This window comes from Plutella xylostella, chromosome 17 (assembly GCF_932276165.1).
Source record: "Plutella xylostella chromosome 17, ilPluXylo3.1, whole genome shotgun sequence".
Taxonomy (NCBI): domain Eukaryota; kingdom Metazoa; phylum Arthropoda; class Insecta; order Lepidoptera; family Plutellidae; genus Plutella; species Plutella xylostella.
Genome location: NC_063997.1, coordinates 11,293,631 through 11,354,578, shown reverse-complemented (window position 1 = coordinate 11,354,578; position 60,948 = coordinate 11,293,631). Strand labels below are relative to the sequence as shown.

The 60,948-nt window shown below is 41.2% G+C and overlaps 3 protein-coding genes across 4 annotated transcripts; 1 reads left to right on the top strand and 2 right to left on the bottom strand.

The window, feature by feature from the left end:
- Positions 1-7,037: 7,037 nt before the first annotated feature.
- Positions 7,038-15,201, bottom strand: LOC105383224 (odorant receptor 30a). The gene is made up of 9 exons (XM_038109062.2): positions 15,087-15,201; positions 14,614-14,750; positions 14,153-14,251; positions 13,759-13,898; positions 13,124-13,402; positions 8,732-8,837; positions 8,556-8,651; positions 8,099-8,257; positions 7,038-7,663 (listed from the first exon to the last, which is right to left on the bottom strand). Exons 1-9 carry the CDS (start codon positions 15,145-15,147, stop codon positions 7,619-7,621), a joined length of 1,122 nt encoding a protein of 373 aa, XP_037964990.2. The 5' UTR covers positions 15,148-15,201; the 3' UTR covers positions 7,038-7,618.
- Positions 15,202-18,651: 3,450 nt separating this feature from the next.
- LOC125489819 lies at positions 18,652-20,146 on the bottom strand. The gene has a single exon (XM_048627041.1). The coding sequence runs from the start codon at positions 20,077-20,079 to the stop codon at positions 18,745-18,747; it is 1,335 nt and encodes a 444-aa protein (XP_048482998.1). The 5' UTR covers positions 20,080-20,146; the 3' UTR covers positions 18,652-18,744.
- Positions 20,147-35,738: 15,592 nt separating this feature from the next.
- Positions 35,739-37,945, top strand: LOC125489781. 2 transcript variants are annotated; one of them, XM_048626820.1, is made up of 2 exons: positions 35,739-35,957; positions 36,124-37,945. In XM_048626820.1, exon 2 carries the CDS (start codon positions 36,156-36,158, stop codon positions 37,467-37,469), a length of 1,314 nt encoding a protein of 437 aa, XP_048482777.1. In that variant the 5' UTR covers positions 35,739-35,957; positions 36,124-36,155; the 3' UTR covers positions 37,470-37,945. The 2 variants fall into 2 exon arrangements, with proteins under 2 accessions (XP_048482777.1, XP_048482778.1); XM_048626821.1 differs by having other exon boundaries at positions 36,103-37,945.
- The last annotated feature ends 23,003 nt before the right edge of the window (positions 37,946-60,948 follow it).

Sequence of the window (60,948 nt, the reverse complement as noted above, 5' to 3'; positions counted from 1 at the left end):
CGTCATGTGCGTTTTTAGTCATTGCAACTTTGTATTTTATTTTTATCCTATAATAGGTACACAAACATTTTTAAGAATTCAAAATTCCAAGCAAATACAAATTTTAGTTGGATTTTCTTCTAATAACCGACTAGAGTGCACACATCGGTTTAAGAATTAATTAATAAAGAGCCAGTTCGACCAGTTATCACTTCGTGCCCCCATCATACTTAGAGGTACTTATACAATATACATAAATAATTTATATTCCATTACAGTACCATATATGATATTTGCTCTCGGAAGTATGAACTTACAGCGAACCTTAGCAAATCATCTTTTCGTCAAGTCAAGTAATTCGTTTCTATCTGGTGAAAGTCAAAGGACTCCCGTAATACGGTTTCCTCATTACTGTAATGGCATCTAAAGGTAGACATATTTTCCCTCGGCGATGTTTAATATTTTGAGCAATGAGCCAAGTGGTTTCTGAGACACGTGCTATTCAGAGATACTTACCTAAGTAATGAGAACCTGCATGAAATGGTAGGTACATTCAAAACCGGCGGGTTTCGAGTCAAAAGGGCTCTTTCCGTCCCATTGCAATTTATTACGTTACTTAGAAAAGACTTCCTTAATGAATAATATGAATTTTATATTGCTTATCTGTGGTTCCTGTATTTTTTAGATATTTATTATGTCCCCAGGATATAAGTCATTAAAGTAAACTCTTTTATACATTCAGTCAAAGCAATTGGCTGATTTAGGTTACTTTCATCATCATCATCATCATCAGCCTATAGCAGTCCACTGCTGGACGTAGGCCTCTCCCAAGGTTACTTTCATGTACTTAGGTAATTCCATGAAGTAAGTAGGTAGATTTTTATACAGGCATTCAGACCAAAATATGTCGAATAATCTGAAAGTAACGTATTCGGGAGCGCGGCCAATTTAAAATTTAGTGTTTTCAGTGTCATTTTCACACGTGGGGGAATTTCCTGCGTAGGGAAGTGTTAAGTGCTATTAGAGAGTTTACAGGCTGTTGTGAGCAAAAACCTGCTCATGAATTACTGAAATGTTTCCCGAAAACTTTTTGCTAAAACACTGTCGTCCATTATATTCAAGCTTCGTTAACTTCTTAGCTAAAAAGCTCCATAATATTATTTCAGGAGGTAATTAATCATTTTCGTAGACTAATCGCTAGTGAGCGAGGAGTAAATGGGGAAATTCAAAACTTTTTATCCCGTGTTGATTTTATTAACTTACCTAATTAAGGTGTAATTATTGAAAGGTGCCTACTTGTAACTTTCAATGTTGCGAATTCTATAGCCTCATAGCTTTAATTACACTCAAGTCAGCGTTGTTCTATGGCTTTAATATGTAGATAAAATGGATGAAGTAAGTATTTTTAAATCCGAAAATAGTGTAGGTACCTAACCTAATTAAACTATACGTGTGTATTTCAAGTGTCTATTTCTCTGTCTGTTCATACAATACATATTATAATCCCTGGTAAAGTGGATCTCTTTTGAACGATTCAACTGTTCTTGACGATGTGGCTTTAAAATGCTCGCGGGAACAGCTAGTAATATATAATAATAATAATTTATTTATTTAAATAGACAACTTAGGCCCAATGTGTTAGTAACAATGTTCTTATTCTATGTGAGTATCCTAATTCTACAGTAATATTATTATTTCGCTAAGCAGCCTATGGTGTTCAATCAGTGATGACATTCCGCCATGTCTCTCTATGGGACTAGTTCACCGTAGACACTGCATACCTCGAGGGCGCGTGCTTCATAAATCATGTAGACAGCCCCATTATACGAGTCTTTCACTGGCGTCCACAAAACACTGTCTATTCACTACTCGACCACGTGTCCCCTAGACTTTACTTGTTCTGCTTTCACTAGTCGCTATAGCGTTGAGATAAAGACTCCTTTCGGTTGGCACAGTGTGATGGTGAAGGACTAAGTAGGGGGATAGAGAGAGGGAATCAAAGTGACAAGTCGGGTAGGTTTACATAATAATGATGTGAGTGTTATTGCAGCCGGCTCTATTCTAATGTCTCTGAAATCGGTTCGAATTGAGTGTATTTAGCGAGTAAATGTTTATTTAGATCTTATATCATCTAGATTTGCAAAATCAATTTTAAACGGCTTTAGCATGTATCACAGTATACTAGTTTTGGGCTCACTACGCGCCCTGCTAAGTACCTAACGGGCGGTTTTTTTGAAAGAAAGAAAGAAAATACATTTATATATTAAAATACAATTACACAAAAAAACAAAAGCCTTTTGTCTACTAAGAATCAGCTTAAGTTCTTGTATGAAGTATCTGGAAACCTGTCAAAATAATTATGTCTATCAGAAAGCAACTCTAGATAATTATTAGGGGCTTCAAACCTGCCATGAACAGTTAACTTAATGGAATCTTCTAGAGCCTAACTATGCATATATTCCGTTTGGGCGTGTGTGGAGCCAGAAGGTCGTGAGTAACGGCCCGCCCGCCCACGCCGTGTCCCGCCCTAGTGAGCCATCGTAATATGCAGATGCCATTGTTCTTCGGCATTCGGCTGTACGATTTATATTTATAGGTAGTTTACAACTACCTACTTGCGATCAATTTGTGTTTTTAAAACTTATAATAATTTTCAGTTTTTATTTACTTACTTGCTTTGCATGGGGTGCGAGGCATCCTGTATTATAATCAGTCAGACTAACATCAGTCAGTGACTGCTCATTGTAGTGGTACTGGACGTTTTGGTATACATAATAAGGCACATCTGACTTGGGAAGGCTACCTTCGAATAAATTGATATACTTTGCTGAGTTATTATCGTTAGCTTATCGTCTTTGTATTTATTACAAAACGTCCAGTACAGGCAGACGCTATTTTAGAATAATAATCATTTATTTTAAAAGCAAGGAGGGCCACTCTTGCTTACGAAAAACGAAGTTTTGGAGCGTTGCTACACTAACCACGTCTCAATCTCGTTGCATTAAGTGCCAATTTCTTCATAGTCGGTTAGAGCATAACCAGGTATTAGTGGTTGACTTTTGACACATCTGTCAATAATTTTATATGGAGATGACGTATAATTAATAACCAATCCCTGGTCGGTTAGATAACCGACTATGGAAAATTGGCACTAAACGTACCGATAGCATGATAGCTCTCGATCGTTTGTTTACAAAGGTAGAGTAACCCCGCTGTTCGATCTCGTCTAGACGGAAACTCATTAACGAAGACATAAAGCTAGCTCTAAACGCGGCGAAGTAATAGCTTAGAGCTTTCAAAGACATCGCCACTTCGCCTTTTATAGCTTAAAGTATTCTTGAGGTGGCGCAGTCGTTGCTAGCGGTCTCTGCAGTGGCCGACTCGTCTGGGTGTGCCGAGCAAAGCAAACATTTGTGTATACTTTATTGCAGTCCATAAAAAAATACTCTTGATCTAGACACATTTCAAACGGAATCAAAACGAACTCTTTTTCGAAAATCATAAAGCCTACAATGGCTTATGTATTCCAACATGTTTATTTCTATTTTAGAACCTCTGTAGTAGTTTGTAGTGCTATAAAACCAAGCTAGTTTAACAAAATGAAACTGCGTCTGAAAATTTTAAAACATGTTGTCACGCCCAGAAATTGTGTTTAAGTGCGGAAACGAGGCTGCATAAATATGGCGAAGCTTAACCGGGAGCTGTTACACTCAACGCCATGTTATAGCTAGAATAAAAAATAGCCAGTTACCTACACACAGGTATTCAAAATGATTTCAGATCCAGCTAATTACGAGTATTATTATAGCTTATCGTATTATGGCTTATCGCATTTTTTTAAGCAGCAACATAGATCTAAAATCAACAATTTGTTAAAAAAATATCCATTCGGCCTGTGATTGCTCCGCTGGTTTTTCTTATCGTGTCGGTGCCATATGAAAAAATATACGTTAAATGAAAAAATATATTTTATTTAATCAATGGTTTCATTTAAATTGTCTAACGAAAACCGTGCCCCATAATCCTTTGCTAACTAAAGTAGCTTTAATCATGATTAAATATTCAGACGGCGTTTAAAGTTAGCGGGATGTTAACTGCTGAACAACTTTTGACTTGGCAATTACATTATTACATTACACTTGAAAAAGTGTATATTTTATCCACAGAGAGGAATTTCGTCTGTAAAGAAGCCTTACACGAGAATTCAGTGTAAAAACTGAAAAAATGTTTAGACCTAAATGTAAACCTAAAGTTTCATGAATGTTTATAATAAATTGCACCAGAAACCTGCCTTCAAACTAATTAGCACCCACTTAGCTACGAGCTGCTACGAGTGCTACGGGAACGCTTTGTCTGCAGTGGGGTATGCTACGCCGTGCTACGAAGCTACGGAATTGAATATCTTACAGTAAGTTTGCCACGTTTTCAAGGTATGTAACCTTGAAAACGTCCAGCATTCATGTATAGCATACCTTAAGGCCCTGTTTCACAAAGTCTGGATAGTGGCTACCTGTACGATTAAATACTTGCTGTCAAAAAAATAATATCAGAGAGTGACAGCATATACAGGGTGTTGCAAAAAGGGTATACGAAGCCGAAACCTACATGTGCATCATGGTATATCGAAACTGAAATCAGAATTTGAAAATTCGCGAAAAAAAAATATTATTTTCCATAGAAATTTTGTTGGTCACATGACTTTTTACTATGGTTTTTTTTTTCGCGAATTTCCAAATTCTGATTTCAGTTTCGGGCTTAGATATACCATGTTGCACATGTGGGTTTCAGCTTAGTATACCAATTTTGCAACACCCTGTACTTTATCTGACAAGTAGTTAACCAGACATTGTGAAACAGGGCCTTAGTATTTCTTTTAATGCATTAATATTTTATCTTATTTCATCTTAACTTTTATAACTTACCACGACTACGAAGAAAGATCGTCTTTCAAAGACATTCTGTGTACCTAAGGGAAAGTAATTAATTACTTAGATGAAAATACATTAGGAAAAACTTTGGAATAAACTTTTTGTAATGATAACGAAGCTCGCCAAAGAATACAGGTGAAAAATACAGTTAGTCGATGACAAGCTCCAAGGACACAGTGGGCTTTTACACTCGTCTGTGCATGGCTATAGGTACTGATTATGAAACCAAACTTTATAACACTGTCAACATAAACAAACTAACCGACGTTAAAAACCCCCGACTTTCAACACTAAAAGTCGCATAACTTTTGAACAAACGAACCGATTTTCAATTCAAACTTGACTAAGACCACTCGGGGTAACATCACCTACGACCCTGAAAACAAAACGAAAATCTGTTCAGCCGTTTGTGAACTACACTACACACATACAGATATTTAAAATGTATCTATCTATGTATTTGTGTAGATATATCAGCTATCCGATACCCATAATACAGGCTCTGCTTAGCTTGGGGTTGGATGGCCGTGTCTGATATGTCCCTACATATTATTATTATACACACACACAGATACACAGTCAAGTTAAACTTATAACACCTCTCTTTTCCGTTCATAGGTGAAAATCAGCAAAATGTTTTCAACATTGTTTTTCACAACACTTTTCGTGAGTGCCCTGTATAATTTCATCTAGATAGCCCTCGCGTGTCGCGCAGGCTGCCATGAAGGCTGCCTTTCCAGCTTTTAATTACCGTCAAAGGGGCATTTGAATATGTAATCGTGTAATTGGCACCATTTTGAACGATTTGTAAAGGTAAATACATAGTCGGTTCAAGCCAGGGATAGAGTGACGATTGAATTTAGGTATACGAGTACATTTATTTATTCCGCAATCTATATTTCGTCAAATCGTCCAGCTAAAAGTTCTAAGGCTAAATTCAAGGAAAAGGCAAATTGCCTGATATTTTTTGTGATGTTACAGTAAAGCTAAAAACTATTTTTAATAAACTATAAAAAATCAATGGATGCAGAATGTGCCCATTATTCAGTGAGCATGAGTGAGCAGGTAACAAAATCGCCATTCGATAAAAAAAAATCAGACTTCCGATATACTCTACATATTTTTTGAACCCACGAGTAATTATTATGTTGTTTTTACAACAATGTATTTTTTATACTTACAGTTAGGTACTGATTCAAAGTAAAAGTTCAAGGCTGCTTCGTCATACAGAAGGCTGGTTGCGTTGAAACATACATAGTTAGCCTCAACCACTGTAGGTACCTACGAGTGGTTATTCACAAGGATTCTGCGCAATTCAACACATTCTTTACATAATTTTCTGAATAGTGAAGAGATTAGTACAAAGTCCAATCAACCAAGAGCTAAGCTACGTATGTAGGTGCTATTTAGTCTTTTGAAAGTTATCCAAAAACAATGCACAGCTGTTTCTCAATTCACGTTCCAAAATGTTATTACAAATTATTTTTTCTATTCTTTCGGCTCACTTAGCATTCATTTAACTCATATATACATAAATATTTATTAACTTTAAAACGTGTCGAGTAGGCCGCACACTCGTCCTCCATATGATCCACCGCTATGCATGAACCACCCACTTGCAATAAAACTTTATTACTCAAAACTTAGCTTTTGAATCTTCTCCCGCATAAGTTAGGGCTCAATATCGTATGCAGATTAAATTAGTCAAAGGAACAACTGTGTCGACAGTTGCTTTGCATCTCTTTTGCATATTGTAAGAAAGTTCTGGACTCATATTTGGTGTGAGTTAAAATTGAAATTCCTGGTTTTAATAACTATATGTGGACTACATCTCGCCTTGATTACTGTACAATGTACATACATATTTTTTGGAAAAATGATGTGGTAATGACTTTTAGCAATATATCCCCTTGCTTATTTGCCGGGAAATCAGACAAAGATGCGCGCTGAGACCAACAGATTGAAGGTGTTTCGCAGATTATTTTACGTCACGTGGTTTTCGTCAACAATCATTAATATTTTTATCTACAGATATATCTACCCAGTTACGTAAAAAGTGGATCCTCTTATAGCCAAATAAAGGGTTTCAACTCTCTATGTGATTTCGAAAGACCACAAATAAAAGTATTATTCTTAAGTAAATAACGGTAGTTTATTGCAAAAGATATGACAAAGTTACAATAAGTAGGTACTTACCACAGTTACAGAAGCGATCATTGGCCAGAAGTGGATACTTCTGGAAGTTCTCACGACATGTGCCGATAGTAAAGTTAAGTTCGTGCTTGACACGAGCGTGCGACCTAGACATAGACAAGGCAAACGTGACGGAAGTGGGACACATAATAACCATAGACTCAATACACGGTAGAGTTTTGTCGATGATCTGGTCTAATCCAAAATCAATGACGAAGGAATAAAGAAATAAAGTTTTGTCATTGATCGGGTCTAATCCATACAGCTAATAAACTAAAGTAATGATCTAATCAATGTACTCGAGATGCTGCCCCGTAAATTGCCACTGCGCAGAAACCATATCGAACTAATGTTGACGTGACGTAATAATTACGCTACCTGTATTTTACGAGAGAATTTTTACTAAACGTGATTTTTTGTATTCTAGTGGACATTGTTACGTAGTTTTTATACATTGGATGTATCACTGAAAAAACACCTCCCTGTACACTATCTATTGAGGTCTCATAACGCGTGGTTTACGATCGTAGCAACGTGAACACCGAGTACGAAGTCTGCATCACCTGAAATAAAATACACTTATTATGATAGCTGTAGTGGTTGAACGGGGAAGCTCCTTGACCTTGACTCCTAGATTAACAATGTTCGTATATTGTTAATCTAAGACATGAGTCTTTGGAGCTCTGAAGTCCATAGCCGGAAAAGTAACGTTAGTAAGTTACGTAAGTTAAGAAAAAAGTAGCAGTAGAAATTTCCATTCACATATTCATTTACTGTCCAGATCTAGGTTAAAATATAAATTACTCCCATTAAAATGAATTACTTGATGACTTATGAATAGATGCCTACCAACAGTACCAACACAAATAAAATATTGTTATTATAAGTAGGTCTGAGGGCAATGGATCTGTACCCTTTTTAAACGATTTCGGAAAAAGGAGGTTCTCAATTCGTCTGTACGTTTTTTTCAACGCTGCACGCTCAACACTGTTACTTACGGACACAAACAGCTCCATATTAAACGTGACCATGTTGAGCGCCTGCACCTGCACCGGGATCTGCGCGCGCGCAATCATGATGGCGATGCTGCGCCGCACGCCGCTGTCCGCCAGCTGCTCCCAGCCCGCGCAGTACGCGCTGTTGGACACTTCCGCCGCCTGGGGGGTACCACCACCGAGCATTAGCAATAGACAGGGTTGCTCGCTTGTCTTGTATGGACCTGACAGATGTTGACAAGCGGGCGACACTGCTTATCATAGCACAACGCGCACTCGGGTGTTACGCATGGTATAATAATATGGATTGTTAATTGCTAATGTGTCGATGGTACGATAGTAGCTGGTGTTTGAATTTACAGCCTAGGTATTGCAAATTGTTAGCGGTATTTTATAGTGAAAATGGTTTGATTCTCAGAGTTACATAACAGCCTTTTTAAATACAGATGAGGTGACTTACTGTTGCAGATAATTTAGATACCAGGAAACAGGGAACGTAGATGTGTAGAATAGCTGCCACAAAGAAAATTATGTATCTTGGATCTATGTCGGAGCCCTGAAAACACAATATAATTTATTTTGAAGTAGGTATTAAACTACTGTTGTTGAAACTTGAACTGAAAATGTTGAACTTACATCTGAAGTGATGATCTGGTACATATTCATACATATCTGGATCCCGGTCAGGCCAAATACCTGGACTAACCAAAATTCATACTCTTCCCTTATTCGGTCCACAAATCTGAAAGCAATGATTATTATCATTGTATTTATTGTGCAAGTTTCGTTTTTTTAGAGGTAAGTGAATACCTTTCGGCATCGTTCGCAACGGACGCATCGCATTCAGTACGGCTGTCCCATTTCAAAACACAGTAACCGCCAACTTTGAAAAAAAACGGGTTTTTGATTTATATATTATTTTAGGCGATTCCGCACAAAACTGCATTGTCAGAATATCAAAAAACCGCTTAGAAACGAAAATAAAATTTCTAAAAACCTAGTAACTCCACCCTGCGAAATCAAAAATGCCACGAAAACCATTTCAAAACATAGTAAGAGCCACCAACCATTTTAAAACACAGTAAGTGAAAATGACTTACTAGGTTTTAAAATGGTCAATGGCGCTTACTAGGTTTTGAAATGGTCAGCAAAGGACAATTTTCGTCCGTTAATTTTAGTAAGTCACAAATGGCATACATTATTACTAACACTTTTTTCGAACAAAATATCAGACATTTCAGAACCTGTATCTTTGCACCAATGAGACCTAGAGAGTTGAATTAAAAGTAGAACATAAGTAAATTTTGTCTTCTTTATAAAAGCCATAGAGACCTTTCTCGTCAGAACCTTTCTACTAGCCCTATTTTGCCTATAAACCAAAAAAAAAACAAGTTATAAATAAGAGAAAACTGATTTTTAGATAGAAATTTAGGAAATATTGTCTAATTGAAGGCAGCCATAAATAATTTTCATGTTAGAGCCTTCTTAATATGGCTATTTAATTCATTTACATAAAACAAAAAAAAAAACATAAAAATATGCCCGTATTTCAGCTATTACTTATAGTGCCGTCGTGTAAAAGTGCTGCAAAATTGGATTTATAATATGTGAAGGATCCCAAACATATAAAAAATGAAATTATTACGCAATTATTGCAATTTCAATATACTTAACTTGTATTAAATTACACAATAATGGCTCTTACTAGGTTTTGAAATGGTCAGTGAGGGCGGTTTTAGGGTGAGAAAACCATATAAAACCTAGTAAGTGTTTTCTTTTGTGCATTACAGCAACAATTTTAGTTATATTTAAATGAAATAGTATTGTATGTAAAGCCTAGGTTCTGCCGCTTCTTTTAAGCTTACATTTGTTCAGATATCTGTCATAGTTTTACCAGGGCATTGAAATGAAGGGACAAAAATGTTTTTTGGCTCTCCTGAACATTTTGTCTCATGGCTGTTACTGTGTTTTAAAATGGGACAGCCGAGTATTCTTTGTATAGAAATTTACACAAGCGCGTCCACTTCATCGGCATGGCATCTTTCTCCCTACATATTACACATACGCCAACGAATTATCTTTCTTTCGCCATTTCTTTCCTCCTTAATGACGAGGCCTTTGTGAAATGGTGGTAGATTATGACTTTTGACAGTATAGCTTAATGATTATCTGTTTTATGATTATTTTTGTTATCCCGAGAGGAGAGACGGGGTCTCTGTAATACAGTTCTCGACTTAGCACTGGACCCCGGCGCTAAATATACTTTGTACAATGTTTTAATGAATAATGATTTTAATTAATTTTAATTTAATTCATGACAATCCGTTTGATTTTTGATCCGACGTACAATACCGATAGGCGCTTACCTTTTTATTTAATTATTTATTAACCGACTTCAAAAAAAGGAGGAGGTTCTCAATTCGTCGGGATCTTTTTTTTTTTTTTTATATTTTTTTTTATGTATGTTCACCGATTACTCCGCCGTTTATGAACCGATTTTGAAAATTCTTTTTTTGTTGTATTGGGTTGAGCTCCCAGGTGGTCCCATTTTTTTTTCAGAATTTTATTTCACCCCCAAGGGTGGGTAAAGGGGTAAAAACAGGGTATGAATTTCCATTTCGGGCACATATTAACCGATTCTCATGAAATTAAGAACGTAAATATAGTTCTTATAACAAAAAAATATGATGGTGACTTTGAGCTGATCTGATGATGGAAACGGAAGGCAGTCAGGGGAACTCCTCAACGGTATATAGCAACTACTTCGTCTTTAGGCTTAAATGATTCGTATTGATTAGTAGGACTTTTTGATATCATTTGCACCTTTCTTTTGATTGAAAATTATTGCAAATAAACTAAAAACCATAAAATAAAATAAAAATTAAAAAAATTAAAAAACCGACTTCAAAAAACCACTAAAATGTAATAAATAATTTAAGGTTTACACAAATTCTACTCGTATGTGACAGTACAAATATACCTAAGCAGGAACTGTTCTTTTTTGAAGTTGGTGCCATATTTCTTCAGATTACTTTGTCACCGCACCAACATCAAAAAAGAACAGTTCCTGCTTAGGTATATTTGTACTGTCACATACGAGTAGAATTTGTGTAAACCTTAAATTATTTATTACATTTTAGTGGTTTTTTGAAGTCGGTTTTTTAATTTTTTTAATTTTTATTTTTTTATTAAAGATACACCAACAGCATACATATTATTACAGTTTTAAGAAGGAAGGAAAAGAAGGTCTTACAATCTATCATTGGCCACAGCATCTATATAGATGATTGTTGCAGCGCTCGTGGGTTATGGGTTACGACGGCCGCACCGTCGTTGATCTCTGTATAGTCCAATAGCAGCACGACATTTTTAGCCACAATGGTTGCAGACGTAACGCGATTCCAACGGAGGAGACATAGCACGGCGAATTCTTTTCTGCTTTAGATTTTCAAGCCAGTCTTCATCATGCTTCGCCATGCCTGCTTGAATATCGCGGCGCCATTCAGGTCTCATTTCGGCGCGTGTTTCCCAGCTGTTTGTCTGTAATCCGAAACTATGCATGTCACGCTTGCAGCAGTCTTTAAAGCGTAGAGCTGGTCTTCCCACTGGTCGTTTGGTATCAGCGATCTGTCCCAGCATTACTTGGCGTGGCAACCTCCCAGAATCCATTCGGTGGACATGACCGAGCCAGCGGAGACGACGTTGCTTTAGGATGGCTGTTATACTGCAACAACGCGTCTTCTCCAGGACATTCCGATTTGTCACTTTGTCCTCCCACGTTACTCCAAGGATAGATCTTAGGCAACGCATATGGAAAGCATTAAGTTTGCGTTCTTGTTTAGCATAGGTAGTCCATGTTTCCGAAGCGTACAATAGTATACTTAGGACGCAAGTCTGGTATACAAGGACTTTGGTGTGAGTGGTGAGCTTTGAGTTTCTCCATACGCGAGAATAAAGCTTTCCAAATGAGGTCGATGCTTTGCCAATCCGAGAGTCTATTTCCTTGTCAGTTGTCAGAGCTGATGTGGTTATTGAACCGAGGTAGCAGAAGTAATCCACGACATCAAGGACAGCGCCGTCGAGTGTGATCTTAGGCGGCCGGTCCACACTTTGCACCATGACCACAGTCTTCTTGGGATTGATACTCATTGAAAATAAGTGACATGCCTTGCTAAACCTCGTCAACAGCTCCTGAAGCTCATTTTCTGAGTTTGCGACAAGTGCAGCATCATCAGCATATAACAGTTCTCTAGCAATTAAGTCTAGGCGTAGTCTTTTTGACTTTAGGAGACCGATGTTAAATAATCTCCCGTCTGTTCTGGTATGCAGATGCACCCCGACATCACAATTCTCAAAGGCAGTCAGAAGTATTGCCGATAGGAAGATCCCGAATAGGGTAGGAGCAAGCACGCAACCCTGTCTAACCCCACGGTTGACACAAAACGCTGTGGACCTCTCACCGTCGAACATTACAGAGCCGTTCATATTGTCATGAAATGAACGAACAAGCTTAAGAAGCTTTGGAGGACATCCAACTCTGCACAGCACTTCATAAAGTCCCTTTCTACTCACGGTGTCGAACGCCTTGTTTAGGTCGACGAATGCCATGTATAGTGGAGTGCGATGTTCACGGCACTTTTCTTGTAACTGACGAAGGGTGAAAATCATGTCGGTTGTAGAACGACCAGCTCTAAATCCACATTGCGATTCAGGGTATATTCTGGCGGCTAAAGTTTCCAGTCTATTGAGTACAACCTTTGCAAATGCCTTGCCCGCTATACTTAGCAATGAGATGCCCCTGTAACTATTGCAGTCTCCTCTGTCACCTTTGCCTTTATATAGGGTGATTATTTCAGCGTCTCTCATGTCTTGAGGTATAATACCGTGACGTACAATACCGATAGGCGCTTACCTTTTTATTTATTTATTTATTTATTAAAGATACACCAACAGCATACATATTATTACAGTTTTAAGAAGGAAGGAAAAGAAGGTCTTACAATCTAATCTTACCTTAACACAACTTACCTAAAAGTCTCGCACTGATCTTCAACCACCACCGCAATGTTCCTCTTCATCTGCTCCACATCGTCATGGTCCCTCAGCGCGCCCATCAGCTGGTGGCTGATGATCTTCATCTTCAGGCACGCGTGGAAGATGCACAGGAAGAACATCCCGTCGTAAGCCGTGTAGCAGAGGACCAACACCAGCGCTATGTAGACCATGTACACGAACAGGATCTCGAAGTAGGGGCTCTCGAAGCGCTGCTCCTTCAGCCAGGGCACGTCCACGTCATGTACCATGAACCTGCGGATCATTGAGGTCACTATTTAGTGTCATTAGATTTAGGATTAAATTTGAAGATGGTATGGCTTTGTTCTTCTGTATGAAGGCATAATGTAAGTATAATCTGGGTGAGTTACTTGCCGCCCGGCCAACTAAATGCCTCGAGGTTATCAGGCTTGACCCCTGATCCTGCACCCGGGCAGTATAGCTTTATTTCGACAAGAAGCATATTATCGTGATGATTCTGTACTTAACAGATACAGAAATTTAAAAACTGCCGCTGCAATGCAAAAGCAATTAAAAAGTTAACCGACACCGACATCTGGAACGTCAAAGGCAGATGGAACTTTTCGATTGCACTTAGTGTATAATCAAACCTCTGTCCCTCCTTGAAGAGGTGGTGTTCCGTGGTCTGGTAGAGCGCCATCAGCGGGAAGGCGGCCACGGTGGCCAGCACCATGTAGGTCCACACCTTCTCCAGCTTCAGCAGCGACTTCTGGTTCTCCATTACTATGGCCTGGAAGATTTTAAGTGTAATAATATATATTGACGTGTCATGTCTCTTTTGTGTGATCTTTTCGTTATGTGTGTGTCTGCGTAGCATGCTCGTTTTCTTAATTTAGCAACGTGTTCTAACAATTATTCCAGATTTTATTCTTTATAATTTAGTGAAAGATAATCTGGCTGCCAAAAGCACACTTAAGAGAAGATGATGAAAATAATATGGATTATGTGGATGATAATGATAGAAAGGATGATGATGAGCAGTACCTGGTAGCCGGCGTCCATGCAGTTGTAGCGCTCGTAGTCTGCGTTGATCTCCTCGATCAGGTTCTGCATCTTCTTGCGCAGGATCGTCACCAGGAACATCTGAAATACTTACACTATTTACTAAAATATTTATATCGTGGCTTGAATGTAAATGATAATCAGCCCGCAGTTACCCACTGCTGGATAAAAGTGATTCTAAAGAACCACCACAACACTTAGTCAGGCTTTCCTCTTCCAGACAACTCTAGCTAGATGCCATACTTTGCCTGTTCGTGGTCTCGTGGTCTTATGCCAAAGGGCTTCACTAGCAATAAACCAGCTCAATATCACTCAGCAACAAATACGAAAAGGTGATAAGTACCTGAAAAGTTGTAGACAAAAATATTTCCAGAGTACTTAGTAGTATTTTCCGACTTAGTGACGGAGTGACCTGTATAACCTGACCGTCTTTGCCTCCTGACCTTGAACTGGCAGAACATGATGGGCACGCCGAGGCTGAGCTGGCGCGTGAGGTTGTCCACGTCGAGCCGCTGCAGGCAGTGGAACACGTCGTAGAACCACATCACGTACACCGGCCAGAACGATATGCTGATTATCACTGCGGTAGCGAAGAAAAGAAATATTCAAAGAAAGAAAATATCTTAATTGTTTTAATACTTCACAAAAACCAACAATTTATACTTAAAGAGGGCTGTAAAAATGTACGCTTGTTCAACAAGATGAATTTAAAATGTTAAGGCAGGCATGACTGGATGTGGAAAGCTATAGATCACATCCAGTGGCGTGCATTGAGAGAGACCTACGTCCAACAGGACGTACATAGTAGGATAAACAAGTTACAATGAAGAAAAAAGCTACAGCTGCCTGCACATTTGGGTTCCTGGATGATTGCCAAACTACGTCACTAGATGGAGCTAAAAGACGTATATCTTACGTAGGTAGATGAGCCGGCGCCGCTCGGTGCGCGGGTTGGGGTACATCATGCCCATCACCATGGCTAGCGTAAACTTGCGGTAGGTTTCCGCTATCGGCTTGAACTTCTTCTGTGATTCCCCTTAGGTAAAAGAAATGTAAGTATAGATATAAAATTAGACATGTGTCGAAAAATCGATAACCGATGGCTTAAACGTTTTTTGGAGTGGACACCATGATTAGGCAAACGTAGTGTACGACGCCCTCCGGCTAGATGGAGTGATGACTTGCGAAAGGTGGCTGGTGATGATTGGATGCGGAAAGTTATAGATCGCATCCAGTGGCGTGTTTTCGGTTAGGCCTATGTCCAGCAGTGGACTACTACAGACTGATGATGATAACAGTCATTAAGATGGTGGTTTTACAACTGAGGAAGTATAGAAGTTGATCCCACGAAAACATTTCATTTTAACTGTTGCCAAGACGAGACCATAATATAGCTCGAATCGCACTGCCAGAAAGTAATCAGATCTCCTGTACAGTCAAGTTTCTAACCCTACATGCCAGCTCGAGAACCGCGGACGCAACTGGCGACCCAACTCTAAGTTATATCCAATAAAAGTTTATCCCACAACATAATCAGTTAGAAGAAGCGCTCAACTATCAGGGGTGTCATAATCATAAATGGACAAAGAAAAGCAATCACGATAGTCCACGGGGACGCCGCCAGTTGCTAACTAGAGCAAACAACACTTCATAATTAAATTTGTACTCGCCAGCCCTATCAGAGAGCCTCCCACGCCTCGCTATTTATAAAACTCTAATACATTTGCGATAATAGGGGTGGCTCTTTGTTAAAATAAGTAGATAGGTAAGTACTTAAGTGTTTTGGTTATGGTATGAAAGGTAAGTTGTTTACAGTCTACCGGAATAGAAAAGCGCCTATTCCTTTATAACAATAGGTACGCAATTAGAATACATATTATTTACGGGTTACATTATATTCCGTGAGCCTTGGTTGTTGCTGGGCCCCAACTAGATAATTATGACAATGCCGAATCTTTTACATGACAGTATTTTATAAACCTATTAATAGCCAAGTTTGCACGATCATTAAATTATATTAATTATTATTTCGTTTTAAATTACAACACAAATTACAATTAAACCACGTACTATTACGATAAAGGAAAACATTGTGAATCCCGCGCATCTAGATTCTAGATTTTTACAGTAGTGGATTCTACTCATTGAAATCCGGTAACACGGCTCGTAACCTTGATGTGAGTACAATAATATACAACGAAAAGCGGGTAACTCGCTTGTGAGTCACCCATTCAAGGAATTACAGTCGAAAACATAAAAAATATAAATAAAGTCTGGCTAATCCTTGCCCCACGGTCATAAAGACTATCTACCTTAATTTTTTTAACTTCTACTAAGTATTTCATTGACTGTAAGCTGAATTGTACAGTTCTGTGGTAATGGTACACTAGTTGTCTCACCTGTATCCCCACTGGTGGTGATCTCGTTCAATCCGTGTCTCCCCATGATGTGTACACTGTTTCAAGTGAACATAATTAGCAAACCTCACATCAATATTATAACTATGTTGAATATACGAGTATACTACTCAAAATATTAGATAATGTAGATACCTATTTACTTACCAACTTTATAGTTAAAGTGGCACTAAAAATCTTTTATTTCCGCTGTCCGATTTGAAATACACGCCCTTCCGAAATCTAAAGGTACCTACTGTAGTGTTAAATAACAAAGTTAGGACTTTGAACTAACAGACAGCGGGCGAAGTTTCAAATATGACTAGTAATTAAATTATGCAGGCTCACACCAGTATTCATTATTCATACTTCCCAAATTAGCGAGCTCAGGAAAAGGTAGAATATGTTAGCCGACGTATGGCTATTCCGTTACAGACTACGTTTGTTCCCAATTTTATGTAGTAAGTTCATAATTTTACTGCTAGCTTCATAGTTAATATGATGTGCATTATAACTGTTTTAATGTTTTGGTAGTGTAAGTAGTTGCTTTATGAATTAAGTTAAAATGCTGTTAGTTAGCCCAAATATTATAGATAGTGGCGCTAGCCATATTTATAGAGCCATTTTAGTTTGGTTGCTCACTGACTGTAACATCATCTCTATTTAAATTAATGATTGTTAACAAACTCAATAATAGCAAACGTCCCAATAACTTGGTATTATGTAAGACCTTTCTTTGACTGCACATGAATAAAGGAGTACGTTACCTTTGAAACTCGGCTAGTATCTACACAATGCCTCGATCTGAACTGTATATCACAATCAGTAGCTCCATCTTGAGTGTAGGGTGACCTTACTGTTGTACGAGTATTCATAAAGATCCATTGAATAGGCAAAACTTCTAAAGTTATGAAAAGAGATAGAGGGCCGTCAAGTCGTATTATGAATCGGTGCCTAAAGTGAGGTCATTATAATAAGGTTCAGGATAATAAAAGCGAAGAGGGTGATGCGATGAGTCGAGAATGTTTCAAGTGTTTTATGAATAGAAGGGTATATTATACTACATAATTATATTTAGACACAATTAGTGCTTGCTCCAAGACTATTTTCTATTCTATTCTATATCATCTGTGGGGGAGTAAGCAACTGCATCAGCGTCTCCCGAATAGAACTATGTGCACCTATAACCCTTTGATCTGATTTAGCTTTCATTTCCATTGAGACACTGTAGGGATCACGTAGGGATTCTATATCCCGCCGACATGCCATGACTCGCTGGCCACCCTACTCGATCGTGACATATCCGTCCAATTAGTGAAGTTCCAGTCAGTTTGTAATTGTGAGCCGCCGCCTCTAATCTTCGTATCAGCTCTAAGTATCGGCCATCAGCGTCGACATTGACGTCGCGTCGACAGATACAAGTTTGTGTAGATATAATGAACTTTAAGTTTTAGAATTGGCATACATTATGTGCCCTTGAAAATTTGTTTTTGCTTAGAGGCTTGACGCAACAACGTTATAATAATATAAAATGTTATAGAAAGCTAAATGTTGATTTTTTCTTAATTGCATGACAATCAAATAAGAGAGGTGGTTTTAAATGTGGCTAAACATTGGCTAAACGTAAAACAATATAGTCCATCGGTTTCAGAGGTACCGACACACATTACCATAAACCACCCCTCTTTATCGGTTGGGGGTTGGGGATAATAATGGTCAGAGTTCCTCCCCGAGGTATTCCACTGGACTGGATCATAAAAGCGATGGTTGATAATAATGTAGGTATATTTTCAAGAGTACTTACTACATAAAGGCTCATGATTTTCCTATCTTATTATTTTTTAAGCATTAATGTCAATGTATGTTCATATCTACCCCAGCCTAAATAAATCTATTCTAATAAACAATGTAATGTGCCTATCAGTTTCTAGATCGACATTACCCGCTCACATAGCAGAGTTCAAAGAGTCGCGAGTAACGGCTAAATTATACGAAAGGAAATTATGGGCGTGTGCAGCCTTATCATTATAAATGACACTCACGAGAAAACCAATTTCCCTGCGGTAACCAAAACAAAAAACAACCTTTTATGGAAAAACGAGTCCTATTTATTAAACAGTTTGCCTCAAACGAAAAGTGATCATTACAATATTATAATACGAACCCTACGTTTACATACTATTTCATGAGGTGCCTGCGTTCGTCGTCGTCAAGCGAGGTGGTGGAGCTGGTGTCCAGATGCCCCGGGTGTAGGTCCTCGAGGCTGGAGTCCGAGAGGCCGCCGCCCCCGCCCCCGCCCGGGCGCCGCGCCGCCTCGCACGCCGCCAGCAGGCTGGACCGCACCTCGGGCAGCTGCCGCCGCATGACGTCCCGCACCAGCCCCCCGCGCCCCCCGCGCCCCCCCACCAGCCGGTCCGTCTCCCGCGAGCACGCTACCACCAGCTCGTCGCGCGAGCACGGCGCCGTGCAGCGCACGTCCGACGTCATCGCGCGCACCACCTTGCGGTACTTGCCCACCTTCTGCTCGCTCATGCGCAGCTCGCGCCGCACGCCGATCAGCGTGTGCACCACGCACAGGCAGCACACCATGCCGATGCACACCGCCGCCGCCGCGCTCACCGCCGACAGCAGGTACATGCCGCAGCACGCGCCCTTGTCCTTGCACTTGATGCGGCCCAGCAGGAAGTCCGCCAGCCACTGCAGCTTGCGCAGGAACTCGTTCACGTCGTCCGACAGCACGCGCACGCGCGCGTTCTTGCAGATGCACTGCGGCTGGTGGCAGCACTCGCAGTAGCGCGCCGCGGGCCGGCTCATAGCGTACACGTCGTCGAACGACAGCGGGCGCTCGGCGCGGCGGCACGCGTTGCTGCGCGGCACGTACACGGCCCCGGGTAGGTCCCCCGCGCCCTCCCCTACGCACTCCGGCGCGCGGCGGCAGCGTCTGCTCTCCTCGTCGTAGAAGGGCTTCAGTCCGTTGTACTTGAGGTCGCAGTCGGCGGGCGCGCACTCGCGCAGCGCGTCCTGGTCGGCGGACTCGCACGCGGCGACGCTCAGCTCCGGGTGCTCGGCGCGCGTCAGCTTCGTGTCGAAGGGCACTTTGAGGGCGAAGCGCTTCCGGCTCCTCTTGTACCTGTCGCAGGTGAAGTCGACCATGAAGTCACAGAAGCCGCGCTGGTCGTAGGGCTGCGCCGTGGGGTAGGCGAAGGCGAGGCTGCGGCGCGCGCGCGGCGCGATCACGTCGTAGCTGGTGGCGGTGGCGTCCACCGCGTCGCACGCCTCGCCCTCCGCCTCGCCCGCCTCGCCCCCTGCCTCGCCCGGCGCCGCGAGGCAGCATCGCTTGCACCACGAGGACACGTCACACTCGTGAGTTCTGTTCTCGTTCTCCAGGTCCACATAGAACTGAAGGGCGACAGCGTCCTTGTCGAAATTGAAAACACCACTATCTAAAACTCTTATATTCGTATCTACTTCGTAAATTAGTAATAGTAAAAGGTTAATTAACAAAACAAACATCTCTTGTAAAACATTTTACATTTTTGGCATCAGTTTGACGTCGGTGACACATGAAAGCAGAATGAAGTGTGAAAGGAGATTATAAAAAATGGCCAGTACCTGTTAAAAACTCGATGGAAGCAAAAATAGCTCATTGAAAAACACGGACGGGCCCGGGCTGCTTGCTGCTCCTACATTATTGATGAGATGAGTTTACTTCATCCAAGTTATTTCTAGTCGCCATCGCTACTGGGAAATATTATAAAATACTATTATTTAGCTGCAAACCTTAAGGTTTCTTGGGTAGAGGTAGTACCAGTTACGGTTGCATACAGGTCACATTCCGATGTGTGTAGTGTAGAGATTGTAGGTAGGTCAGCGCTACGTTTTTGAAACGTATTTGAATGAAGAAAATGGCCGCCCCAACCAGCGGTTGTCATCTCGGAAGAAGGCTCGCACGCGCCCATGGAAGTAATAAGTACTTACATTAAGTACTTATTATTTCCATGCACGCGCCACACCGGCAAGTTTATCAGTGACATTCTCGTTGCCCGGTCAGTATTCCCAACATACTGGCCAACTCTCATTATCGCACTAGCTCTGAAAATAATAAGCTGCAGCAAAAAATATACTTATAAATACGTTACGTACATTATCCTATAGAAGTCCTATAGCAACAAATTCCTATGAACATCCTCTTTCAAATACTCTATCGAAATATGTCGAAATGGTAATGATACAGAGAAAATCTACGTCCAATAAATAACATAAACATTCTTTTCCTTTCTGAAGGCACAATAGTTATAGTTCGAGGCTCCTTCAAACATTAATTTTTATTCTGATGTTGTGAATTTTAGTCAGAGTTTAAACCCACACGCTATAGGTAACCATAGCTGTGGTTATTTAATGAAGAGCAGCTGAAGCCTCGCTCGCGCACTACATATTGCATCGAATGGCATCGTCTGAGAAGTGACATAATGCTAGAGAGTATAAAGAGTGCTGGAAAAAGAATAGTGCCGAAATATACATAACTTTCAAATTTTAATTCAGCTCTAATCCGGTAGTGGTAGGCCAGGGTAGGCGTATAAAACCAATCCCTCCAATTCAAAACTTTCATTAATTGATTTTGTGGTCGTAAACCGCGTATGTTATCCAATTAATCTGGTCTTACGGTGCAACGAACATCACTGCGCGATCCACACAACCAAAATCAGCCGCAATTGAAATCTGATTGCATTACCGCATTTCCGCTCGTAGAAAACCTAACAACACTATTATTCCAGCTCTCAAATTGCTCTCAAAGCATTCAAATACAAAGCTTTTAATGACTGCTAGTAACTGGTTGAATGTAAAGCGCAGCAATAACGAACATTGCCAGCACTGAATGCATTTCGGTTCGGTTCGGAAGTCAGAGCGTTCATTCTGCTATCACAAGTAGATAAGTACCTACAAATTGTTGACCTATAAAAAGTTTAACTCATTTTCTTGTTGATACCAAAACTTTGATTGGTTGACACAAACTATAGGCCGACCTCCCCCTTACTAGCTCCGGCAGCTGAAACACAAAGAAAGATACATATTAAAGACAAATAACAACTATACACAATTACGCGGAGCAAACACGAGTGATTATCAGCTCATCAGGATCTCATCACGACGCATCTTGTGAAGTGGAAGCAGTTATGACCGGCTGCATGGTCGCTTACTCCGTGTGTGATGAATTGATGATGTATGTGTCTTGCCGCCACGTCGTCGTTGCGGCGTAGCGGCTACATTAAATCACAGACTTGTCACCGAGAAGCCACTCCGATGTGTAGAGTGGATATGTCGAATTCGTCAAAGGAGGTCGAAATCCGGCGCTGGCTCTGTCGTATATTGAAATAGTTCGGCGGTCGTGGAACAGAGACCTCGGCTCCACATGTAAATGTATGCGGGTCTCTTTGAGCTAAGCTGTGGTTGAGTAAGCTTGGATAGGGGGCTAACTGAAATAATATGACGGAAATAAAGTATTGTTGCTGATGAAAAGGGAAATATTCTTCCGTTTTTCTTTTAACGAATGAATGTTATGTGATTTACCATAGCATAGACATACAGAGTGTCCCAGGTTAAAGTTCACACCTGAAAGATAGTGACACAACTTTTGTACTTTTATCACTTCTATGACTATACTGTATTATAATACCACCATTTTGGTGTGTGCTACATACAACGATTTTCTGAAACAGAAGCTTACAATAGTTACAATGCTATGTGCATCTTGTGAAAATCTTCAAACATTAAATTTTTCAAGAAATCATTAGACATAAGTATAACTTATTCTGTGGTTAAGTTTTTCCTAAATATGTTTATGTGTAAGAGTCCTAAGATACCTAAGGTTGGCAATCTAGCTCAATGTTTAGCTGCCTGGCAACATGAGCCTGGGCTAGAGCTAAGCTAGATCTGCCCGGGAGGACATGAGAATGGTGGACCCAGTCCATTTGTTTCCGTCACAGATAAAGCTAAGTCCGGATACGGAAACTATCTTGAGTTATCTCCTCATGTACTAAGTACTTACAATTAATTGCTATCTCTGAGATAGCCCTTGATATTGGTGATATTAATTGTGTGTGTTTCAGTAGGTACAACCGACATTTAGCACAGTTGAGCGATTTATAAACTTGTGGTTCTCATATATCATAAATCATAAACTATATTATACAGGGTGGCCCAAAGAGTGACGTCCAAAGGGAAATGTTTGATTCCTTAGGTCAAGGGGTAGCCAAATCACCCCCATGTATGTTCAACAATTTTTAGTAGTTTAGCAGTTATGATTTTTTTAACAAATTTTCTACGAAAATCGACCTCAGTGGATCAATTATGTTTTATTATTTTTTTGGATAACTTTTTTAAATTATTTTTTATTTTTGTGACATCCTCTTAAGTTGTTCTTTTAACCATAAAAGTTTCAGCTTCCTAGCTGTAATGTAAGTTAGTTATTTTTATGTCGAAAGTTCAAATTATATCATCGAGCTAGACTGCTCTGAATATTCAACTTGAAATTAAAAATTGAACTAGATATTCTCATGGTCCCTTATTAATTTTAAAAACTCCGCAAGGTTCCAAAATAACATTAAAATAAAAATAAACTATTGCTTAATGGGGTATTATTTGCAGAAAACAGCGTTCAAAGGTACTTGGGTGGAAATTACCTCATTAGTCAATTGTTTCAGAAAGTTTGAAGATTCCTGTTATGTCATTACTAAGGACTAATTCAGTTAGAAAAAGTATCAAATCAAAGGGAAAATAAAATTATTTACTATTATTTTTTATTTAAGTTACATTTTTGAATGTAAATTCTTAGTAAAATGTTTATGTCTGAGTTGTTAGACTTATGAGATAATTGTATTATTAATAATAAATAAATAAACTCAAATAATTCTTTTACAAATTTACTCACAATAAATTTTCAAAATGGCGACCTCCCACAGCAATACACTACCTACATCTACGCAAGAAATTTTCTTTAAGTCAAAAAAGTGACAAATGTAAAAAATATGACATCTGTCAAAAAGTTAAACATGTCAAAAAAGTAACTTTTCTCTAAAATGTGACATCTGTCAAAAAGTGACATCTGGATGAAACAGAGAAGCGTATAGGCGACTTAAAGAAAATTTCTTGCGTAGATGTAAGTTGTTTATTGCTGTGGAAGGTCGCCATTTTGAAAATTTATTGTGAGTAAATGTGTAAAATAATTATTTGAGTTTATTTACTTAGTATTAATTATACAATTATCTCATAAATCTTACAACTCAGACTTAAACATTTTACTAAGAATTTACATTCAAAAATGTAACTTAAATAAAAAATAATAGTAAATAATTTTATTTTCCCTTTAATTTGATACTTTTTCTAACTGAATTAGTCCTTAGTTATGACATAACAGGAATCTTTCCACTTTCTGAAACAATTGACTAATTAGGTAATTTCCACCCAAGTACCTTTGAAGGCTGTTTTCTGCAAATAATACCCCATTAAGCAATAGTTTATTTTTATTTTAATGTTATTTTGGAACCTTGCGGAGTTTTTAAAATTAATAAGGGACCATGAGAATATCTTTTTCAATTTTTAATTTCAAGTAGAAAATTGAGAGCAGTCTAGCTCGATGATATAATTCGAACTTTCGATAAAAAAATAACTAACTTACATTACAGCTAGGAAGCTGAAACTTTTATGGTTAAAAGAACAACTTAAGAGGATGACACAAAAATAAAAAATGCTTTAAAAAAGTTATCCAAAAAATAATAAAACATAATTAATCCACTGAGGTCGATTTTCGTAGAAAATTTGGAAAAAAAATCATAACTCCTAAACTACTAAAAATTGCTGAACATACATGGGGGTGATTTGGCTACCCCTTGACCTAAGGAATCAAACATTTTCCTTTGGACGTCACTCTTTGGGCCACCCTGTATATGCGGTATAGATATCCTTTAAACAATATACTGTCATTCATTCATGATTTGTTGCAGTTCATATTTAATCAATATAGACCTCGACTTTCAAAAACTATACATACACACTAAATTACGTACGTACATTTTCACAAAATATTGAAGTTCTTTTGTGTACTTACCCATTATACACAGCCGTAGAGGGATTCCGCCCCGATAGCCGGGACGAATGGGATTACGGGAGGGTCACTCGAAGCCGCTCACAATCAGACGCTCATTTGTCTGACAAATAGAGAGATCATTTGACTATGCTTTGGTAAGATTAGTCTATACCATAGAGGTATTATAGAGGGACGAACTCCCTATTTGCGGAGAGCTTTGCGTAGCGACCTTGTCATAATTATTCCGTATGCAATTTGCCTACATAGGTAAACACAACGATTCCGTGGTACGATATCAATTTATGCATAAATATGTTGAATTTCTAGAAACTATATGTATATTGCAGCATGAATTTACGTAAGAACCAAATCACATCGGTTCGACTGATATGAACATAAGTACATATGTAGAATGTTTGTATATCTAGCACAGATATTTTATTTGCATTTAATGACTCGTATCCCGTTATCCCCAAAGGGATTTTTTTAATGAGAAACAGGAACCTATAACTTATTGATGACTTATAAAATTTTCTCTAAAACGTATGGGTAAATACAAAAAATCAAAGCTCAAGCCACTCCAATATAAAAACTCAAATATAATGGCTTGTTTAAGTGCCACTTATTTTTGTTTATGTCCTCAACATTTTCCTTTTAGTAGCCCCTTTAAAATCACACGGAGATTTTATTTTGTGATATAAATAGGTATAATGTTTCAGGCCCACCCGATACCCAATAATAGGTGGCCACTGAATGTTTATAGATTAAATCACATCGTAATATTTTTTTTACTTATATATTAAAAAAACTTATGTAAGTAAGAGCTCAATAGGTGCGGGAGCGGTGGTAGCTCAGTCGGGTAAGCGCCCGCTTCTCACGCAAGAGATGCGGGTTCGAATCCCGGCGCTGACATGTACCAATGAGTTATTTTAACTTAAGTACAATGTATACCATCGCTCTTACGGTGAAGGAAAACATCGTGAGGAAACCTGCATATCTAGATCTAGCACATCTAGATATGTGAATCCACCAACCCGTAGTGGACCAGCGTGGTGGGAAATGGTCCAAGCTTAGGAAGGCAGTTTAGACCTTGTGGATATGCACAAAGGTTCCACTCGAGAGAGCCAGGTGCAGGTACTTGCACCCCCACAGAGAATAGAATAGAAAGAGCTCAATACTTATTTTATGTATTAAATTGTAACAAAAAGCAAAAAAAAAACCGTTTCATCGAAAAGGACGTCCGCGCGTCCCCCAAGTCGGTTCGTAATGACTTTAATCTCAGGTTAACGAGAAGGGAAAAGGGTAAACGCTTGAAATCACTCGACATTAGCAACACGATCTTCTGAATAATATGGAAGCAAAACCAGGGCACAGAGACACGCAGTGGAGACTGATCGACGGAATTCCAGCAAACCTATACTGTATTCATTCTTATTTGGCGAAAAAGGTAAACAATCTTTGTGTGTCTTTTTAATTAAAATACTTTTAAACAAATAAACTACGGCCAAAATAAATGGTTTCATTACGAAATCAATCAAACATGATTGTAAGTATTTCATTTGTCATTATGTTTTATTATATAACTTAGTTTTTAAATTAGGAACTTAATTAAAGTAAGAAAAAATACATTATAGCACGGGGCGCAAGACAAGACAAGACGTGACAAAAGTCACGCAATCGGCGCGCTTAGTGCAACGAGATAGAGCCGTGGTTAGCGTGGTTAACCATGACTATCTCGCTGTATTAAGCGTACCGATTCCGTGACGATTCTTGTTCGTCCGTTCATCGATTTAAGCTGCGTACAGACCGGCCCAACGAACGCTGAATGATGAACGATGGATATTTATCATACATAATACAAGGTAGATTGCAGCAACGAAGGTCAACGAAACCCGTTCGTTGGCGTTCGTTTGGCCGGTCTGTACGCAGCTTTAGAGAAGGACCCCCAGAGGTTGTGCGATGCGGGTGAGAGACGCAAAACTTTTGTCTCTTCTTGCCGTGGAGTAGGAAGTTCCTTGTTCAACAAGTTAAATTAAATATCTTCCCAGCGAGGAGGTAATAGAATTTCCGCAACACCACTGGAACGATGCCACTAAATAAAACACTCGTTTGAAATTCTAAATATACACTTAATTATACCTACTTCTAGTACTTACCCCTAAGCACTTCCTAGTATGTACACTCGCGAGGAAAAAGTTCCACTTACAAAGTACCGACACCGAATAATCAAATTTTTAAAACATTTAATTCAATATTTACGTTTATAAGTAGTAAGTAATATTCAGATTTCAATATTACAGATGGCGTCATTAGGCTAGCTTTTTCTGTTTAGGAGCAATTTGGTGCTTTTCTCTGGAACTTTTTAATTGCTCGTGAGTGTAAGTAATAAGAGATGAGATGATGTTTAAAATTGCTGGTAAAACACGGTCTGCTTCCATCTTTTACCTACTACCAATCCTAATCCTAATCCTAACTAATATTATAAATGCGAAAGTAACTGTGTCTGTCTGTCTGTCTCTTTCACGCCAAAACTACTGAACGTATTTGAATGAAATTTAATATAACATAACATAGGAAAGAACATAGGCAACTTTTTATCGCGGAATTCCCACGGTAAAACTTTTTAAAGCGAAGCGAAGCTCGCGGGAACAGCTAGTATTATAATTTATATATTCCTCAGATTCAAATACAAATTTTGGAAAGTCATCAGCAAATTGTGTTCATGACGAGGCAACTTTCTACCAATAAGTAGGTATTTTGTTGAACTTTATTTTGTGGAAGTATTTTGTTGGAAAATGTAACAAGTGGTTTCCGAGTAATAGTGGTGATTTGTGCGACGGAGAGACGGATAGACGACGGGTGACGTATTGGCGAGGAACTCTATTGAGATAAGGGTTCAACATTCGGTAAAATCATTATTTTATTATTCCTCTAGAATTCTTTAGTACACTTGACCCCTTTTCGATCAAAATATCCTTCCACCCTAAGGTTGTCTTGAAAAATCGCTTTAAGCGATAAGACCGCCATTTTTGTACATATGTGTTAGTATTTAAGTTATGTAAGTTTAGTTTATGTGTGTGTATAAATAAAATCTATATAAAGTAGTTTAGTGTGCGTTATAAAAATTACAGAGCCATATTTATGGCGAGAAGCGTCCGTAGTCGAGCGGGCTTCAGTGATCGTAACTGATCACTGAGGTTAAGCAACAACTGACACGGTCAGCCATTGGATGGGTGACCGATTTCAAGTGGTTCTTTTCTGGACGCTTCCGTGCTTCGGACGGCACGTTAAGCCGTGGGTCCCGGTTGCTGCTTCGGCAGCAGTCGTTAAGCCTAGTTAGAGGCCTTCGGGCGGCTTGAAAACATCTGACAGTCGGGTTGCCCACTTACCCGACAACTTGCATTGTACTCATTCAAAAACGGCGATACGGCTCGCGACCTATCACGTGAGTACAATGCACAGCGAAAAGCGGGTGACTCGCTTACGAGTCACCTCTGACTACCCCTTCGGGGATTACAGTCGTGAGCATATGTATGTATGTATGTATGTATTTATGGCGATTCGTGATAAAGTGACGTTTGTCTACATTGATAATGAACCCGTGTAGCGGCAGTTGATACTTATTTTTAAAGGCGGATGTTTATTTCTTTCTGGGTTTATATAATAATTAATATAATAAAATATGTTAAAAAAATGTTTCGTATCTCCAAGCGCATTCTAAGCGTGGAAATTATGTCAGTAACCTTCCAGTCTTTGTTAAGGCGGTTCACACACTTCACCGCCTCACCGCGCGGATTGCAGATTTTCCATAGGAAATTTCCGCGCGGTGAGGCGTAGGCACTGTGTAAGCGGGTTTTCTATATTTCAGTCATTTTTGCATACAATCCACCAACCGCAGCGGTGTGCGGACAAGTGTGTGATCCGCCTAAAGCCCAGTCAAGTCCAGTCCATGTTTTTTGTAAATATTTGCAACACTCTGTATACCATCATCACTGTGTCAGCGCTGCTCTGTGCCGCCGCCAGCTTGCGGTTTCCGCTCACAGACAACGTTCCTATTACAAAACGGATAAAATATCAAAAGATTCCCCGGCAAATAGGAAATTTATGCCCGGGAAATTCACTACCCGACGTACTGTGCGTGAATATATTGTGTTAAACTGGTACCTAGAAACTCATCCGTGGCCAAATATGAGTTTTTGGATTTGTTACTAGTAAGATGATTATTTTAAGATACACTGTTCTAGGTATTGGTAAGACTGTTTTTACAATTTATTTTTGATAGAAGATCGGACATGTAGGTTCGCAACATTAAAATTATACCGCGTAAAAATAAACAAATGAATTCGTACATAAACATCACAGCACTCAACTGACCAAAATTTTGTAGATAATGGGACCACCTTGCTTTGACTACACCCGTTGTTCTATGGACACCGCTAACTTATTTTGACAACGATTTTGAATTTCTCACGAATTACTTCATAAATGTTACTTATTTCGTTTTGGCTTCACAACAGAGTGATGGTCTTTAGGTAAACCTCTGAAACTCTTCAGAAAAAAAGTGCATATCACATACGAACGAGACGGCCGACTGGTGTAGTGGTTAGTGGCCCTGACTGCTGAGCCGAAGGTCCCGAGTTCGATTCACGGCTGGGGCAGATATTTGTTTAAAGACAAATATTTGTACTAGGGTCTTGGGTGTTGATATTTATATTTAATATGTCCGATACCCATAACACATGCAGGCTCTGCCTAGCTTGGGGTCGGATGGCCGTGTGTGAGATGTTCCCACATATTTATATATTTATTTATTATACCAATAGGCCTCGACCTCGTAGACCCCACAATACACGAGGTAGCAACCGTCACGGTTTTCCATATTCTGTGATTTATACACGCCGCCTCTGTATGATTGATCGCGCCACAGCGTGATAAATTGAACTTTTGCCGACATGGTGGCTCGTAAGTCTAGTACAGGTTGGATAGTTTGTCGAAAACTGTAAAAGATTACGTTTTCTCGCAAACAAGTTGCATCTCTAACGGAAACTAGATAGCCTTTAGCAGCTGACAGAAGAAAACCTATACTTTATTCGTATTCGTTAATTGCAAAATCGGCACTAGAGGCTTGTCTGTTTCAACTATGGAAGGATGCACGCATGAAAGTGGATATGTCGCAGGCAACTGGTTTAATCCCCTGTTTGATTGAACCACTAGCCCGTTCATTGGATGGCGCTGTTCAGTTGTATGGATAGGCCGAACGTTGATTGTACAAGCGTCACAAAACGTCCAACTAGTTAGCTGACTTAAAATCAGTCAGGTGGTGAATAAAACAAATATGGCGTCTAACCGCTAACAGCTGACACAAAAAGCACCTATATTGTTAGTTTTTTGCAAATAAATTAGCTTTAAAGTGCGTTATTTGTGTTAAAATAGTGTGACAACATGGATTTACCTATTATTACGCCGCGGGCGGATAGTTTCAAAGAAAAAAAGTGGCGAAACTGGATAATTATGAACAGCAATATGAAGGTACGTTTATTGTTATTGTTATTGTTTAGTTATTTCGTGAGATAAGAGCTTTGTAACATAGTCTTTTGGTTGACTCTTGTCTGGTGATGTTCACCCTAACCAGACATTACAAAGTTGCTATACTACATCCCATTCAACGACTTCGATGAATGACGTTCAGTCAAGACGTCGAACGTTACAATCAACGACTTGACGAGTTGTCCTTTAGTCATACAACTGAATACCGCAATCCAATGAACGGGCTAGTGGTTCAATCAAACAGGAGATTAAACCAGTTGCCTGCGACAGATAGACTACAACCCATGAATGGATTGGCTAAGAGATAGAGATGTACGCATATGGCTTTCCAGCAGAAAACAAGTGTAGAGCTTGTCCCCTTTTTTTGTAATATGAATATAGTTCAGGTTTAAACCCAGGTTTTAACTACTCATTTGTATGAGAGCTCTGTACTATAACTGGTTGGAATTTTACAAAATTGAATAAGCTTTCCGTAGGCCATAACAACAGTGCTATGTAAACAACTTTAATTTAATTGTCCTCACCTTATACAAAACAGTCCAAATATTTCATCATAAATAAAAAAATGCAATAAAACTCATCGTGCAAAGACTTTTATAAATGTATAAAATTATTTTATAGCTGTATTCAAATGAATGTGTGGTTAAAATTGGCATTTAAAGCCATATCATAAGGCATATAAGAGAATCGCGAAAAGCACTTTTATTGTCAAACCCACTTTATTTAAATGCCATCTCTCACATATAAAACAAAAATAATGCATACATGTGGGGCGTTCTCGTAAAATACTCTTTTTATGAAATTTTAATAAAAGTATTTTAATAAAGACCCCTTTTCCCTTTAAATTTCCCTTTTCTCTTTTCACCTCGAAAGAGGAGCGGGCCTGCGTGCCATAAACACAGGTTTATTTTGGGCCTAGCTATGGTAGCAGACACCTCCCATATGCTTTGTTTATATGTAGTTTAATTATAAACTATTTTTATAATTAAACTGCCTAGTGCAGGTTGGTGGACCCCAACACAAGCAAGCTTGCGCCGAGAGTTGTCGGATAAGCGGGCAACCAGACTGTCAGATGTTTACATGCCGCCCGAAGGCCTCTAGACTAGGCTTAAGGCCGGGGTCTCCTATTTCTCGTCGTAGGTTGCGTCCAGCGTCACGCCGTAGGCCGCGTCACGATGCTCACTACGTCTACGCGCCAACGTCGGCGTGTGAGGGAGATCGTAGCAGTACATTTCTATAGTGAGCATCGTGACGCGGCCTACGGCGTGACGCTGGACGAGACCTACGGCGTAAATAGGAGACCCGGGCCTAACGACTGCTGCCGAAACAGGAACCGGCACTCACGGCTTAACGTGCCCAATGGGTGACCGTGGCATGAATTGTTTAACGTCAATGATCAGTAACGACCACTGAAGCTAGCTCGACTACAGACGCTTTCAATGCGAGATTTTCTACCATGGCCAAAAACCGATTATAGATGGCGGTAGTAAAACTTCATACTCAACAGCACTGCATTTTTTTTTGCCGGTATGTATTCCAGTCTTTTCAGCCAATACAAAAACTCAATGGATGTGAATTCTACCATATGCGATAACTAGGTGTTATATTATTATTAAGTGTTAACTAGTTTAAGACAGCATTGTACCATTTATGACATCTTCCGTTCCCTCAAAAGAATGCTGCTTATAAAACAACGATAGGCTGGATGCCATCTATTGTAAGATTTCGGAACTTTTAAGCTGTCAACGCAGTTATGCAGGTTTAAAATGCAAACAGTATTGGATAAGAGCGGCCCGTTGCGTGGATGCTCTGCATTACTTTCGACAAGTCGCGATAGTCATTTACATTTTTATCGTGCCCCTACTTCTGAACCAGCGCCACAATGTGCAATAAATAAACGAGAGAATTGCATACAACTGCATCCGACGTGCAGGAGTGTACGGATACACTCGCGTCCGCGCGATAAACTAGGACTTGTGACCGAGTCCAGCCAATCACAACACTGCGACATGACATGGACATGTCAACGTGACAGTTAGGTTTGGTTGTACGAGTTTATCGCACTTTGAAATAAGTTGGTGTCAGCATTTTATAGGTGGAACTTTTTTATTGTTCGCGAGTGATTTTAATTGACTTGGAGTATAGATTTGCCACTGTTCCATCTGGATAATGTTTTTTTAATCCTTTCTAAATAATTACGGTCACGTTACGTTTTACGATATAGGTTCGCTTTTTGGTTTTTAAATGTCACTTGTTATACCTACGCTATTTATTCCAGGATAGCTATTTATAATTTCCAGTTCGTTGATTTTAAGTGTCCCAAACATTTATCTGACTCGTTGTAGATAACGGAATATGGGATAGCATTAATTACTTCAGTGAAGGTAAAATACACAGTAAATTCGTAATGAATTATTTATATTAGCGTTCGCGATTTCATTTTGAACAACTAGACACACATATAAAATAATTATAATTATAGTTAATTAAAATTGAATTAAACCTGCTTACAATTGTTTTTGTCAAAGCTACCTTTGAAATAAAATATAAATATAAATATGACCGTGTTTTATGTGTACAAATAAAGAATATCTTATCTTACACGTGGCGCATGAACCCGCCTCTTTTATTGGTCGGTTGTGGAACACCCTGTACCTAACTCTAAAGAAACATTTCGTGTCTTCAAAAAGTATTATTTCATCACGTATTTCACCTACAAAGTTGGAAATAAAGAGATAAAAAGGTAGTTCGGAACTTTTCATACCTCATTTCGTGATATAACTGGGAAGAATAATAATGTTAACGAAGCGTCTGGAGATTTTAGTACCCGACAACCTGGAGAAAACACGAACTTTACAGAAGTTAAATTTACTAATGAGCTTTTAGAAAAAGTTCTAGACACTTACAAAGAAAAACTCATTTGAACGTAATAACGATTACGAAATTTCTGTAATTTGGAAATTGAGAATTTATAACACACAAAGATTATGACGTTTCCCGCAATAACACGCCTTTGACAGCAGATTTATAGTTAATCGACGAATCGATCGAATTTATTTCTTACATAATACACTCACGAGCAAGGAAAAAGTTTCAGTAACATAGGAACGTCAGTGGCAGGTGGATTATTTTATTGCTTGAAAGAACTCTTGCTGGTCATCCTTGGTCATTGTGTGCATCTTACCCTTAAGGAACTCAAAAATTACCAGCTTCCATTCTGTATCGAAGTACCTAAAAAAACACATCTGATAAAAACTTTTAAAGTCTTCCCCGGATCGTGAAACACCTATGTTACGGCGCTTGAGCTACGTAAACTTTGAAAAAGGTTGCCGCTGAAACACGAACATTTTTATTTTTTATTCATGGAAAATAAACAGGTCTGCGTGTTAAAAAAAAAAGTGGACCAGAATAGCTAATTACAGTGCCACAAACTTATCTGTTCCGGTGACAGCTCACGTAAATGTGTAATATTTCTTCATTCTATAAGATTTCAAGTTTGCCAGTTGTGGTAATTCGCTCTTGTAGTTTCAATAAACCCATCTAATCAATATCAATATATAATTCATTAGTAAATAATGAGATATGGATCAATTAAGTTCGCTCTAACCGGAACAGAAACGTTTGTCGCACTGTAAATGTCACTTAATAATTATGATTATATTACTTTTTATTATAAATCTAAGTTAGTATATCCCGACAGATGTAATTTTTTACATGTAAACTAATCATGTTTCCCATGATGTGAGCTTCATCAGGCGGACCTCAGTTGTCTCCGAAGAATTTGGTTTGATTGGTTAGAGACTCATTTAATGTGACATTTTACCAATAATATTCTTCTTTTCTGATTTCTGATAGATACAGCGATAGTACATCGCAGAATCGAGTTTATTACAGTTGAAATAATTATTATTATGTAGGTTTCATAAATTTATCGTGACCGCGAGACGGGGCCTTTCGCGAAGTACATTTACGTAGTTTACGTTATTAGTTTCTAATTCAATATAATTACCTACAATTTGAATCCGAAAATCGTTGAAATCCTGCAGACAGAAACGTAAACTCTATGCATGCATTATTTTTTTTTTTTTTAGTCATGTTTCAGACAAATTATTGTGTGCAATGCCTGTCTCTTTTATTAATAGCTTTATCTACCGTTAAACAAACTTATGAAATACCTCAAGAATACCCCCACCATTGCTGAGGAGGTAACCAGGTTTAAACTCTCGATTTGTCTCACCGCGGGGGAAGTTGCTTCACTGAACAACACTGTTGTTACTTACTAAATCCAGTTAGATCCGGGGTATAGTCTACTAAATAATAACACACTGTTTAATTATTTGCATTTTTTTATCGTACTATTCTTTTTAGCGTTTCGGTGACAAAATCTAGAGCTGGAGCAAGTGTCACTGTGATGAAAATATTAGCCAGTCAGGGCACCTAGTACGGATTTTGTTATTTATGAAAACGAAAAAAGTTTACGTTTTCTCCTGTCATCTGCATACATTATTTGTCAAAAGTTTCATGATAGTTTCCATTAGAGGCGCCACTTAGTATGCGAGAATGCGTAAACTTTTATAGTTTTCGACAAACTATCAAACCAGAGCCGCGAGCACAGGATTCGAAACCTCCGTTTACGTTGCGTATCGTCAAATGTCACTGTCAAAATGTACGACAAATTTGTTAGTTCCAAAAGTGGCATTTGTTTTTTTCATATGTTTGTGTAGATTCGAAAATAGTATCGAATCCTGTGCTCGCGGCTCTGTACTAGAGTATCAGATTAGGTTGGTTGCACTAACTGCCAGTAAATGTATTACGTAGAGTTGATGCGACACTTCGGGGGTGACACCTTCCGCGCACATAGCCCTTGAACATCGTTCAGATCAAGCATAAAATAGTGGCTCGTGGTATACTAAGCCGAAAGGCAGAAAAGAATCATATTTTTTTCGAGAAGATTCACGTCAAAGTCATAATACAAAATTTGTTTAAGGTCATACCCCTGACTAAAGTCACCCTCCCTGGTTTAGTATGCCACTTTTGCAACAATCTGTATATTCGCGTTAATTTCTCTAGTTTTTTGTTTTCTTTATGAACAAAAGTAGCAGAATGGCGTCGAGTCCCGCAGATCCGGTAATCCGGTCGGTTCCCGCTCGTCTGTGTCAGCGCTGATGAATGACGACAAATACCGCTCTTATGCCGACGGCCATAATGACGAGGCTTAGCGGGCTGTCATCATTTTTGGCAGACTTTTTTTGGCTTAGATTAACAATATATGATAAAGATGGTGTGTCACATTTCACGTACAAAAGGCTACAGACAAGGCAAAAAACTGACCGCATTTGATTTAGGGCTGATTTTTCAATAGTCAGATAAGTATCAGCATAATTTTGCAGTTATGTAGTTAAGAGAATCAAATTTATTCATATACGAATAGATATTAACAATCTTCGTCATTCTGTCTAGAACATCGTCATCGTCAGCGTAACATGCTTCGTCAAAGTAAAAAGTAAAATTAAATTAATCTATTAAACCCTGTAGCTGATTCGAAGCCTAAACATAATGAGAGAGTAACATCCGTTTTTCCCCTTTTATTTCTTGCTTTGTGGCGGATTTCCGCTGTCTCTGACGTCAAGTCCGCTAGGCAGTTTAGTCAAGTTTGAGTTTTGACGTTTGGTAACTTGATGAATCTTGCTCATTGACGTCCATTCCCCTGGACCGCACGGTTGTCTGCGGAGCGCTCTGCCAATCAACCGTGCCAGCAACAGTAAGAATTTAAAAATTTATTTTTAAATTATCTTGTTTATCCCTAACGGTTTTACCGTTCGTAAAAAATATTTGCTTTTATGTGGTAATAGGATTTTATGTGTTCCAGTATAGCAATTGTGGATTTTATACAATATTTTTTCCAGAAATCTAACGATTGTTTTCAGAGAATTTGTAAAGTGGAAGTGAATCTTTAGAAATGAGTGAATCCAACTTAAATACAGTGCAAGGTGAAGTGGAGGCGACCGAAGTAGAACCAGCCCCAGGGCCAAGCAAGGGTCGCCCTGACTCCTCGGATTCTTCTACGGAAAGTTCATCAACAACTTCATCCGATTCCTCCGGCTCGGATCGAAAGAAAAGGAGGAAGAAAAAGTCGAGGCGTACAAAGCGCCGCCGCCACGACCTGTTGGAGAAACTGGCTAAAGAGGTTAGTGAATTGCGTAATCAAGTGCAGTACCGTAGCGATCAGTGCAATTATGAACAGTCTTGCCCGGAAGTTGATTTAAATATTAGTGGGGACTTATATAACGACTCGAACGCCCAGTGCAATGACGAAAACTCCCAGGCAGATTTTAATCTGAATCTAGGCACTTCCCTCAAACAGCCAGCAATACCTAAAACGTCCGATGAGTATTTAACGTTGTTACTCCAAGTGCAAAGATTTAATAACAGTGAATGGTCGGAGATTAGATACGCTGAAGCACAAAAAAGCTACAGTACTGCACCGGGTTACACAGAGCTCGATACAAACGAGGAAGTGCGTGCTTATGATACTGCCCGTAACTTGGCTTTTGCCGAAAAAAGTTATGCTGCTCTGACAATGGCCTTGCTAAAGCAACAAACTGCCCTGCAAGAAGGTATACGCAGTTTCCTATCCTGGGTGCGCAACCCAGAGAATTTATCGTACGATAAAATCAACGAAAAAATCGTTGAAACTTTTACTGGTGGTGACTACTCAAAAATATCAAATGATCTTCTTCAAATGGTGTGCGGCCACAGAGCGGACATGGTGGAGCAAAGAAGGGAGCTCATTCTGTCCTCCGTGAAAGACCCGCTCATTAAAAGTAACCTGCGCAAGGTTCCTCCTTCTTGTAAATACCTGTTCGATTCTGAACAATTTACACTAGCCCTGGAAAAGGCCGGAGGAGTAAGGAAATCCTTTTGGCCTAAGCAAACAAACAAACCGGCTGCGCAAGCTGGTAATTATGAATATTCTAGAAACCCCGCGCAGGGGATTAATTGCAACAAGCCTAACGGTGCTAAAAACAAAGCTCCCGCGCAGGGATGCTCTCACTGGCCAAATAACAACAGGTCCCAAAGCCACTTTTACACAAACAGCTCTGCGCAAGGGCCTAGCAACTCTAATGCTAATCACAGACCCTCCACGTCAAACATAAAACCAAACAACTATCGCGAAGGGAGGGGGGGGCACTATAACAACAAGCAGCAGCGACCCCGTAAACGACAGGCATCGCCTTCGTTTCGATCAAAAAATAAACGTTACAAATACTGACTCGAGGCCCTTTCGGGCGGGCCAACTGAAACATTTTGTACATACATGGGCCAAGCTGGGCGCACCAGCACGACTTCTGAAAATGATACAAGGGTATCGCATTCCATTCTCTCGCAAACCGCCATTGATACATCCGCATCACACAAATCACATTCATACACCTCCTTCAGAAGAAATGTCCCAGCTAATATCACAAATGAAAAAAGAAAATGTACTACAGCCGGTACCAAGCTCACCCAGCTTTCTTTCAACAATGTTTCTAAGACCCAAGCCCGACGGATCACTACGACCGATTTTCAACCTGAAGAATCTGAACAAATTCGTGTGTACGCCACAGTTTCGACTGGTGAATATGCACAAAGTTCCAGAATTCCTACAAAAACAGGACTGGATGGGAAAAATCGATATTTCCCAGGCCTATTTCCACGTGGCAATAGCTCAAAGCCACAGATGCTTTTTAAGGCTCATATATCGCTGTACGGGCTACGGCTACCGTACAATAGGTACTTACTTAGATGTTATATGTATTATGTATATTGCTATAAGGTTGAAATCAGATTGATACTTACACACACATACATTACTTGTTTACTATGCAGTAATATTTTATAATGGAAATAAATTAGTGTTAAAACAGCGCTCATTGGGTTTGGTACTATCAGCCTTAACATAACCCCAAATCTTATCATCTATCATTATCATAGAACTGTAAACACACTACAGTTTTTGGTCCTTCGAAAATAAAGACCAGCGGTCCGTGTGGTGATAAACAATCAATAGTGTGAAGTTTCTGGTGATTTCTTGGTGCAGCTGCGATTCGGTTTGACTGGCCTGCCACCAGCGGCCCTCCCCAGTCAGATTGAGAAGGCGCACAAGGCTGTATCTGGGAGTCCCGGGTTCAGAACACGCAGTTCATCTGCTATCATCGAGGACCAGCTCTCGCTTCGACATTAGTGAGGAAGTATATCAAGTGACATACAGTCATATCAAGACAGCGACAAACAGTCTCAACTTATCAACATGGAAAGCCTAATTCAACGGCAATCTGATATCATCGAGCTGATCAAACAGATCGAGCGCAACTTCAGCAAGGATTCTGCGAGACGGAAGACACGCACGTATCTGGACGAACGTCTGGATACATTGGACAAGCTGTGGGCGGAGTTCCAGTCAAACAATGACAAGCTGGCCCATTATGAAAACGACATCGAGCCCTACTTTAAAGAAGATCAGTACTCACAATCAAGGATCTACTTCGACTCTGTGCGCAGCAAGATCCATTCGTTTCCCGCTGCATCAGGTGAGGAAATGCAACCGAAATCACCGTTAGTGAATCCAAGACAGGTGAAACTTACGATACCGTCAGTGCCCATCCCGTCAGCGTCTACTGCTCTGACCCCGTCCGTCTACGGCCCGCCGGCCGCGGCCGCCCCTGCGGTCCCCCCGGCGGCGCGCGCGCCCCCGGCGCCCTCCGCGTCCACGTCCACGGAGGCCCTCCCGAGCAAGGTGGCTGACCTCCTCTCGCAACAGCGAACCAACTTCAGAGCATTCAACAGAATGGTGAAGAATATCAAAGTGGACGAGATACGCGACAAGTGGGAACTGGAAGACGAGCTGAAGAATGTTCAATCAAGATGGAGTACGATCGACACCTTACACTTACAGATCGATAACTATCTCCAGGGATCGGATTCAATTTACGACGAAGAATTTGGAATCTACGAGAATACCTACAGATCAATTAAGAGGGACTTGAATCTTAAACTAGCGTCGACAGCGCATCTTCAACAATCAACCCCTCGCATCGACATCCCAGTGTTCTCCGGAAGCTACACACAGTGGCCCACCTTCTTCGACCTCTACGTGGAAAGCATCCATAACAACAATCTCCTTTCTAAATGCCAAAAAATGCAGCACCTGAAAGGGAAACTACGCGGAGATGCGGAGCGACTCATCCAGCATCTTCATATATCATCCGAAAACTACGACGCTGCATGGGATCTGTTGACCCATAGATACAATAATCAACAATTGTTATTTACAAAGCATATTGAAGCATTCCTAAATCAGCCGATTGTGCAGAAACAGACATCATTTGAGATCCGACGTCTCTATGATACTACGATGGAGTGTCTACATGCCATACAGAACCTGGGTATCGACACAAGTACTTGGGACCCTCTGTTGGTGCACCTCATATCTAAAAAATTAGACATCGAGACCTATGGTGATTACAAAGAAGCACGGAAATCGCCACGTGACCTGCCATCGCTTTCTGAGCTTATGGAGTTCCTAGAAGGCAAATTCACAGCGTTGGAGCCCATACATAAGAAAGAAAGAGAAACAACATCAGCTACATCAAACAGGCCATATCAACAGAACAAGCCGTATTATCAATATCAAGGCGGGAATCGCAGTGGAAAATTTCCAAAAAGGGAACTGCAAGCTATTGCAACATGCACGTGGAATTGCCCGCTATGCAACAACAGTCACGCGTTGTACAAATGCAACAAATTCGTCAGAATGACCCCCGAGGAAAAGCTGATTACAGTGATAAAACTACACGTTTGCCAGAATTGCCTCTACAAACACTACGACAATCCGTGTGTTTCAACAAAAAGGTGCAAACAGTGCCAGAACACACATAACACCATTCTACATGATGCCTACACCAATGTCAGCAAAATGCCGCCGCGCGCACATATGCCGCGCATGAATGAAGCCGCCGCCGTTTCCGTGTCGAATTCGACACCCGTACATACAGTACCTACGATGCCTTCACCTTCAACTTCGCGCCAAGATAACAAGCAGCACAGCGTAAATCACGTTGCCACAGATGACGAAGAGATCTTACTGACGACCCTCTCACTAAAAATCAAGTCCATTGATGGTCGTTATATCACCCTGCGGGCCCTACTCGACCAAGGCTCCCAGATATCCCTAATATCTGAAAATGCTGCTCAGCTGTTAGGCTTACCAAGGCAACGCTATCATGCTTCAGTATCAGGCATCGGAAATGGCTCGAAACAAGGCAAAGGAATGATTACACTCGATTGTCGATCAATTCATGACGACTATGGTTTCACCACTCAAGCATTAGTCATAAAGCACGTCATTAATAATCTTCCCAACATGACATTCAATCAAAAACCATGGGACCACCTGCAACATATCCAGCTGGCCGACCCCCAGTACAACGTATCAAGACCTATAGACCTACTACTGGACGCCAGCATCTACTCTAACATAATTATGAGTGGTCTTATCAAGGGTCCTAACATGGCACCCATCGCCCAGCAGACGAGAATGGGCTGGATATTATCAGGAAGCGTGAAAACCTTCAATTGTCACGTGGTAGTCAACAATTTATCAGACATCTCTCAATACTGGGAGCTTGAAGAGATTACCAATCAACCAGATGATCTCACACAGGACGAGCAGTACTGTGAGGAGTTCTACCAATCCACTACCAGACGTCTGGAGGACGGAAGATATGAAGTGGCTATACCTATGAAGCCCAACTTCGAAGAAAAACTAGGACAATCAAAATCAAAGGCCATAGCACAGTTCCATAATTTAGAAAACAAAATGAAGAAAAATCAGAACTTTTCAGAAAGTTACATAAAATTCATGAGAGATTTTGAAGAACGCAACCACATGCGCTTAGTCAGTGAACAAGTACAAACTTCGAACTATCTCCCACATCACGGTGTGTTGAAATTAGAATCAACCACTACTGCATTGAGAACAGTATTCAATGCGTCAAGCAAGACTTCGTCTGGATATAGCCTGAACGACCTGATGGAACGTGGTCCCAACCTTCAGAAAGACTTACAAAGCTTGATACTGGGGTGGCGTCAGCACAAATACGTCATCACGGCAGATATAGAGAAAATGTTCAGACAGATCAACGTCAGAGAGTCAGATCAGCATCTACAACGCATAGTCTGGAGGGAGTCACCACAAGAAGCCCTGAAAGAGTATCAACTTTCGACCATCGTCTTTGGGCTGAAGGCCGCACCATATATGGCAATGAGAACACTGAAACAGTTGGCGATCGACGAAGCAGACAAGTACCCATTAGCATCAAGGGCATTAATGACGTCATTCTACATGGACGACCTTCTAGAAGGAGCGAGCACGATCGAAGAAGCAAAACAGCTACAAAAAGAACTTATTGACATCTTGGGAGGGGCTGGCATGAATATCCGGAAGTGGTCCAGCAATACAGCGAAGCTAACTGAAGGTTTATCAGCCGAGCAACTTGACACCCCCCTCGACTTCAAGTGCTCAGAATCCAGGAAGACGTTGGGCATCCGCTGGAACCCTACAAGTGACACGTTCACATTCCAGAACAAATATCAATCAGAAAACAATGAAAAACGACTCACAAAACGAGACTTACTATCAAAGATATCAGTGATATTTGATCCGCTAGGATGGCTATCGCCGCTTACTATCCGAGCGAAATTATTATTCCAACAAACATGGTCCGAGGAACCCTTAGATTGGGATGGACTATTACCAGAATCGCTAAACAAAGACTGGGAGCAACTAAAACAAGATCTTCAACACATAGATCATTTCGAGATACCTAGATATCTGGGAGATAAATCAAACTATCAAGTACATGGATTTTGCGACGCCTCGGAGAAGGCTATTGCTTGTTCTATTTATATCACAGCACATGATTATAAGGGCGAGTTTACATCAACACTCATGACTGCGAAAACAAAATTATCGCCGTTGAAAACAAAACCGTCGCTACCCAGACTTGAACTTTGTAGCGCGCTCCTATTATCACGACTTATGGAAAAAGTCATGGAGACCATATCAGAGAACACACAGATCTTCGCATGGACCGACTCTATGGTGGTCCTTGGCTGGATCCACGGAGACATCAACAGGTGGAAGCCATTTGTCGCCAACAGAATACGTTCCATACTGGAAATCATCCCTGCTACATGCTGGCATCACGTCAAGTCAGAGGAAAATGCAGCTGATTGTGCCACACGAGGAGTAACTGCTGCACAGCTGTACAAACACCCGCTGTGGTGGAATGGCCCGGCTTGGTTGTCTACATTCGAAACAGAGAAGATCAAAGAAAAGACATATCAACCTCCAACAATTGAGACCAAGAAAAACAATGTGAACGCAGCCTTATGTCATAAGAATGACCTAGTGGACAAGTTATTAAACGAATGTAGTTCACTGCACCGAGTAGCAACCACTATCGCTTGGCTATCACGTTACATAAAGTGGCTGCAAAATAAACAACAAGTATCATATAAAAACTACCTATCAACTGCGGAGTTGCAACAAGCACAAAATTTAATTGACAAAAGTGTACAATCGGTCGAATTTGAAGAAGAATTATCAAGATTGTCAAAAAAGGAGAATATGAGGACTTCTAGTAAACTACTGAGCCTCAACCCATTCATCGATACGAGTGATGGACTGCTGAAAGTTGGCGGACGACTCAACAATTCGTCTCTCAGTCATGCAGCCAAGCACCCCATCATCCTACCGAGTCACAGCAGACTCACCGAGCTCATCGTACAACAAGCCCACTCCGCCACGCTACACGGTGGACCGAGCCTAACATTATCATATATCAGAGACAGATACTGGATATTAAGCGGACTCCGAACGGTGAAACGAGAATTGCGCAAATGCGTGAAATGCAGGCGATTCAACTCAGAACAGAGACATCAGATCATGGCAGACCTGCCGGAGCCTCGAGTGACGCCATCCCGCCCGTTCACGTACACAGGTGTCGACTTTACTGGGCACTTTGACATCAAGGCCAACAAAGGACGCGGCGTGCGAACACACAAAGGCTACGTGGCGGTATTCGTATGTCTATCAACAAAGGCCGTACACTTGGAGCTAGTATCTGACCTCAGTACACCTGGATTCCTAGCTGCCTACCGCCGATTCTGCGCCAGACGGTCTACACCACGGTGCATGTTCAGCGATAGAGGAAGCAACTTTATAGGCGCCAACAGGCTGCTGCAGAAGGAGTACAAAGAGATCCTCCAAACTATCAATGAAGACCTGCTAAGTAAGATCAGCAGTGAATACCACACACAGTGGAAGTTCAACGCGCCAGCCTACCCATCAGCAGGAGGCCTTTGGGAGGCTGCCGTCAAGAGCTTAAAATATCATCTCAAAAGAGTGATTGGCGAACAGAAACTCACCTACGAAGAGTTTATCACTCTACTGCATCAGATCGAGGCGTGCCTCAACTCACGACCTCTCATATCATTAAGTGAAAGCCCGGATGGCGAATACTTGTCTCCAGGACACTTCCTGGTGGGCGGCTCACTAATCACAAGGCCACAGACGGATCCCGAGCAAATGAATTTGACTACGAGATGGCGTTTAATCCAATCAATGAACAAACAGTTCTGGAAGAAGTGGTCATCAGATTATCTACAACAGTTGCAAATAAGAACAAAGTGGAGAACATCTACCAAAAACATGGCAGTTGATGACGTCGTCCTTATCAAAGACGACAACCTACCACCTGGCAAGTGGGCGTTGGGCAGGATCGTCGCCGTACACCCCGGCCAAGACGGACACGTCCGGGTAGCTACTGTGAAAACGAAAGGCGGCATCATAAAACGACCGATCTTAAAATTGGCTTTGTTGCCAGTAAGAGAAGAACACGCCACGTCACAGATAAGCGACGTACAATGCACGACACCAACGACTGATGACGTCACAACAGCTGACTCGCAAGCAGACGCGCCCGATCAAGTGACAACTCCCACGGTCAAGGCCAGCGGGCGACCAAAGCGAACAACAAGGAAAGGCATTTGTCACTACATATCCATGGCGCTACTACTTTTCTTATCAATGATGACTTCAGCACAATGCGACTGCAATATCACACAACTTAACAACAACATGAACATGTATTTCGACAAGATGTACGATATGAGCATCATCCGAGACGACTGGAAATTAATCATGTATTACAATATGAGTACATACTGGTCCGGACTGCAACACCTGGAAAAATACGTCTATCACCTGGAAGAATTTCTGGATTCAAATCATTTATCAACACAATACCAGAGTATCGTATATCAACTGCAACACGACTTATCAGAAATATATCACTATAACAAAATACTCAAGAAACACGTCACCAAACGGCAAAAGAGAGGCCTTATCAACGGAGTTGGATACATAGCCAATTCATTATTTGGAGTTTTAGATGATCGATTCGCAAGAAAGTATGAGAAGGACATTGAGAAGATATCTATGAACGAAAATCATCTACTACTTCTATTCAAGAACCAGACGAGTGTCATAGAAGCACAGTCGAACATTCTACAAAGGAACGAGGACATCATGAACAAGCAGTTTGGGATGATCCAAAAACACCTTCAAGAAGTGAAACTCGCCAATAATAAACTGCTGACGCAAAACAATAATGAACTTTATATCATATCAGCGGCCCTCTCAGCATCAATCATGATATCCAATGTGCGCCGTGTACAAGAGAACCTTATCAACACCATTACAGACCTCACCCACGGGCACCTGGACGCGCACTTGTTGCCACCAGAACAGCTGGAGGAGCAAATGAAGGTTATTTACAGTCACCTGCCTGAAGATCTGACTGTACCTACTGATAAACATGACTACAGAGACTTGTATAAATTAATGAAAATTCATGTGGAAGTCGGAAAATCTTACTTAATCATAGAAGTCAGAATACCGCTGGTGAGCAAAGAAACATACGAGCTGGACAAAATAATCAGTTTACCTCACCAGTCCTACATCATCGAAACAATAACTCCGTATATCGCATTTAACCTTAGAAGGGATCAACTTATATTGCTATCAGAAAGTGAAGTAAAGGAGTGCACCCACACATCAGTAAATAAAATACTATGCTCCATTGATAAACTCATACATCAAGTTCAGATGACACAGAGCATATGCAACATCAGCATTCATAACAAACCCATGTGCCGTACAAGAGCGGAGCCGTGCCACGAGCTGTGGATTAAATTACACAACAACAATCGATGGTTGTACTCATGCTGTGAGAACTGCTCGCTGCGCATTTTCTGTCCTGATAACAAGATGACATTGAAGTCGTTGACCGGTAATGGCCTACTGGATATAGGTCAAGGTTGTGCAGTAAAGAGTACGACATTCTCGATCATTGGACATAGCAACTATATGAGCCACATGCAGATGGAAACTGAAAATACATACATTGTTGGATCATCAATTCTAAACCACATCGTGAATACGTCAGACATGACGCCGTTCGTTCCAGAAGACCACATTCATGACTGGGACAATTTGAAAACACAGATTGACGACCTGAAGCAAAAGGCTAACGAACCCCTCAGCATTCATGATGTGCACCAGTATTCGGTAATGTACACCGTAATGGGAGACGTCATCATCTCCGGAGCTGTATACTCTCTCCTGCGAAAATACAAGCGCCGCCTCGAGCTGACCACAACGATCATCGAGTCCCGCGGCGCCCCCCCGGCGCTGCCGCTGCAGCTGCTGCGAGCTCGCGCCCCCGCCCCGGCCCCCGCCGCCCGCGCCCCGGCCCCCGGCACCCCGAGCGCGGACCACCACGACACTTGGACTACGCCGACTGTTCGACCGCGCTCAGTTAGATAAGACATTCCTTCCGTAATCATTAATAGTGAAGTGTGTGAATGAAATACTTAAGTACTTACTATATACAGAACAAATACTGACCTAGAACATATTTTGACGTGGAGCAGTGACTTCGGCCTAAGAGTCAATCCGACTAAAACCCAGGTGATCATTCTTGGCAGCCCTAGATTTATTTCCATGATTGACTTCGATTCCCTTCCACCAGTTATTTTTGATGGTGTACATATAGAGTGGAGTAAAGAAGTTAAAAACTTGGGGGTGTATCTGGACAGATCCATGACATGGAAAAAGCAGCTGGAAGTAGTTAGTAGAAAGATGTTTGCTTCAGCAGGTTCACTTCGCAGATTGCGGAATTTCTTGCCCACTTCCACCAAAATTGAGCTTTCTCAGTCTTTACTTCTACCTATTTTAGATTATGCCGATTCTTGCTATCCAGATTTAACTGAGGAGCAGTTAAATAAGCTTGAGCGACTCCAAAATTTTTCTATACGGTTTATATTTGGCTTACGCAAATATGACCATGTTTCCGACTTTCGCGCGAAACTCAAGTGGCTCCCTATTCGTCTTCGTCGCAATGCCCACATTCTTTCACTTTTATATTCCATACTCTTTAACCCAACATACCCCGCTTACTTAAAAGAACGCTTTCAGCTTCGTTGTGAATCTCACAACCTGACACTGCGCTCTACCCACAATCTCCGCCTTAATATCCCTCCTAATACCACTAAATTCTTCAGTGCTTCTTACACAGTACGCGCTATCACTTTGTGGAATGATCTTCCTTCAAAAATCCGACAAGCACCAACTCTGGAAACCTTTAAGAGAATGGTGAAGGAACACTACCTTAAATCAACTGTTTAGCTGTTATCAGATCATTAAATATGTATTAAAAATCATGTATGTAGGTATAATATGTATGATATGTATGTGTATGTATATGATGTATGTATGTATATGTATATATGTGTTTGTATATATTTATATATGTATTATATTGTATATAATTGTGTATTATAATACATGTAGTAGGCGTATGTACTTGTGTGTATTTTTTATTTATTTTTTGCTTATATTTAGTGTGTAGTAGATAATAATAACTTAAATTATACTATATTCCTTGAGTAAGTACACTGTACCCCTTTTATATCTCTAGTCCATCCATCCAAAGGTTGTCTGGAAGAGATCGCTATAAGCGATAAGACCGCCTTTTGTACCCTAGTTAAGTGTCTATGTAAAATTGTTAATCATTTCTTGGTGTACAAATAAAGAGTACTCTATCTATCTATCTATCTATATAGTATTTTTTGTATTTGAATGAAATATTTAAGTTCAATATCTTAACATTGCACTTTATACCTAATTAATTTAATTTACAGTTATCATTATACTTGTAACTTTACTTTAGCTACAGTAACGTTTAAATCTTATTTTATATACTTAATGCTCTTCCTTCTTTTGAGTGGGCAGGATGTACGGGCTACGGCTACCGTACAATAGGTACTTACTTAGATGTTATATGTATTATGTATATTGCTATAAGGTTGAAATCAGATTGATACTTACACACACATACATTACTTGTTTACTATGCAGTAATATTTTATAATGGAAATAAATTAGTGTTAAAACAGCGCTCATTGGGTTTGGTACTATCAGCCTTAACATAACCCCAAATCTTATCATCGATCATTATCATAGAACTGTAAACACACTACAATCGCAACGAACTGCTGGAAATGACGTGCCTACCTTTCGGCCTCAGCTCGGCGCCATCAGCCTATGCCTCCATAACCGCATGGATAGCACAGCTCCTGCGAGACGAGGGCATAAGGACACTGGTCTACCTGGACGACTTCCTCTTGGTCCACCAAGACCCGACCACCCTGAGCCAGCACTTGGACTACGCGGTCCAACTGTTGAACCAACTGGGTTGGCAAATAAATCGAGCGAAGTCAATCCTGAAACCTCAAAGAACCCTAGAGTTCCTGGGAATCATTTGGAATCCATGGTCCAACACAAAAACCCTACCGGACAAAAAGACTGCCAAAATAAAATCCAGTATAAATCAAATTCTATCCTCAGGGCAAGCCAGCTTCTCAGAAATTCAATCTCTAGTCGGCCTACTGAACTTTTCGAGCTTCGCTGTTCCGAGGGGCAGATTGAATTTTCGTCACATACAATCATTCAACCACAATCTGCCAGAAATAGCGCAAAAATTCAATGTACCAATTCTCGCCAAAATAGAAATGAAATGGTGGCTCAAAAATTGTTACCAATCAACAGCCATACATATAGCGCCACCATCTCACTTCCTGACGACCGACGCGTCGGACATAGCCTGGGGGGCACGGCTGGACAATACCAATATACAGGGCCTGTGGAGACCGCACGAAAGAGACCTTCACTGCAATCAAAAAGAGTTACTCGCAGTCCACAAGGCAATAGAACGAATGCGAACGACATTAGCCAACAAAACTGTAATGCTACAAACCGACAACAGAACAGTCATCGCATACATTCGAAACGAAGGAGGAACAAGGTCTCAGGCACTGATGACCTTAACGTTCAACTTGTTTGCACTACTGGATCGGTACAACATAAAACTGACAACGTTCCATATTCCGGGCATCTACAACAGCGAAGTGGACCACCTATCTCGGAAAATGCTATCACCGGAATGGCACCTGCTGCCGTCAGCGCTGGAAACAATATTCGCCAAATGGGGAGTGCCGACAATGGACCTCTTTGCATCGAGAATAGCACACGTGGTGAAGGACTATTGTTCGATAGACCTCAGCGACGACCAAGCGAAAATGCACGATGCGTTCGCCCATCCATGGTCATTTCAACTAGCTTAGGTATTCCCACCACCCTGTCTGATGCCACGCGTACTGAACCACTTGAACAGTGCATCAGGGATATATCTAGTAGTAGCTCCTCGGTGGGAACGAGTATTTTGGCGACCGGACCTGAAACAAAGAGCGTTAGGCCCACCACACACGATCTGGAACTTACGCCAAGTACTAGTGGATGCAACGTCAGGCCATCCTCCTCCGAAGGTAGACGAGATGACTCTGGAAGTATGGAGATGTGGGGGTGGTCGGATGAATTACCAAACTGGTCACCAGAACAGAAAAAACTTCTACTGACAAGTTGGCGACCATCGACCTTGAAAACTTATAGGCCAGCATGGAATCGCTGGTGTGAATGGGCGAGGACAAAGGGAGTTGCCCCTACTAACCCCTCGGGTTCCGATCTAGGAAGATTTATTATCGACTTGCACCTTATCCATAAACTTTCTTACAATTCTATACTGCTACACAAGTCGGTAGTTTCTACTATGTGCAACACTCACTCATCACACCTTAGTTCAGACAGCGTGGTTAAACATGCACTAAAAGCCGTTGCCCTACAAACCCCAAAAGCATCCAAATCTCCAATATGGGACATAGATATTGTAATAGATTTTATATCTAAATCAGATACTCAAACAAGCAGTTTGTATGAAGCGTCAAGACAAACAGCAACCTTGCTTCTATTATGTTCGGGCAGAAGGGTCCACGATCTCACCTTGTTACGAATTGATGCAGATCACTGTGTGACAATGCATGACTCTATAATATTCTGGCCCGAATTCGGATCCAAAACTGACTCTTATGATTATAGACAGTCCGGTTGGAAACTGTTAATGAACAAAGATAACCCAGCGCTAGATCCTGTAACCTGGATCAAAAAAGTTATAGCTCTGTCTGCCGAACGACGAAAACATAATGATGTCAAAAACTTGTTCATCAGTACATGTGGTGCTCCAAAAGCTGCATCCAAGACCATCGTAGGAACATGGGTTAAATCTGTTCTAACAGATTCCGGAGTAACGGCCACTCCCGGTAGTGTCAGATCCGCTGTAGCATCAAAAAGCTGGATCAATAATTCTCCCCTGGATGAAATACTGACTAGAGGTAACTGGCGATCAGGCAATACGTTTGCCAGATATTACCGAAGGCAAGTTCTAGAATCTCAATTTAACCCAATATCAAGACTTTTTGATTCCATATAAATATAAAATTACTTGTAATATAAACAAGGTACTTAACTTAAGTATATAATTTATGATTAAATCCCTGATAAGGGTCAATATGATGATTGACAAAGCATATTTTGTATGATTACTTACATAATTAATTAAGTATAAGTACTTAACATAAGCAATAATGATCACAGTTACTTGATTGATGTTTAAAAGAGAAAATATTATTTGACCTTGCTAATTGCTGTCTCTGATTTACCTACCTATTTGTGTCCAATTCATTTAACTAAATAAGTGGTTATTGATATGTAAAAAATAAAACATGTATAAAATCAGAATATTTATTGTTTTTATATTTAAAAGTTTACAAATAAAGTTAGTAACATGAATTCATAATCACACATCTTTTATTAAATCACATAAATGTGGATTTACCAGCTCTCCAGGTACTTCATGTAAGTGTGTCATGTCTTGATTTCCCAAAAACACCTTCTAGCTATATTATTTGTCGTAGCAAATCGTATTAGGTACACTGCACTCCTACAATGCGAATACATCTACTAGATGTCATCTAGTCACATTGACGCCCTAAGCCCGCCAGGCGATAATAAACAAATCTCATTATGTTTAGGCTTCGAATCAGCTACAGGGTTTAATAGACGTGTTTTACCTACCAATAAAACACTTATTAAACACTTACCTGATTCGAAGCCTAAAAGATTAGCGCTGCCTGGCGCTAAGGAAATGAGTCAATGAGCAAGATTCATCAAGTTACCAAACGTCAAAACTCAAACTTGACTAAACTGCCTAGCGGACTTGACGTCAGAGACAGCGGAAATCCGCCACAAAGCAAGAAATAAAAGGGGAAAAACGGATGTTACTCTCTCATTATGTTTAGGCTTCGAATCAGGTAAGTGTTTAATAAGTGTTTTATTGGTAGGTAAAACACGTCTAATAATCCGCCACGAGTCATACCTGGCCCAAAAGTACCCATAATGCTTGCAGCGTTACCTCTTTGAATAGCAAGAGAGAGCCTTTGAGCCAAGTACGACCCGGAGCGACGATCATGTCCTCGCGAGGCAATACGGCGGCCTAGATCCCTTATGAGGGCTTTAGCTTCACCACCCCAAACTCCGCTCGTCTCCACTGCTACAGGGACAAACAAGTAACGGTTTTTTAAATCCGTATACTTTTGGTGCTTTAATCTAGCGGCATTCTCAGCCAGATAAGTGTTATCTGAGGAATAAAATTGTTGCTGTCGCATCTGAATGTTACAGTAACAATTTTATTCTTCAGATAACACTTATCTGACCATTGAAAAATCAGCCCTTACTGTCAAAACGTTTTAAGTTCAACCTTATGTCAACCACTGTAATCACAATCATCATCATCACGACCCATTACGTCCCCACTGCTGGGGCACGGGTCTCCTTCCAATGAAGGAAGGGTTTAGGCCTAGTCCACCACGCTGGCCAAGTGCGGGTTGGTGGACATATAAGTAATCACAATATATCTATGAAAATATTATGTATGTTCGTAAAAACTTAAATTCATTTAGTAAAGTAGGAGCCACTCACGGTATTGAGACCAGAAATAAAAATAAGTTGCTTTTCCCCACACTCAGACTTTCGAAAACAAACACATCATTCATGGGGAACTGTATACGCTTTTATAATAAACTATCAAATGAAGCAATAAACCTTACTGAGCAAAAATTTAAGAATTATGTTAAAGCTACATTATGTAGTAAAGCTTACTATAGTATAAATGATTATTTAAACGACAAAAACGCGTGGTCTTGTCCACCTCAGCTAAGGCTATTGAAAAAATTAAATGGATATAGGTACTTAAGTAAAAATGTAGGTACTAGATATAAGTAAAAATTGTAATAGATATATAAGAAAAAGTTGAAAAGATGCTCGAGGAGTTTCTTTCGCCATTTCTTTCCTTCTCAATGACGGGGCCTTTGTGAAATGGTGGTAGATGACTATCGACAAATAATTGTAAAATTTTACGTCAATTAAACCATTTGAATTTGAATTTGAATTTGACTGTACCAATGAATAAAGACACAAATCGTTAAACCGTACTAATTAAAAATAAGAGCTCAGTGGTAGAAGTTGGGTGTTATTTGTCGGGACGTTTCTTTTGCACTGACAATCTATCTTATTCGTATATTGTTAATCTAAGGTGTTAGGAGATGAAGTTCATGATCTGCTATAATTTTGGTAAGTAGGTACATATACTTAATGTTATCTTTTTGGGTGAACTACCTAAGAGTGATTTTATTAGTGAAGCGATTCGTTACACACAGTTTATAGAGCTAAGTAAAGTTAAAGTGATGAAAAATTTGAATTTTCTCTTCATACCTTATACAGATAAAGAAGAGAAGGAAATTAAATTTAAATAAGTACTTCATCACGACCCATTACGTCCCCACTGCTGGGGCACGGGTCTCCTTCCAGTGAAGGAAGGGTTTAGGCCTAGTCCACCACGCTGGCCAAGTGCGGGTTGGTGGACCCCAATACAAGCAAGCTTGTGCTGAGAGAGTTGTCGGGTAAGTGGGCAACCCGACTGTCAGATGTTTTCAAGCCGCCCGAAGGCCTCTGACTAGACTTAACGACTGCTGCCGAAGCAGCAACCGGGACCCACGGCTTAACGTGCCGTCCGAAGCACGGAAGCGTCCAGAAAAGCACCACTTAAAATTGGTCACCCATCCAATGGCTGACCGTGTCAGTTGTTGCTTAACCTCAGCGATCAGTTACGATCACTGAGGCCCGCTCGACTACGGACGCTTCAAATAAGTACTTACTTAAATAGATATCTATAATTTTAAATGTAAAAATATTTAACTATTATTTATTAATCAAGTAATCGTGTCAGAAATCGTACCTGGGTAAAATTAAACTATTCTGCCTAATCAGCGGGGTAATGCCGTTTTAAATGAATGTGGGACGAAGCAAAGAGAATTGCAGTTTGGGTTTTAAAATTTTTACTTTCCATAGAGCAAAGAATGTGTAGAAGTGGCCACATGTGCCGGCTCACGAACAACGTCGCATGCATTTAAAAATATTATTTGCATAATATTATTATGTATCACGAAGAGTAAAGCAAAGAAGAATAAATTCATATATTTTATACTTACAAAATTGAGCGCAAAAGTTTTACATTTTAAGGAAGTGTAAAAATGCGGACTTATTGCTATATTATGCAGTTTAAACCGGTCAACCACCAGTGAACCTACTAGAGGTTCCTACAGAAAGATTTCGTAAATAAGTGAGCAATTATTAAAATTTAATTTTGAGGAAGTCGGTAAAACTCACAATCAATTCAAATCACTAATACTCAAAACTATGTTTGGTTTAAATGCAGAATTAAGTTTATGTAGCCAATTCTTTTGTTTATAGGTAGAATAGGTACATTACCTATAGCCTGTACCCACTTATATGTGTCAGTTTTCTATTAGCCTACAGTAACTAAACCTAACTTTCCTAAAAACTACGTACAAGTAACAAGAAGACAAAGTTGGGCGAAGTTGGAAAGTGTAATAGACTCGTAAGAACAATCGACTTTTGTCGGCCATTTCCTTGTCCTTTCATAGCGAGTTAGTGACGCACGGTTAGCTGAAAGGTCAATTGGATTCACTGTGGAAGATATAGCGTATGTTCTAGAAGTACCGAGGTTTGATTCCTAGTTGAAATGGAAAGTGTCAGTTTCCGATTTGTTGATGGAGGCTGACGATCTGAGACAGACAGTCATTATCATTAAAGCTGCGACGAACGGGATTCGTTGACCTTCGTTGCTGCAATCTGCTTGTATTATGTATGATAAATATCCATCGCCGGGCGTTCGTTGGGCCGGTCTGTACGCAGCTTAATAGGAAGAAGCTTTGCTATTACGTTTCTTAGACTCGGCCTATGTCCAGCAATGGAAAACAAAATCCTTGAATCATAATAACAACAACGTGAACATACCTGTGAGGTATTACAGTAGGTAATATTATTTAATTGTTCACAAAATAAGCACATAATGCAGAGAGCTTTATTAAAGCTCACGTCACTGGCTGGTGTTTCCTCAGAATAATTAATGCATAAAATATCGAGCGCGATGTTTCCGCTTCACCGGCGAGATAAAGATTACTCCTGACAACAGCACGGGGGTGGTGCTTTGACTACTTTGTTCTAAGCTTTCTTAACAATATGGGGGTTAGAAAGCTTAGAAAGCTTTCACACCTCAAAATATGTATTTAGGTAGGTTCCTGTACCTTCTGTAGGTTGGAAAATGCTTTCAGCATTAACTCTACTTTTTAAATTTAGGTGTTATATTTATTAGTCCATTAAAGTTATTATTTATTTATTATCAATAAACATAATATGTGTGACTTTGAAACATTTTCATTGGCCAAGTGATTCTGCACAAAATATATTATTGATTCATCGGCAAGTCTTAACTAAACCAATATCGTAGTATGATAATTCGGAATGACGTCATCGTTGAACCAACAATTAATTTCTTAAAATATCTACCTATATAAACTTTTTTTTTTTTTTTTTTTTTTCTAAGGGATACCTATTTGTTGCGGTCCTGCGACCTCTGCAACTTTGCCTAACGTTTGGGGAAGGCGTCGTAAGGCGCCTTCTCCCGTTATAAAGCGACTAAGATGAGGTCACTTCAGGAGGCTTGCCTCCTGAAGTGTCCTCAGCTTAGGACGTCGCGGTGGGTGGGGGGTGGCGTGAAGCGCCCTGGCACATGTCTAAATCGATTGTAAGTTTGGAGGCTACGGCGTCTGCGCCGGGTAGCCTCCTCTAATAGAGATGATGATGCCGCTACTCGGACTTGGGAGTGGGGAGATCTGATGTTTAACGGCGCTGTCGCCAACCTAGCAGTGAGTCTGTCATCTGGGTCTGTAAGTATGTTTTTGGGACGTCTCCAGCCCTTTGGAGCGTCCACCCTAGCTGTATAATCGCATGATGAGGATATAAGCGGATTAAGATGCTCCGAACTTTTGTCGAAATATTTTGTTGAGGAATCCTTAATAAATTTCCTGATGGTCGGAATTTGAAGGTCCTTATGCAAGTTGTAATTTCGGACAAAGTAGGGAGCACCAGTGGCACGACGAAGAAAACGATTTTGAATGACCTGAAGTCGAGCAATGGAGGGCGAATGGGCAAACACTACGCTAGCATAGGTCATGACTGGTCTAATGCATGTCAGATACAAGCGTACTTTGCTGCGTAGTGAGAGCTTGGGGTTGCGAATGAGAGGAGCAAGTCGGCATAAATAGAATGCCGCCTTGTTCCTCACTTTGTTGATGTGGGCCTTAAAGTTCAATCTGCAGTCAAGAGTGACTCCAAGATATTTTACTTTGTTAGCCCATGGAATAGGTTTGCCGAACATGCGAATGTTCGGCTGGATCGATCTGTAATAGGCGTTAGTCCGGGAAAAGTACACTGCTGTGCTTTTCTCGGGGTTAACATCCATCCTCCACTTACGAAACCAATCGCCTAAGGCATCGGTTGCGTCTTGGAGTAGTTTGCGGCGAATGGTGTGGTTATGAATGTCTGTGACATAGATAGCCGTGTCGTCCGCATAGAGTGCGAGCGAGACTTGTGGATGTCTCGGAATGTCACTTGTGTAAAGTGAGAAAAGCAGAGGTGCTAGAACCGAGCCCTGAGGGACACCAGCGGTGACCGTCCTGAGTGAAGAGCGAGTGCCTTCGACGCGATACCTAAAAAGCCTATTCGAGAGGAAGTCCTTAATAATCAGAACGAGCCTGTCTGGTAACTTCAAATCGTAGAGTTTGTAGACTAGGCCGTTGTGCCAAACCTTATCAAAGGCTTTGGCTAGGTCAAAGAAGAGGGCAGCAGTGCCCTTTGGCTTCCTCCTAGCAAAGCCCTTGAGTACGTGCTCGGTGATTCGATGCACTTGGTGAGTGCAAGAATGACCGGCTCGAAAGCCAAACTGCTCAGCTGGAATGAGGCCTTTGGCGAAAACGAATTGTTTGAGCCTGGCTTGGATGAGTCTTTCGTAGACTTTGCCTAAGGATATCAATAGGCTTATAGGACGGTAGCTGGTCGGATTTCTCCGATCTTTACCAGTCTTGGGGAAGCCTATGACGTCGGCAATTTTCCAAATGTCGGGAAAGATACAATTAGCCAGGCAAGCGTTGAAGATCGACACTAGCAATATGATGAGAGGGGGCGATAGATTTTTGAGAACTCTGTTGGAGATTCCGTCACATCCAGGAGCCCTCTTTGAGTGAAGGTCCTTGATAATTGTCTTGACTTCAGTGACTGTGACGGGATCCAGAGTATCGACCGGGGGGATAGAGGCCCTTCGCTGTACCTCGTCGTCGACCTTATCAATGTGATTTTGGTCTGGCGACTCGGTGGATGGCGAACATTGCGTTTCAAGACTATCGGCAAGGAGCTCGGTCTTGTCATCGTCATTGAAGGCTGGGGGCAGATTGCGATCAGTTCTGGTTAAAGGAGGCATCTCAGAGATGGTATCGGACTTTAGGGCGCGTGAAAGGCTCCAAAAAGCAGTATGTGAAGGACTGATGTCCGACAGCAGGTTGTCCCATCGTTCTGAGCGAAGCTCTTTGATCTTCTCTTTAACCAGACGCTGTAGCGACCGAAGTCTTGACCGATTGTCATGACTAGGGAAGTAATCATAGGCCCTGGTCGCGGCGTTCTTGGCCCTCAGCAGAGCCTTCATATCTTCGGGCAATTTCCAGCGGTGGTTATCCGTCGCCGGAACTTGTCTAGATGAGTCTTTTACGACTAATTGGAGGTGGTTGCTGAAGGCGTCGATAGCCACGTCTATGTCTGCTTTAGAGCGGATCACGGGTGGTATTCGCTCTAATTCAGGCGACTCAGTTGTACGCTGGAGTCTACTGTGAAGGTAGTCCCAGTCGGTGACAGTTTTAAGCAGTGAAGAATCCGAGTTTACACTGCCGAGCCGCAGTATGACCGGTCTATGATCGGAGTCCAGTTCATGTTTAACTGCTATTTCTCTGACTGGGAGGGAAATATTTCTGAGCAAGGCGAAATCCAAGACATCGGGCTGGTGGTGCAAGATCCTCGGATAGTGTGTGGGCTCTAAAGGGGCGATGACATCAAAGGTCAGTCGATCCATAAGGTCGAAGAGCTTTGTGCCGTTTGGATTGAGGGTCTTGCAATTGAAGCTCGGATGTTTCGAATTAAAATCGCCGGCCAGGAGAACATGGTTCCCTAGGCCGAAGAGCGCAGAAATATCCCCTCCCACCAGAGACTTGCTACCAGGTTGGTAGCAGGAAGCAATGAACATGTCCGGATGTCCGGTCATAGCTATCCGGCATACGGTGGCCTCTAGTGTGGTAAGTTCAGGGGTATCGACTGGGCAGACATGCAGGCTTCGGCGGTAGTAGATAAGGGTTCCACCACCCCTTTGGCCCGCAGATCGGTCCAGTCTGATAATCCTGTAGTTACTGATGTTTGGATTCTTCTTATGTGGCTTAAGCATTGTCTCCTGTACGAGAAGAAGATCGATGTCGTGATCCCGGAGAAAGGCTCCAATGAGATCACGTTGATCCTTCATGGAGTCAGCGTTATAAAACGCGATTGTCAGGGCCCTAGGTTTAACTCTTGCAACACAGTTGAAGAGTTATTCCTTATCAAGTTGGCTCAGAACTGTGGCCAACACCTTTAGACAATCCCTAAGGGCAGCATGTAGGTCGGCCTTGTCAGCGGTAACTTTCTTGGCCTGGGGGTGTACAGGCGAAGGTTTGTTGACCGGTGGCGAAGGTTTGTTGACCGGTGGCGCGGCCGGTCGGGGTTTCGCTGCCGACGTCATTGTTGGGGGTTTAACCCAAGCATTTGGCGGCGGCGGCGAATTTTCCACCACGTGCACGGGAGGCGCGGGGGATGTTTGGACAGCCTGTTTAGGCTTTTTAGAGCCTCTGCGAGTCTGCGGGCGAGGACGCTGAGGACAACCTCCATAGGAGGCTGTATGGCCCAGAGTGCCGCACAGAACGCAGCCGGGGGCTTCGGTGCACTCCTTCGGGTCTTTTGGTCGCGGGCAGTCTTTGGTGTGGTGGTCACCTAGACATTTGACGCACCTCGACCGAATGTGGCAGTTCCTCGAGGAGTGCCCGTATGACTGGCAATTATGACACTGGTTAGGGCTCGAGCGCTTGTACGGCTTCTCGATCCTTAGACCAGAAATTTGACATACTGCCTTGATGTCAAAAATCCTTTTGCCCTCCGGAGATAGCTCTAGGATGACCAAGACCATGTCATAGACCGTGGACTTGGAACGACCGTACATGCGGTGTACCTCCAGAGCCGGGATGCCCTGCGAGCGCAGGTCATCCCGAATGAGCGCGGAGTCGATCTCCTTGGGGACCCCTCGGATGACGACGCGAAGTCGACGATCTTCGGGAAGCTCCCAGTGGTAGTATTCAATACCACGCTCATCGAGGTACCGCGTGAGAGAGCGGTGATCGTCGGAGGTAGGCACCGACACTAGAATGCCATCTCTGGAATTCTTGGCCTTGGTGAAACCGATCCTCCTGGCGGCAAGGGCTTGGGAAACGGAGTTGCACTGACCCTTGTCGCGAATCACTAACGAGGGGGGTTTATACGGCTTGGGAGCCTTTGGGGCGACCTGTGCACTCGAGATGGGAGATGTCGAGGGCCTGACTGCCTTCGCAGCGTGCAAGGACGTTGGCGACGGCGACTTAGCCTTCCGCTTGCCCCTGGTGACGGTGGTGAAACCGTCATCAGGAGAGGCGGGGGACTCCGAGATGGAGGCTACTTCCATAGCCTCGGGTGAAGGCGACCTACTATCTGGTTGTGCGCACGGAAGCGACATTGACACGGCGGCAGGCGACGACGAGTCTCCGGACAGGGAGAAAGGTGCTGCTGGCGATGGCGGGAACTCGGCGGGTGGAGCGGGAGCGGGCGACGGCGAGAACTCGGCGAGATGAGCGGGCGACGGCGCATCTGAAAAAGATGACTCAGCTGGCGACGGAGGGAATTCAGCGGGTGAAGCGGGTGCGGGCGACGCCGGACTCAGGCAAAACTTAGCGATTGCCCTCTCGAAGAGAGAGGGGTCCTCGCGCCTAATCCACTCTAAGAGTAGGTCGAGCATGTTGTCCATGATTATGAACAATATGCCCGAAGGGCAAGGTTTTTACCTCCCTGCCTTGCGGCAGGGGGGTAGATAAAGAACCTACTGCGTACCTGTAAACAGGTACGCGTGCCTGACTGACCCTAACAGTCCCTAGGCAGGCGCAGGTAGTGCAATTGCGCCTGCGTGTACCTGAGTTCAGGTAGTTGTCCCTACGGGTACCTGAGTTCAGGTCCTAACGGTCCCTACACTAACAGCCCAAAGGACCGAGAAGCCGGGCCGTAGACCGACTCCAAACAGTCCAATGGGAATAGGAAATAGGGATGAGGAGGGGGTGGGAGGGAGACAACTGGAGATCAACTAGGAGTTCCCCCAAGGCTGATGGTTCCAGTCCCGTCCGGTAAGTTGATATTTCCAAAAGGGAAATATCGGGCAGCCGGGTCAGTGCCCCGTAATCGGGTTCGTTAACACCGCAAGGTATCAGCCGATACGACCACACAAGAATGGTGTGGATTTTCAAAATCGTATGCAAGTCCAGAAACAATAATCGTTTGTAAAGAGTCCGGAAACAAGGAGGTCCGTCCTCGGCGCGCGGCGAGCGGTGACAGGCACCGGTCGACCACGGCGAGGGGTCGGGGGCGGCGACGGCGGGGCGTCGCGGAGAGCGGCGACGGCGGGGCGTCGCGGAGAGCGGCGACGGCGGGGCGTCGCAGCGGGGCGGCAGGCAAGGAGACTGCAGCGGAGGTACACGTCACCTATATAAACACATTCAACACTCTATTTATAATGAATTTGTATCACCTAAGAGCAGCTGTTGTATGTACCTAATATATAAGTACCTATTTGAGTTAGTCACACCTTATCTAAATACCTACTGCATTGAACTGCATCTAATATCATAAATACTTAGTTGTTATTTAATATTTTATTTATTATTCCTGAATAGATCATTCAGGAAAAGCCCGGTCTAAACTGGGTTAAAATAATTCTAAACCAGCTGTCGTCTTCACTTGTCCCAACTTGTTTGCTACTTAACCGGAAAAGTTTGGAATTGGCGGGTTTAGCAAGAAAATTCCTATAATATATAATATATATACGTAAAAATTAAATATAAACAACCTTTCATTATTAATTTAAACACTTTTATTTATTTTAATTTGAGATTTTAATCTATCATCAACATTAGGGTAGGGTAAATTCTCGGACATACCTTTCCCAACATACAGTCAAGGGTGAATTTTCTAGGGATCGGAATAACCGCAGGTCAGTGCATATTTTCTCTACATTACCAGACACACAGATAGATACTTCAAACCTCATACGGCCTCTTTTCTGATTTATTACAAACAAAAGTGGTAAAGTATGCGCCAATTTGATTCGCACCAAAAAGATTTCACATTTTAAAATTTAAAATTCTCAGCGCGCCGCGCTCAAAGTGCGACGAATATTGTAAAATTGTGAGTCGGATATAATACGAATGAGTTTTTAAATTGCACCGAGTGATATGTTTACGGTTTCGTCATTTCATGAGTATTGGCTTGGAAATAATATAATATATATATCAAAGTTTTAAATCCTGACCGAAATAGTATTGAATAAGAACGTTTGCATAACTTTATTTTATAACGCAAAATAGAAAAAAATGCGATTGCTTAGAAGTTTCTTTGATTCATTATGTTT

Coding starts and splice junctions, on each gene's coding strand:
- LOC105383224 (XM_038109062.2), bottom strand. CDS start 15,147: ATGGTGATGGGCATGATGTACCCCAACCCGCGCACCGAGCGGCGCCGG. Junction 13,403..13,758: donor CTCTTCAAGGAGGGACAGAG/GTTTGATTATAC, acceptor AATGATCCGCAG/GTTCATGGTACATGACGTGG. Junction 8,652..8,731: donor ACCAGATCATCACTTCAGAT/GTAAGTTCAACA, acceptor TTGTGTTTTCAG/GGCTCCGACATAGATCCAAG.
- LOC125489819 (XM_048627041.1), bottom strand. CDS start 20,079: ATGTTTGTTTTGTTAATTAACCTTTTACTATTACTAATTTACGAAGTA.
- LOC125489781 (XM_048626820.1), top strand. CDS start 36,156: ATGAGTGAATCCAACTTAAATACAGTGCAAGGTGAAGTGGAGGCGACC.